Here is a 72,089-nt window from a genome sequence, read left to right as displayed (position 1 = left end):
TTTGATTCATTCATGTTGACTATTGGTTTTTCTCAAAGTAAGTATGACAATTCTGTTTATCTACAATGTCTTGATGATGGTTATTTTATATATTTGTTACTTTATGTTGATGATATGTTAATTTCGCTAAGAATCCATTTGAAATTGATCGTCTTAAGTCCATGCTTAACACTAAGTTAGAGATGAAGGATGCAAAGAAAATTTTGGGGATGGAAATTTTGAGAGATAGACATTGTGGGAAATTGTTTTTTATCGCAACAAAGGTACATCAAAGAAGATCCTTGAGCAATTTGAGATTCAAGATACAAAACTAGTAAATACTCATTTAGTTGCGCACTTTAACTCTCAGTTTCAGATTCTCCATAGATGAAGAAAATGAAAGGTAGATGTCGAAAGTACCTTATTCAAGCACATTTGGAAGTTTGATGTATGCAATGGTATGCACTCGTCTCGATATTTCACATGTTGTTAGTGTTGTTAGCCGATACATGGTCAATCCTGGTAAGTTACACTAGCATGTAGTTAAATGGAGTTTCAAATATTTATAGGATACTTCTAACATGTGCTTAGAGTTTGAAGAACTCAAAAGGGTTTAGTCAGATATGTTGATTCTAATTATGTAGGAGACTTAGATCAAAGGTCTCTCACAAGTTACCTATTTACTTTTGGGAATTGTGTCATTAGTTGGAAAGTGGCACTTCAAGCTACAGTGGCTTTGTCGACTACTGAATTAGAATACACGGCAATTTTAGAAACAGTAAAGAAGTAATTTGGTTAAGGGGTTTATTTAATGAATTGTTAAGTGAAAAATGGGAAGTTTTCGTATATTGTGATAGTTAAAATGCTATACATCTCACCGAAGATCAAATGCATCACGAGAGAACGAAACACAGAGATATTCCTTATCATTTTTTTAAGAGGTGATCATTCAAGGGACCGACATGTTGACAAAGAGTCTTCTAGTTTCAAAGTTCGAGCATTGCTTAGACTTGGTAATTATCTAACAAAGAATCAATTAAGCTCATATCAATGCTCGGGAAGGAAGTTGAACCAAATATGATTCAATATGGAGATTTGTGGGAGAATGCCTCTTATTTTGACCAAAGTTTATTTTGGCTTTTCTTCTCTTAGATAAACTCTGTTTTTAGTTTCCCACTTAAACTTTAATTAACCTAGAGTTATTGTAGTCATATATGCTACAAATTTAAACCTATAAATAGGCCTTAGTTACTCTGGGTTTTACATAACAAAAATATTTAGATTGAGAGAATTTTGTTCTTTGTTTCGAAGGGTTTTTCTTGTGGGGCTTCAGATTTTCTTTTAATTTTCCCTATCTTTTGTACTCTTGTAAGACCCCTTACTTGGCCCGGTCGTCGAACCCGGGTAATGAGATGCCACGAAAATATCCAAAAATCAACAAATACTTTACTAAACAAGATTTCAATTATTTATCATCAAATCACATATAATCAAACATAATAAAAATTTTAAAATCTACATGGACTTAACTATGAAATTCGAGCTTGAAATAGGGTTAAACTAGAAAATTTCAAAGCTTAAAAATTAATATTAAAAATCTCTAATTGGTATCTATACCTTCATGAAAATTGATACCAATTTATGATTATGTTTTCTTTCTAAAACAATTGTATCGATAATTATTTTATGGTATCGATACTTTATGAAAAAGTATCAATACTCAAATAAAAACTGATACCATTTTGGTATTTTGTTTTTTTAAAACTATTCATATGGTCAAGTATCGATACTGTATGCCAAAATATCGATACCTAAATTCAAAAATGGTAAAATCTCTCTTTACAAGGTCCATTTTATGCCCAAAACATACCTAAACACAATTGATATACCTAGACATAATTAAAGGCATACAAATAATCATCTAAACATCTTATCCATGTACAACTCAATTCAATATATGTCAAAATCTAAGCCAAAAATATATATTCTTAAGATCAACCAACTTAAATAATTAGCCATTAAGTCATTAAGGTGCCTCAACATGAACAACTAAGCATTCAATTTCATTTATAAAGCATACAACTCAACTATCTAATCAACATGCATATCACCAAATTACTCCACAATTACAAACTTAGAACTCAAATACCATCAAGACACAAAATGAACATTATATATATCTAGACCATCCTAGGAACATGTCAAGATCGAAAGAACACTTCACCAACAGTTGAGTTAGGAATGGTTGTTGGATGTTGAGTAGACTATAGAACCGATAAGTACCTAACCTACGCACGAAAAAAATCGAACGCTAAGTATAACTAAGTAGTATTTCTATAATCCAAACATAAAAGTAATATACAATACAATTATATGTTCAAATTTAAAAAAAATGCTATGCAATATTATCTCAATCATAGTTCAATTCATTTCAAACTTAATTAAACATCATTCGTTAAATACATATCTATTCACTACTATAGTTCCCAATTCACATTTCATTCTATATTTCACTTCATTCTATCACATTTTCTATTCAATAGCATTGTGATCTCGAGTTTACCGTTTATTTCCCCTATTAACGTAACTCGGACTCGGACACGTGGATCCAATCATCTCATTTTCATATCAAATCCACATCTCATGAAATTATTTCAAGGGAATAACTCACCTTATATATATATACTTACCAAATAATGTAATGTATTAAAGCGGTTGTTTTAAATAGTTTAGATTATAAAAATACAAATTGTAATCTCCGAGCTATTCGTCGATGGCCTTGTCTTTTCCCTTCTTTTTCGAGAAATTTGAGTCAACGTTAGCCGCAGAAATAAATAAACCATACATATCATTAATACACAAACAATTTCATATTTAATTGCTATTTTATACAATTTTTACACTTTATTCAATTTAGTCCCTAAAGTCGGGACTAATTTAATATCCACATTTAATCCTAAATTTTAATATCAAATTAACTCTAAATTTCCCTAATTCTCATTTCTACTCTAGATTTCAAAATTTTCACAATTTGGTCCATATTATACAAAATCATGAATTAACTTTACAAATTAGTCCTGTTTCACATCTAATCTTAAAATCTATTAAAATAACACCTCAAACATCAACCATTCATCTAATGTAACATCCTCAAAATTTAAAAATAATAAAAATTACAACATGGGTCAACTAATTTGTAGTATCAGGATTTCGAAAACATAAAAATTATAAGAAAAAATACTAAATTCACTAACCAATTAAAACTTGACCCTTGGACGTTGGTGAGGTTTTTCTTCTCCTACCTTCGAAAGCTTTGAGAAAAATGAAGAGAAATATCCTTTCTCTTACTTCCCACTTATGTTTATAATCTTTAATTTATTTTTTTATTCTTTTAATTTTATTTTATAACTTTATGTTTTGTTTTATTTATTAATTTTATTACATTTTCTTTTATAAAACCATTCATTACCGTCCACTTTCATTAAACCAATGGTTTAATAGCCTTATGAGTCCCCTAATTATGTTTTATTTTAAGATTTAATTATAATTCAACTTTTGACTCTTACGCGATTTAGTCCCATACTTAAATTAATCACTAAATCAACGAAATTACCTAGCCGAAATTCAATTTATTTCTAACATAACTCCGTAAGTATTTAATAAAAATATTTACTAGTTCATTTTATGGAAACAAGGTCCTGTTACCTCAATTTTCAAAACTACTAACTTTAGAATCGATACATTTGTACATTGTTTAACTTTTTAAATAATTAAAATTACTAGGCCAAACCTCAATCTAATGTTGCAATACCCTCGTAAATATTAATAAATAATATTCACAAATTCTATCATCAGAAAACAACATTTCGAAACCACTACTTGTAACTCCACTATCTTTTGGGTCGTTACAACTCTTCTTTATTATATTGAAATCTCCTTTTTTCTGTGATTTTTATCCTCTTTTGAGGAATTTTTCCACATAATATTTACATTTTTAATTCTTTCTATTCTTATTTTCTTCACTTTATTCTTTATTTAATCGGGTGCGGAAAAAATAAAAGTGTAAAATACTATATGCACTAATTAAGTTAATAATGGACAAAACTTCTTCTAATATTTCATCAACTCAAATTTAAATGTATTATAAGATAAATTAACGCTTTTATTATGGTAGTGTTTAGAAAGTCACTTAGTAATTAAATTTGGGTGTCAAATAATTATATAAGTATGATATGCTAGGGTAACCAATGTAATTAGTGGGTCCCACCAAAATGAGTGCAATTTGAGCACCCAATTACATTTTTCAATTATTAGGAGAGGGAGGCAATTAAAAAATTACACAAGTAATTACACTCAATGTTCTATTTTTTTTAATATATACAAGCTATAAAAATTACATTATAAATATGAACATGTATTAGTGTTTGAGATGATAATGGCAAGAAATTTATTATATTATAGATCCTAAAATATTATATTATAAAAATAATTTATATAATTTATAAAATTATAAAAAAATTTATATTATTTAAACAAAAAAAATTTCTAAAGTTATAGCTAAAAAGTTTTAAATTAATTTACATTATAATTAAAATCTTATGACTAATAAGTATGAACATTAGTTATTTATGTGCCCATGCTATATATTATAAAAATAATATAGTTTTTCATAAAAAAATTATAGTTTTTTATCATAATTTATTTATAAAAGATAACTTTCTAAAATTATGGAAAAAAATTATATTATTTATAATAAATGCTATGAAATTTATTCGACATAAAACTTTTTTTTTATGAAAGTTATATACTATAATTCTATATTATTTTTATTTAATCTATGTATTATAAAATGGATATAACCTAGTATAAGTCTTTCTCCAATTAAGTTTATATATTTTTTTATAATTAAAGCTACAAACATTTTCGACTATGAACCCAAACATTATAGGGTCAATGCTAATTATACAAATACAAAAAGGTTTTCTTGCATCATATCGTGGGGCACGAAACCATTTGAGAGAATGGTACCAACAAAAGAATCATAAACAACTCATGAACCCTTTAATTTGAGACATTCAAGATTTCAGAATGTGATTGAGAAGATATTTGCTATTTAAAAAAAAATTCATATCAGCAACATCATCTTAGTATATCATAAAAAATAACAAGATTGAATTGTACTAATATGTTACATGTTTCATAACTTTAATCATAGGTGGAATTGAGATGATCCATACTTTAAACAGTACATGGAAGAAAGAGAGATTGGTAATCTTAATAATGCATATTCAAATTCAGATGATGAACTCGGTCAAGGAGTAACAAATAATGATAAAGAGCATATGTTAAATATTAAAAAAATAATCCAAAAATATGCACCGAAACAATTAGATAAAATTGCACATGGTATGTATTTTTCTTATTATTTTTATTAATAATATAATACATATTGTAGCAGGCCTATTCTTCTCGAGCCCAAATCAAGAAGTCTAAATCAAATAAATACGAAGAACCAATTACCAAATATTGGCCCAATTACAAAAACATAACCCAAATTAAAAAGAACCCAAACTAAAGATAAAAACAAGCCCGAAATTCAGACCCATTTACAATGGCCCAATACCCGAATGAAATAAACCAGGCCTAGTGGCCCAAAACCTAAACCTAGGTTTAGCCGAACAGAAACCCTAGCCCCAACCCTTAAGTGCACGGCAACCCAGCCTCCGTACGGCCTCCACGCACCACTGCACACCATGTCGCCTCCTTCGTACGACACAGCTAGCCTTGTACCTGCAAATCAGATGAAAATAGAGGACAACAGCAGGAAATAGGCAATAGCCACGAAAAAATAAACAAAAATTTGTATTTTTCTTTCATGGCTATAAAAGCCACAATGATCATTGTAATTTTTTTACGCATACAAAGCAATCAAAAATAGAGACATTGAGAAGAATCAAAATATAAAAAACTTAAAAGGTGATTCAGGTTTTTTTTTTGTATTTTGAATTCTTTTTTCGAAAGCAAATACGTAAAAAAAAAGGAATATTTACCCATTGTTTGGTTTCGGGATTGTCGGCGTTCGCTTTTCTGGTCCAAAGACTGTCGGATCCCAGGGGATCCGGTTGAAGTCACGGCGGAGGAGGCCAAGAGTCAATATTTTTTTTTCTTTTTAAGAGTTTTGGCGTTTGTTTTTGAAATCTTTCGGTTTTAAAACTGATTCTACGTAAAAAAGGGGCTCAGTTTAGGCTTCGGGTTTCTCTCTGATCACCACTGACGGCGGTTACCGTCGCTATCAACGGTGGACGGCCGATGGACCCTAATCGAATCCTAGGGCTGTGCCCATAGAGAGAAACTGAGAATAGCTTTCTGTTTTTTTTTTAATGGCATAAAATAATCTCTTTTTTTTTTCAAAATTTTGATTTTATAACCTTTCTATACGGTGCCGTTTGGAACCCCGATTTCAGTGGCCAAAACGACAGCATTTCAGCCTTCAGCCCGCGTTTTGACCCGATCCTGTTAAGTGATCCGCGTGTTTTTGGATTTTTCGGGTTATTTACGCAATGAGCCCTTCCTCATTTTTTCTTATTTTCAATCAAACCCTATTCATTCTTTTTGTCTTTTTAATTCTACCCCAAAACTTTTGCATTTGACCCATCTTGGTCCATATTGAAACTGCACGTTTTGGAGGGACACGGAATATTGCCCATTTGATCCCTCCTTGTCATTCATGCGTTACAATTCGACCCCATACCTTATTGTCTTTTCTGATTTTCCCCCAAAAATTTTGTTTAGCTTTCAATCTCATCCTTCTTTTTACTTCATTTTTTTTAAAAACACTTTTGATTTTTTTCCTTTTTTTTTGTTTTATATTTTTAGCATTTAAAGTTCTATTTTTAATGTCACTTTAATCATTATTTAATCCTTTTATATCCTTGCACTCATTTTTTTCAATTTAGATTCCAAATTTCATTTTAAAGTCGACTAAATCCCTATTTATTAGGTTTGGACTTTTTGGATTATTATATATTTTTATTATACTTTATTATACTTATTTGTTTACTTATTTATTATTTTATTTTATCTCATTTTGTTCTTTTATTATTGGTTCGTTTTTTATTTATAGGGTATTTTATGCTTTTATTGCTTTAGTTATCATTATCATTATAGTTAGTGTTGTTATTAGTATTAATATTTATATATTATTGTCATCATTATCATCTAATTTTATTATTATTATTCTAACGTGTAAATTATGTCATATTATCATAATTTTCTTTCGCATATCATAATTCATTGTACGTGACAATTTCCTCATGCTTTAGTCGCATTTTATATTATAATCGAATAAATTAAGCGTATCTCTTTTGAATATTACACATTTTTACCTAAACTTGTAAAAAATTTAAAATATTAAAAATAGGTAATATTTCGCATTTAGGAAATTTGAGAGATCGTATCCTAACTTACGACGTCTCAATTTTCCCGTTAAACCTAAGTAGCCGAATATCCCTTCGAATTAAAAAACATGATTGTTGAATAAAAATAACAGCAATATTCCGAGTTTAGAAATTCGAGAAGGCCGTGCCCTAACTTACTGGGTCTTGGTATTTCTCATTGGATCTAAACTACCGAATATCCTTTTAAAATCAAAATACAATTTTTAAAATAAAACAATTAATAGGCAAGCTCATTTTCGAGTGTTCAAATGTCGCATCCTAACTTACGGGATGCAACATTTCGTTATCTCAAGACAAGAGGGCCTTTAACGCTCATTTCAACTTATCCAAGAATTTTTTAATCAACATTAGTAAAAAGAGAGGATCGTATATTAAATTCTTTTCGAGTTTTTAACTTTCGACGTTAAGACATTACTTGATCAATTAGGTACCAATTTTGGGTGTTACGAGGGTGCTAATCCTTCCTTGTACGTAACCGACTCCCAAACTCGTTTTCTCGATTTTCGTAGACCAAAATTGTTGTCTTAGTAAATCAAAACGTTTTATTAAAATAATCAATCACAAGGTGACCCGACCACACCTCATAAAAAAAGATTGGTGGCGATTCCTCTTTTTTCATTTTCATTTTCAAAATAAAAGTTGGCCGTCTTTTGAAACAAAAAAATGATTTCGACAGCTTGGCGACTCCACTGAGGAGTGAGAGAGTCAAGCCATAAATTGATTAATTTATGTCTTTTCGTTAAAAATTGAAAATTTGATTTAAAATACGATCATTTCATTGCATTTTATCTGTTATCTTCGTGATCCTGGTCATAATACCTGCTTTGTTGGTTCGAGTATTTAAATATTTTTGCATATTGCATTGCTTAACCGCTCGGTCCTACCCTTTAGGTGGGAGTGAGAAACTAGTCCTTCGTGAAGTTTCAACTCCATATAGGATAGTGGATCGCTTTCGGGATACATCCATACCTATGTCTTCATGAGATTTTCATCTCCGTATAACCATAGGGAAATGTATTCTCTTGAATCAAACTCGATCTATATGAGCCTATAATGGGTAAGGATTGAGGAATCTGTTGGTTCAGGTACCTTTGTCTTTAGGACCGAACCACATGTAGTGACCCATAGGAGCCCACCCTAGGTAGAGCTACACCAAACCATTAGCGGTCGTCTGAATAGGTGTTCTGCTTGTTATTTATTGCTTGCTTTAATTTCATATGAATTGTACTGACTTGTGTTGTCTTGCTTGTGATTGCATGACATTTCATCATAAAAAGGGTGTTGGTTCAAGTTCAATTACTAAATAGAGAGCTTGTCATGGAGAATGGATTTCTTGATAAAGTGGAGGATAATGCAGCTGTCCGTATATGGTCAGAGAAAACACAATTGGAAAAAGGAGATAGCTTGACAGCGGGGTATACGTCAGAGTTATGGGACTTCACTCGTATTAGCGTGACACAAAATGATCTTCGGGAATTGAAGGAAATGTGGGCCCAATGGGGTGATGAAGTCAAACAGCTATTTTATGACAATTACGGTGATCCACCCTACTTACTCGATATCAAGATCGATAAGCATCTGTTTCGAGCTTTGGCCCAATTCTGGAATCTGGCCTACAGTTGTTTCACCTTCAGTAACATAGATTTGGTGCCCACAGTGGAAGAATATACCGCCCTACTTCGATGTCCAAGGGTTCAAGTTGACAAGGCCTATTATAGAGCCGCTAATGTTCCAACCTTTGCGAAGAAATCGATGAATATCACCAGAATGAGTGAGTCGTGGGTTACGGCTCGGATTAAATAGAAAGGAGAAAGAAAATGTATTCCCTGGAAAAGTTTGCAAGACTTGATTTTGGCACACCTAGACGTGAAGAAGAGAGTGGATGTTTTTCCTTTAAGTATCTACGGGTCAATGGTTTTCCCTAAAGCGCTGGGGCATATAGACGAGGCAGTTTCTGATTTGTTTGACCGACTGGATAAGAGGGTCATGCCAATTCTCGCAATTTTAGCATAACATTTAGATCTTTGAATGCGTGCCAAAGAGCTGGTCAGGGTCGATTCATAGGATGTGCGCAACTGCTGCTAGCTTGGTTCCATAGCCATTTCTGAAAGGTAGACAAGGTGTCATATCGACTGTTCTCCGAGAATTACCCACTATTAAAGGAAACAGCGGCTACATCAAGACGGGACGACATACTGGAGGAAAAATGGATAGCAATACTCCAAAATCTCGAAGAAGAGAATGTCGAGTAGAGCCCCTTGGTTGACTCCCGATGATATCTTGTACAGATATGGGGATTTTGACTGGATCCCCCTACTTGGGATTTGGGGAGCCGTAGGATATGCTCTTTTTCTCGTTTTGAGTCAGTACAGATCAAGACAGTTCATACCAGCAACTTATGGGCAAGCTCAGTGTGAGTTTTCATATAAGGGGGATAATTATAAAAGGAAGGTACGAGAGATGCCCAATGCTTGGAATCAGACTCGCCGGATGAAGAGATTGGCAGTAGGTCTGATAACGACCCCTAAGTATAATGAGTGGCGAAGTAAGAGAATCAACGATAATATTCCCGAACCAAATTAAGAGGGCACGCGGTCGATGGAAGAATATTTACAAGTGGTCTCATCCGAGTTAGAAATCATAAAGCAGGACTTTGAGAGAAAGAATACAGAACTCGGAAAGAAGATAGAGCAAATGGAAGAGGAAAAGATGCATTTGAAACTTGATGTTCATGTTCAAAAATTGAGATTGGGAAATGGAGAAAAGGAAAAAATAAGGCCGAAGAAGATTTGGAAAGTCTGAAAATGGATTATAAGAATTTGTCCCTATCAATGAGAACTACCGGGTTGTGAAAAACATCTGAACAATAGTGACACGAGATCCAAGAAGAGAAGACCAAAGTCGGTCGATGGGAGAGAAAATATTGAGACGCTTATGGTCAAAAAGAAGCCTTATAAAAGAGTCTGTCAGAAGCCCAAAATGAGAAGATCGGGTTAAAAGCCAGAATAGCAGAACTGGAAAAATCGTTTCATCAACATCATAGCCGTAACTCTATAATAGAGCTGAAGGCGAGCTTGGATAAGATTGAAAAGCTGAAAAGGAAGGTTGAAGAACTTGAAATAGTGTTACAAAACTACGAACTTCGGGTTGAACTTCTTGAAGCAAATGAGAAGCGATGGAAAGAGCAACTCCACCATTCTCAAGATCAAGTTAGGAGCAGAGATTACATTATGGGTGAGGTTGTGGCCCAGATTCAAGAGGTGGCCGACCATTTACCTACTTTAGCAGTTCAAGCAGATGTATTAAGTGTGAAATATGAATTAGAATTAGACTAGGGTCGGGAATTGGCTTGGTTACTTAGAAAAGTTAAAACTTTGAGCATTAGGGCTAGTCATATCTGTAATCCATTTTTATGTAAAGAATTTTGTTTTCTAGTAAAGTTGTTCTAAATGGAATTGAATTAGAGTTGACGCCTTTTTCTGGATTCATGCATTTGCATTTCATCACCTCATATGCATTAATTTTCACAAAATGACCCTAATTAATTAAAAAATTTCAGTAATCTGGGAACTGACAAAAATCTACCAAGTACGAATCCTTACGGTACACAAAGAAAAACTAAAGCTATGGATAAAAGACTGGAAATGTTAGAACAAATGCAGAAGGAGATGTAAGAACAGATGCAAGCACAAATGCAAGAGCGATTGGCTAAAATTCAGCAGGATATAAGGGACCAAATGCTGGAATCACAAAGGACCATGATGAACAAGCTAACACAATTACTGACTGGTGGGCTAGAAAAAGGAAAAAGTCCTATGGTCAATACTGGGGATGACAATGAAGATCCTCTTTACCCCCCTGGTTTTACCCCAAAAAATGCTCAGACACAACCTGAGGTGTACACGTGAAGGCCATCTGTTACAATCAGGCCCCAACAATTTTAGGCCGGTGCTTCAATGCCAATTAACTATCAAGTAAGCTCAGGCTCTAATCTAGGGGATAACCCAACTAATCCTATAGTCCTTGATCTGGATGACATGGTGGAAGTTTAAAGAGCGATAATGGAACTTTGAAAACAATTGGAAGACCGATACAAGTGGTTAGAGGAGAAGTTCAAAGCAATGGAAAGTGCTGACTATCACTGTGGGATTGATGCTAAAGATTTGAGCTTGGTTTCAGACCTGGTGCTTCCCCTCAAGTTCAAAACTCCTAAGTTCGAGAAGTATAACGGGACTAGCTGCCCTGAGGCTCATATTACCATGTTTTGTAGACGAATGACTGGGTACGTCAACAATGATCAGCTATTGATTCACTGCTTCCAGGACAATCTGGTTAGGGCAGCATCCAAATGGTACAACCAATTGAGCCGTACCAAGACCAACTCATGGAAGGACCTAGCTCAAGCTTTCATGAAACAGTATAGTCACGTGACGGATATGACCCCAGATAGGATCACCTTGCAGAACATGGAAAAGAAATCAAATGAGAGCTTCTGATAATACACCCAAAAGTGGAGGGAGGTTGCTATACAAGTCCAGCCACTTCTCCTAGAAAAAGAGACCACCATGCTATTCATCAATACCTTAAAGCCTTTATTCATTACTCATATGTTGGGGAGCGCCACTAAAAGCTTCTCAGATATAGTGATGACCAGCGAAATGATCAAGAACACGGTAAGGATTAGAAAAATAGGTACAATGAAAAGTATCAATAGATCAGCCCCAAGGAAAAGGGAGAATGAGGTGAACAACATGAGCACGTACAATAAAGGTAATTCCAAGTCATTTACTATGAGCCAACCGAAGGTAGTCATAGCCAACCATCAAGGCACCCCAAGACCAGAATCTAATACGAGAACGAATACAGAAAGACTACAGTTCATGCCTATACTCATGACATATAGGATGCTGTATCAGAACCTATTCGATGCACACGTGGTATCTCCCTTCTACTTAAAACCAATGCAACCCTCATATCCCAAATGGTATGACGCAAACGCTCAGTGTGAATACTATGCTGGAATCACTGGGCATTCAATTGAAAATTACACCGCGTTCAAAAAACTAATTGAAAGATTTATTAAAATGGAGATTGTGAAGTTTGATGACCCATCCACACCCAATGTAGTAGGAAACCCGCTACCCAATCATGCCGACCAAGGGGTCAATAGGATAAACGAAAGTGGGAGCAAGAAGGTCAAATATGAGGTTGCTGAAGTTAAAACCCCTTTGAAATGGGTTTGGAAGGAGATGGTGAAAAGTGGATTAATCCTATTGGATTCAGAGAAGAGGCCTAAAGAAAATTGGAATACTGTGAGTTTCATAATGAAGTGGGGCATGAAATCCAAGAGTGCGGGAAGTTCAAGGCCCTAGTGCAAGACATGATGAATAGTAAAGAAGTGGAGTTTTATGAAGAGGTCAAAAGCCCAAAGAGGGAAATATATGCGCGTCAGAAGGAAAATCAATGGCACAGGTCCAAAAAGTCAATTACCCAGTAGTCATCATTTCAAGACCCAAAAATAATGAAGCGTGAACACAAATGCCACCAAAAGTCGTAAGCCAAAAACCTGCAGTCTTTCCCTATAAAGACAGCAAGAGGGTTCCATGGAATTACGACTGCAATGTGACAATCCCAAGAAAGGAGAACCCAGCCAACACTTCAAAAGAGAACTAAGATGTGGGTTCCTATACGCATAGCGGGAGCAGCTACGATTCAGCAAACGCGAGAGCGGAACCCACAAAAAGAAAAGCTTTAGTGGTCGAGTAGAAGAAAGAAAAAATGGTCAAACCTGAACCTCTTGTTAACGTGCCAGTCAATGAAGAGAAGGCTAAAAAATTTCTAAAATTTCTAAAGCACAGCGAGTACGATGTTGTAGAGCAGTTGCGTAAACAACCAGCCTGTATCTCAATGCTGGCCTTACTCCTAAGGTCGGAGGTCCATTGTAGCGCGCTGATGAAAGTCTTAAACGAAACTTATGTTGCTAATGATATCTCCGTCCACAAGCTAGACCGTCTGATTAGCAATATAAGTTTCAATAATTTCATCTTCTTCAATGATGATGAAATACCACCCGGTGGCAAGGGATCGATTAAGGCTCTACACATCACCACCCGCTGCAAGGGGTATACGCTACCAAGGGTGTTGATTGACAACGGATCAGCCTTGAACGTCCTACCATTATCCAAATTGAACAGACTGCCTATAGATAGCTCTCACATGAAAGCCTACCAAAATATAGTGAGGGCATTCGATGGCACAGAAAGAAGGGTAATGGGTAGAATTGAAATACCTCTTCTGATCGGCCTAAACACGTACAAGGTGGACTTCCTGGTAATGGATATTAAGCCTTCACACAACTACTTATTGGGAATGTAATGCCCCCATGCCCGAGACCATCGCCGGAGTCGAGCTTGAGGGGTTACCTAACATAATTTATCAAATTAAGAACTTCAAATCATTTGTTTCTACATTCACAGCTTTCTAGCTACCCGCGTCACAGTTACAAGAAAAATCATATCTTGAGTTACGAAACTCGAAATCAAAACCCGTAAATTTTCCCTGAATCTAGACTCATATATCTATTTATTAATTTTTTCTAGAATTTTTGGTTGGGCCAATTAGTACAGTTTATTAATTAAAGTCTCCCTTGTTTCAAGGTCCGACTACTCTGACATCTATGTATTACGAATCAGATATCTCTCTATACAAAATTTCAATGACTATGAGGTTTGTTTCTCTTAAAACTAGACTCAATAATGAATCTGTACATATAAATAAAAACTTCTAATTGTTTTTTGTAAAATTTATTATGAATTTTTAAAGTCAAAACAGGGGATCCAGAAATCACTCTAGCCCTGTTTCACAAAAGTTTAAATATCTCATAAAATATTAATATGCCTGTTTTGTTCAATCCACATGAAAATAGACTCATTAAGCTTCAATTTCATAACTTACTCATCATTTAGTTCCACTTATACTATTTTTAGTTATTTTTCAAATTCATGTCATTGCTGCAGCAATATTTTGTTTTAAGGCAAGTTTCATCTGTCCATGAATTTTTATGAACTAGATAACCTATTAAACTTCCATGATATCAAACATGATCTAAATTAGCCATCACCATGACTTATCAATATCAAACATTTTCTCAACCAAACATGGTCATATCATAAATTTTTTTTACACAAAATAGGTATATTGCTATACATGCCATACTTAAGTAGTTGTACAAGCCATTTACCAAGATAAAAGTCCTTTGGATAGTGTGTCGAACTTTCGACCTGTCCCGATTCCTGAGTCGGCTTGTTCAAAACTACAATGAATGAAAAGGAAGGAGTAAGCATAAATGCTTAGTAAGTTTATATGCAAATAACAAGTAACATAACAATACAATCATACCAAACAACCTTAACATGGTATCACCAAAACATTTATCACATTTCTAAATATCATTCATCATCTTACGATCTTATTGTTGTTGTATCTATTTCCAACCCGAGGGTTAAGAACATACCTCTCCAAAGTGTCCATTTCACAACACTTACCCAAAACGTCACTTATATCTTAAGTGCTCTTCCATTAGACTAGAAATTTCACCCGTTGAACACATCGGAATATAACTCGGATACATGGATAATTTGTACATAAGTGCCACATATGTAATCAAGAAATCATGTAACCCGCCCCTAAGTGAACTCGGACTCAACTCAACGAGCTCGGGCATTCGCATCCATAAATGAACTCAGACTCAACTCAACAAGTTTGGACATTTGCATCCATAAGTGAACTCGGACTCAACTCAACGAGTTCGGACATTTGCATCCATAAGTGAACTCGGACTCAACTCAACGAGTTCGGATGCTCAACCATCCCAGTGACATGTCACTTGTATCCTAATCTATTCCTAAGGTTCAAACGGACTTTTTCCCTCGATCTGACATTTGCCGTCTTCCACGGAATATCGGAACCGATACTCGGTAGCAATTCATATTTATCAAGTAGTAAACATAATTTGCATATTACTCAACATTAACCACAAAGCATAATATTTCACGATTAAAAATCAGCATATCATATAATTAACATCAATAACTTAAAAATAACAATTATGCTACATTATTTACACATGACCTTACCTTGGTACCAAAATATAAAGATTTTGCAATTTAGTCCACAATCTTTTCTTTCCTCTATCGTGACTTGAATCTCGTTTCTCTTGATCTATAATATCAAATTAATCTTATTTAATACATACATTCATCAAAACAGCATTTAATACGAACTTTTAAAAATTACACTTTTGCCCCTAGGCTCGGGAATTAAACTTTATTCCTTATTCTTATGTTTTATAACATGCTGATCATTTTTCCCTTCTATGGAAACATCAAATTCTCACTCTAACATATACTTGTGACTATTAGGTATTTTTGCCGATTAAGCCATTTTACTCGTTTTCACTCAAAACCGAGTAGCAAAAGTTGTCTAACATAATTTAAAACCCTATATTCTATCATAAAACATCAAAATACACAAATTTCACCTATGGGTATTTTTCCAAATATAAACCCTAGGTTGAATTATTGCTAGCATAAGCTTAATCGAGCTTCCAGGATTCCAAAAACGTAAAGAACATTAAAAACGAGGCTTGAAATCACTTACTATGGAGCTTGAAAGTTGAAGAAACCCTAGCTATGGAGGGAGGGAGAATTCGGCAGCAACGAAGGAGGATGATGACCAATTTTGTGTTATTTTTCCCATTTTATTTCATTTAATATCCAAATGACCAAAATGCCCCTCCTTACTAAACTTTCAAAAATTCCTTCCATGTCCTAATTTTGTCCATGAACTTAAAATTGGTCAAATTGCTATTTAAGACCTCCTAATTAATATTTCAATGCAATTTCATACTAAAAACTTCTAGAATGCAAATTTTGCAACTTATTCGATTTAGTCCCTACTTTCAATTTAAGCACTTTAGGCATAGAATTTTATCACGAAATTTTCACACAATCATGCAATCATATTATAATCATCAAAATAATTATAAAATAATTATTTCTATCTCAGATTTGTGGTCACGAAACCACTATTCCGATTAAGCCCTAATTTAGGATATTACAGGGAAGGCCTTGGATACATTCAGCAAGGGCAATGCCTTTATCGCTACACCAAAATTTGAAATTGGTAACAGAAGGTCGGTTAGTGATGATAAATGCTAAAGAGGACATCATTGTAGCAGTGACCAGTGACGCGCCATATCTAGAGGCAAACGACGAAGCGGTCGAGTGTTCATTTCGATCTTTAGAATTTGTGAATGCGACATTTATTACCGAAGGGAACAGGATCCCAATGCCCTAGATATTCAAGGCTACAAGAATGGGCCTGCAGCTAACTATTGAGAAAGGGGCTTTACCGAGAAAAGGACTCGGGAGACACCTCTAAGGAAGGATTGAGGCACCAATGATAAAGGACAAACGAGACGACTTCGGCTTAAGATTTAAGTCAGACATGAGACAAAGAAAGAAAAAACTAGAAAAGAAGCAAGAGAGAAGGAAAGCAAGATTGAATGGGGAGAAGATCAAATAGGAACCAATAATCTTCCCTCATATATCGAAAACTTTTGTATCTAGAGGAATCATTTACCCTGAGTGGGGGACGCTTAGAAAGGAAGCCATAGAAGGAATGTTGGAAAATTTGGACATCAACACCACATACGAAGAAGGAACTGAAAGAGTAAATTTGTTGAGCATTTACCCTTATGAGCCGGGAAGTGTTCTGAACAACTGGACTCCGGAAGAGATTTCTATAGTCTTTAGAACTAATATAGAGTAATGTTCAAAACACACTTATTGCTCTAGGCCTAGGAATAATAAGAGTCCTTTTTGTGAAATAGGTTTATGTTCAAAATCGTAATTTCAATAATATGCATCTTTGCTATCATTTTTGAGCAAATATTCTTTATTCTTTCCATCCATAATTGCACTATACAAATAATTATTTTCTTTTGTCCTTTGGACATTCTTTCAAATATTCTTTTATTCTTCATTCATGATCATACCATGCAGATGATTATTCTTAGATTCTTTTGTTCTTTGGATATTCCTTCATCTCCATAATAGGTCCCTGGATATCAATGATATGAGTGACAATGCTAATAACTTAAAGTCTCATTTTGAGCGAGATATGTGTATGGATGATTCTCAGGGTTTTGAAGATGACCTAGATTGTGACCTATCTCTTGATTTGCTGAGGATGGTAAAACAAGATGAGAAACAAATCCTACCTCAGAAGGAGTTAGTAGAAATCATGAGTTTAGGAGAAGAGAAAGAAGTGAAGATTGGAATCGGTCTCGCCACAGAGACAAAGTGAGACATTATTGAATTACTCCAAGAATTCAAGGATGTCTTTGCATGGTCATACCAAGACATGCCAAGGTTGAATACTGATATACTGGTGCATCAACTTCCTATAAAAGAAGAATATAAGCCACTTCAACAAAAGCTTCGAAGGATGAAGCCCGACGTCTTGTTGAAAATAAAAGAAGAGGTCAAAAAGTAATTCGACGCTGGATTTTTAAATGTGGTAAAATACTCAGAATAGGTAGCCAACATCGTCCCCGTCCCTAAAAAGGATGGAAAAGTACAAATGTGTGTAGACTACAGAGATTTGAATAAGGCCAGCCCGAAAGATAATTTTCCACTGCCTAACATTGATACCTTGGTGGATAACACGGAGAGTTACTCACTGTTCTCCTTTATGGATGGTTTCTCAGGATACAATTAGATAAAGATGCATCTTGAAAACATGGAGAAGACCCCATTTGTAACTATGTGGGGAACATTTTGCTACAAGGTGATGTCAGTTGGGCTAAAAAATGCAGGAGCAACATACCAAAGGGTCATGGTAACCCTCTTCCATGGCATGATGCAATGTCCCGAACAGAAAAGGAGCATGTACAAGTCCTAAGGAAATTGTTCTTAAGATTGAGAAAGTTTCAACTAAAACTCAATCCAGCAAAATGTACATTTGGAGCTAGGTCCAGAAAGCTACTAGAATTTGGGGTTAGTGAGAAAGGGATCGAGACCGACTCAGACAAAGTCAAAGCCATACAAGAGTTGCCTCTGCCGTGTACTAAAAAAGAAGTCCGAGGATTCTTAGGAAGATTAAATTACATCGCTTGGTTCATTTCACAACTAACCGAGAAATGTGACCTCATTTTTCGTCTTCTTAAGAAACACAACCCAAGTGTATAGGATGAAGAATGCCAAAGGACTTTTGAAAAGGTCAAACAGTATTTATCTAATGGCCCGGTGCTGATGCCACCCAACCCAGATAAACCATTGATATTGTATTTGGCGATATTTGCGAATTCTATGGGATGCGTACTCGGTCAGCATGATGAGTCAGGAAGGAAAGAAAGAGCTATTTACTATCTTAGTAAAAATTTTACTGAATGTGAGACAAGGTACTCACCAATCGAGAAGTTGTGTTGTGCCTTATTTTGGACAACCCAAAGGCTAAGATAATATATGTTGTATCACACTACTTGGTTTATCTCAAAACTAGATCCTTTGAAGTATATAATGGAGTCAACAACTTTGAATGGAAGAATGGCTCGATGACAAATTTTGCTTTCCGAATTTGACATAGTCTATGGGAACAAGAAGACCATAAAAGGGAGTGCGATAAAAGATTTTCTGGCCAGTAGAGCTTTGGAAGATTACGAACCCTTAAACTTTGATTTCCTAAACGAAGACTTGATGTACGTTGCAGCCACTAACTCTCAAGAAAACCACCCTTGGAAGTTAAATTTCGATGGAGCCTCAAATGCAGTAGGTAATAGAATCGAGGCAGTCTTGGTGTCCCCAAATAGAGATTATTATTCCTTCACCAGCAAATTGGATTTCGATTGCACAAATAACATGACAGAATACAAAGCATGCATCATGGGTATCCGTGCGGCCATGAAACGAAAGATCAGAGTGCTAGAGGTATATGGGGATTCTGCACTAGTAATCTATCAGCCCAAAGGCAAATGGGAGACAAGAGACCCCAAATTGATCAATTATCAAAAAATAGTTCTGGAGTTAATGGAGGAGTTTGATGACATCACTTTCTACTACCTCCTGCGAGATGAAAACCTGATGGTTGACGCCTTGGCTACCTTAGCTTTTATGATCAAAGTAAACAAATAAGAGGACATGAAGCCTATGGTATGTATGAGGCTCCGGCTTATTGCTGCAACATTGACGAAGAAGAGGAAAAGAATGATCACCCTTGGTATCACGATATATTGCAATATGTGAGGAATCGTGAGTACCCAGACCAAGCAACCGAGAATGATAAAAGAACGCTAAGAAGACTGGCCATTGACTATGTCTTGGATGGAAAGATCCTATACAAAAGAAGAAAGGATCAAGTGCTATTAAGATGTATGGACGTTGTAGAGGCTAAGAAAATCTTGGAAGAAGTCCATGAGGGCGTTTGTGGGACACATGCTAATAGCTTTACAATGGCCAGGCAAATTATGAGATTTGGTTATTACTGGTCCATCATGGAAGGGGATTTTATTATTTATGCCAAAAGATGTCATAAGTGCCAAATCTATGGATACAAGATTCATGTGCCTTCTTCACCTCTTCACGTTATGACTTTCCCATGATCTTTCTCAATGTGGGGCATGAATGTGATCGGGCCGATATCGCCAAAAGCTTCCAATGGGCATCAATTCATCTTCGTGGTCATCAATTACTTTACAAATGGGTAGAAGCCGCTTCATACGCCGGTGTCACCAAGTCGGCAGTAAGAAAATTCTTGAAGAAAGAGATCATATGTCTATATGAAATGCCAGAAAGGATTATATCAGACAATGCTCTGAATTTGAACAATAGTACAATAGCGAAGGTCTGTAGTCTATTCAAGATCAAACACCACAACTCTTCGTCATATCGCCCAAAAATGAATGGTGCGGTGAAAGCAGCCAATAAGAACATCTTGTAGGAAAAATGACTGAAACCTATAGAGATTGGCATGAGAAGCTACCATTTTTCCTCTATTCTGATTGAACGTTTGTCAAGACCTCTACCGGGGCAACGCCTTTCTCACTCGTTTATGGAATGGAGGCGGTTTTATCCATTGAAGTTGAGATTCCTTCCCTCAGAGTTTTAACAAAGGTGAAGTTGGATGAAGCAGAATAGATCCAATCTCGATACGATCAATTTTAATTTGATTAAAGAAAAAAGGCTAAGGGCTATCCATCATGGCCAGATGTACCAAAAACGAATGATGCGAGCTTATGATAAAAAAGTTCTCCCAAGAGAATTCCATGAGGGAGATCTGGTATTGAAAAAGATCCTTCCCATACAAAAGGATTTCAGAGGGAAATGGATGCCAAACTGGGAAGGACCTTATGTGGTAAATAAATCCTTTTTTTCTGGAGGAGAATTGATTTTAGCCGAGATGGATGGCAAAAACTTGTCCAATCTTATGAATTCAAATTTTGTCAAGAAGTATTTCACCTAAAAAGGGAGAGGTCAAGGCGAAAACTCGTAAAGGGCGCTTTGAGACCTTCTAAAAAAATGGAGAGGCCAAGGAGAAAACCCCTAAAGGGCGTTTTGAGACCAAAGGGGTTTTGAGTTGAAAACCCAAAAATGGGCGGCTCAAATTTTAAAAGTGGGGCATGTGGTAGTCTTATCCTCTCAGAATTAACAAGAATGAGGAGCGTTACATCTTGGGACATCAACAAATACTTTAGATCTCCTAAACACATATCTAGCTCGAAATGGTCTTTGACAAGTTTGAACAGAGAAGATCGTACTGCGATATCTGGGGCACCTTTTTTTATTTTATTCATTTTGTATTTTAGCAAATTTTTTATCTTGATTACTTTACTTCGAGCTTCGCTCTTAATAAAATTCCAAGCATTTTTCATTGAAACAATGATTATTGAACTTACAATATTCACATGAAAGAAGTTTTGCATTTTACTCTGAAAAGTTTCTAAATGGTACAAGAACCTGAAACAAGACCACTAGTTAGAACTAACCCAAATTCAAAAAAGTTGAAAACATTGGAGGAAGGATAGTCCAAATTATGGCTATCTCTTCAAATCTTCTGTCAAAGATACCAGCCAGGTAAGAAGGCATGGTAGCGTATCAGTTATAGAACCCTGATGAACGACGAGCAATGACAACCTAATCATTAAAAAGGGATCATTCTCGAAAATGACAGTCTACATTCATGCAAATATCATTCACACACATCTAGTTAAGAGCATTTGATGCATTCTGATCATGACATCCTAATCATTTGGCATAAATATGCCTATCAAACAGATTTTAAATTCCCTGTTCCCCAGGAAGCGGCGCAATAAACCAATAAAGTCACAAATCCTATACCTCTGAAGTTGCAATAGGCCAGATTGAGTAATCATGGCGAATCTTATCTCCTTGAAGTTGCAATGGAGTAGATCGAAAATGGCGAATCTTATATTCCTGAAGTTGTACTGGAGCAGATCGAAGCCACCAGTCTTATCTCCCTAAAGTTGTAGTGGGGCAGACTAAAGACAGCAAATCTTATTTCTCTGAAGTTGCAGTGGAACATATTAAAGTTACAAATTATGGTGAACTTTCTCTCCTTGAAGTTGCAGTGGAGCAGATTGAAACCACCAGCCTTATTTCCCTGAAGTTGCAGTAGAGCAGACTAAAGTTAGCGAATCTCATTTCCCTGAAGCCGCAGCAGAACAGATTGCAGCTACAAGTCATAATCCTTATCTTTGTGAAGTTGTAGTAAAGCAGGATAAAAATACACAAACTTTATCTCCTTGAAGTTCCAGCGGAGCAGGTTGAAATTACCAATTTTTACCTCCTTGAAGTTCTAGCTGAGTAGATCGAAGCTACAAATCTCTTTTTTCAAAATAACATTGGAGCATATCGAAGCCACAAACCTTATCTCCCTAAAGTTGTAGTGGAGCAGGTTAAAATCATCAATTCTTATCTCCTTTAAGTTCCAGTGAAGTAGATCAAAGCTACAAATCTCTTCTCCTTGAAACTACATTGGAGTAAATCGAAGCTGCAAGTCTCATCTTCCTGAAGTTGCGGTAGGACTACTTGAAGAAGAGGAGCACCACAGAAGTCAAGATTCGAAGGCTGGGCAAGATTAACCATTTTAAAAGTCTTTGCTCTATTCTCGTTACACGACAACGAGCAAAGAGGGACAGCTGTAGCACGCCTATTCTGTCTAGGCCCAAATTAAGAAGTCTGAATCAAATAATTACGAAGGACCAATTAGCAAATATTGGCCCAATTACAAAAACATAACCCCAATTAAAAAGAACCCAAACTAAAGATAAAAACAAGCTCGAAATTCAGGCCCATTTACAATGGCACAATACCCGAATGAAATAAACCAGTCCCAATGGCCTAAAACCTAAACCTAGGTTCAGCCAAACAGAAACCCTAGCCCCAACCCTTAAGTGTGCTGTAATCTAGCCTCTGTACGGCCTCCACCTGCATGCCACGTCGCCTTCTTCGTACGCCACAGTTAGCCTTGTACCTGCAAATCAGATGAAAACAGAGGACAACAGTAGCAAATAGGCAATAGCCACGAAAAAACAAATAAAAATTTATATTGTTCTTTCACGGCTATAAAAGCCACAATAATCATTTTAATTTTTTTACGCATACATAGAAATAAAAAATAGAGACATTGAGAAGAATCAAAATATAAAAAACTTAAAAGGTGATTCATGTTTTTTTGGGGGTATTTTGAATTCTTTTTCCGAAAGCAAATACATAAAAAAGGGATCTTTACCCATTGTTTGGTTTCGGGATCGTCGACGTTGGCTTTTCTGGTCCAAAGACTGTCGAATCCCTAGGGATCTGGTTGAAGTCACGGCGGAGGAGGCCAAGAGTCAATAGTTTTTTTTTCTTTTTAAGAGTTTTAGGGTTTGTTTTTGAAATCTTTCTGTTTTAAACCTGATTCTATGTAAAAAAAAAAGGGTTCAGTTTAGGCTTCGGGTTTCTCTATGGTTACCATTGACTTTGGTTACAGTCGCCAATAACGGCGGACGGCCAATGGACCCTAATCGAATCCTAGGGCTGTGCCTATAGAGAGAAACAAGAATAGCTTTCTGTTTTTTTTTAAATGGCATAAAATGATCTATTTTTTTTCAAAATTTTGATTTTATAAGCTCTCTATACGGTTCCGTTTGGAACCCCGATTTCAGTGGCCAAAATTACACCATTTCGGCCTTCAACCCGCGTTTTGACCCCATCTAGTTAAGGGATCTGCGTGTTTATGGATTTTTCGGGTTATTTACGCAACGAGCCCTCTGTATTTTCTCTTATTTTCAATCAAACCCTATTCATTCTTTTTTCCTTTTTAATTCTACCCCATAACTTTTGCATTTGATTCATCTCTGTCCAAATTGAAACTGCGCATTTTGCGGGGATAGGGAATATTGCCCATTTGATCCCTCATTGTCATTCGCGCGTTACAATTCGGCCCTATACCTTATTTTTGTTTATGATTTTCCCCCAAAAAATTTGTTTAGCTTTCAATTTCATCCTTATTTTTACTTCATTTTATTTTCTTTTTAAAACACTTTTGATTTTTTTTCTTTTTTTCATTTTATATTTTTAGTATTTAAAGTTCTATTTTTAATGTCACTTTAATCGTGATTTAATCCTTTTATATCCTTGCACTTGTTTTTTTTCAATTTAGATTCCAAATTTCATTTTAAAGTCGACTAAATCCCTATTTATTAAGTTTGGACTTTTTGGATTGTTATATATTTTATTATACTTTATTTTACTTATTTGTTTACTTATTTATTATTTTATTTTATCCCATTGTGTTCTTTTATTATTGGTTCGTTTTTTATTTATAGGGTATTTTATGCTTTTATTGCTTTAGTTATCATTATCATTATAGTTAGTGTTGTTATTAGTATTAATATTTATATATTATTGTCATTATCATCTAATTTTATTATTATTATTCTAACGTGCATATTATGTCATATTATCATAATTTTCTTTCACACTATCATAATTCATTGTACGTGACAATTTTCTCATGTTTTAGTTGCATTTTATATTATAATCGAATAAATTAAGTGTACCTCTTTTGAATATTACACATTTTTACCTAAATTTGTAAAAAATTTAAAATATTGAAAATCAGCAATATTTTGCATTTAGGAAATTCGAGATATCGTACCCTAACTTATGGGGTCTCGATTTTCTCGTTAAACCTAAGTAGCTGAATATCCCTTTGAATTAAAAAACATGATTGTTGAATAAAAATAAAATCAATATTCCGCGTTAAGAAATTCGAGAAGGTCGTGCCCTAACTTACGGGGTCTCAGTTTTTCTCGTTGGATCTAAACAACTGAATATCCTTTTAAAATCAAAATACAATATAAAAAAACGATTAATAGACAAGCTTATTTTCGAGTGTTCAAATGTCGCATCCTAACTTACGGGATGCAACATTTAGTTATCTCGAGACGAGAGGGCCTTTAATGCTCGTTTCAATTTATCCAAGCATTTTTTAATCAACATTAATAAAAAGCGAGGATCGTATCTTAAATTCTTTTCGAGTTTTTAACTTTCGATGTTAAGACATTAATTAATCAATTATGTACCAATTTTGAGCATTACGAGAGTGCTAATCCTTCCCCGTACGTAACCGACTCCCGAACCCGTTTTCTCGATTTTCGTAGACTAAAATTGTTGTCTTAGTAAATCAAAACGCTTTATTAAAACGATTAATCACAAGGTGACCTGATCACACCTCATAAAAAAGAGTGGTGGCGAGTCCCGTTTTTTCGTTTTCATTTTCAAATAAAAGTCGGCCGTTTTTCGAAACAAAAAAATGATTTCGACACATATGATGATTTAATTTTAATTTTTATTACTTATTTAGAAATTTTTTTTATCATAGTCATCATTTTTATAGTAATTAATATTTTTAAAAAATATAAATTAAATAACCATTTAATTAATATTTTTCCTATCAACCATGATACTAGGAAATACAATGTAACTACACTCTATCAGTTAAATACGTCTAGAGAATTACAATTTTTTGTAATCACAGAAGTGTAATTACACTTTCATTTAATTACTTTATGTTATCCAAACAAACTCTATATATTTTTATAGATTATATATGTAACACCCCGTACCCGAGACCGTTGCCGGAATCGAACACGAGGTGTTAACGGACTTAATTCATTACTTAAACAGCTCATACAATTCATTTTAAAATTTTCCAGACAAGCTGGCTAACTGCATCACAGTCGCTTTAAAAATCATATCTCGAGTTCCAAAACTCGAAATCCAATTCCGTAAATTTTTCCTGAAACTAGACTCATACATATATCTACTAATTTTTTTCTATAATTTTTGGTTGGGCCAATTAGTACAGTTTATTAGTTAAAGTCTCCCCCATTTCAGGGTTCGACTACTCTGACCTCTGTGTATTACGAATCAGATATCTCCCTGTATAAAGCTTCAATGACTATGCTGTTTGTCTCTAATAAAACTAGACTCAACAATGAATCTGTACATATAAATCATGACTTTTAATTATCTTTTTAAAATTTATGGCGAATTTCCAAAGTCATAACAGGGGATCCAGAAATTGCTCTGGCCCTATTTCACAAAAATTTAAACATCTCATAAAATATAGCTCATATACCTGTTTTGTTCCTTCCATATGAAAATAGACTCATCAAGCTTTGATTCCATAACTTATTCATTATTTAATTCCATTTCTATTATTTTTAGTGATTTTTCAAATTCATGTCACTACTGCTGTCTGAATCTATTTTGTGATAAATTTTACCTATTTCATGGTTTTCATGCATTAGCTAGCAATTTGACATACATAGCACCAAATATGATCATGATTAGCCATTCCAATGGCTAATCATTACCAAGCATTTCCATACCTCTCAATAACCATATCATAAGACCATATATACAAAATGATTATAATGCTATACTCAAAATATATATGCCATTTTCGCATGGCTATACGAATATATATACATTACCAAAAGATACTTAATTAACAACAAAGGTCGGTCCTATACATGCCATTATCAAAGTTCAACTAAAAGAGTACCAAAAAAGGGGCTTAGATAGTGTGGATGACTTCAACTTTGACACTTCCGAGTCCGATAGCTGACGAACAAAATCTATAATACAGAGAATTTAAGCAACAGAGTAAGCGTTTCGATGCTTAGTAAGCTTATAAGTAAGGAAATCATTTGAAACAAAAACATAAAAGAAATAGCATTCATAAGGATAAATAATTGTCTATGCACAAGATCACATATTCATTTTAATTTACACTTCTATCAATATGTTTACACATTCGAAGTCAAACTTAACTAAATTTCATTTGAATCAATTTCATGTAACTCGAGTGAGCTATAGACTTCATATAACCCTAAGGAATGGCCGGGAGAGCATTATTCGATTACATAATCACAACTTATACTGTACCACATTTTTCCTCAGTATATACGATCCATACTTGGTCATATTAGGGATTATGAGCACATTAATCGGAATTATTACGACAGAATCGCGCCTTTCCAAACATAATTACTTTCGGAATTTGGCTCGGATGTAACAACCAGCACGAATGCCTTCGGGACTTAACCCGGTTATAATAACTAGCACAATTGCCTTCGGATCTTAGTCCGGATATAGTAACTAGCACAAATGCCTTCGGATCTTAGTCCGGATATCATCCGAATAATCATGCACATATATCAATATATCATAACACATCTGTATTTCATTTTCATTACTAGAACTCAAGCACAAGACACTTATCAACCATTCCCATTTTCGGCTCAATAGCCACATACAAAGAGCATGATTTCAATTTGCTTTATAACATGATCTCTATACACATTCGGCTACCAGTCATAAGTATAAACTAATTACCTCGATACATAATTCAAGTAGAATCATTATATCACCGTTTATTTGTTATGCTTATATGTCGTGATTTAATCAAATCATAAACTAAGTTCCATTACTCAAAGACTTACCTCGGATGTTGTCGAACGATTTCAACGGCTATTCGATCACTTTTTCCTTTCCCCTATCCAACTTTGATCCTCTAAGCTCTTGAGCTAAATCAAACAATTTACTTCCCAAATCAAACATAGTCATACGGCATCCATATACATTTTAGAACCAATTCACTTGAATTAATTGCCCACTTAAGTCTCTCATCATTTCATTTTCAAATTTGTATATTTGGTAAGTCACATTAAACAATTATACATATAGCTTTAATACATTTTATACTAGCCGAAATGTACCATCAAGATATACTTTACTCAAATAATTTACCTTGGCCGAACATGTACAATGTTTTGTAGCTTAATAATTATAATATACACCATGTATTTATAATATTTGTGCGGCCAATTATCCATGGTCATACACACACAATCAAAAATAAATACCAAAATTTTCATATCCTTTATGCCCTAAGCCGAATACACTTGTCATGTTCACCTACATTTTTCAACAATTTCTTCTTAATCAAACGCATATTTGGCTAGAACCATGGAAATTTTTAGCAATTTTTTTTTAATTTAACACCTAATCGATTATAACACATTTAAGCATTCTTTTCATTTTATTAACTCAAACCACATACATTACTCAAGTACAATATTTTCATATTCGGCATTAGCATCAAAAATAATAGCCAATTGATCTTCCCACTTTGAATCTATGCATCTATTTGATCATAGTTTGTTCAAGCACTCATACAACAAGATTCATCCAATTTAACAAGAAACAAAAACCTTATTTCTCCATAGCTACTATGGCCGAAAGTTCTAGGCATCTCAATACCGAAATTTCTAACATGGGTTACCTAAAGAACTTGTGATTAGTTCAAATTTATCTAACATTTCAAAAATTTACATGAATTTCATACCTCAATGAAGACCTAAATGACCGAATGGCTCCTTTCTCCCCAACTCTTCTTCTCTTTCGGTTTTTGGAAAGAAACAAGGTGAATACTTTGTTGTTTTCACCCACCTACTATTTTATTTCTTTATTTTATTACATTCATTCATGATAATATGGCATTTAACTAAATAAAGCTTATAAAAATTATCATATTTTATAATATAATAGTAACATGGCCGGCCACTAACTAGAAATGGGTAAATTAACATGCAAAACCATTCCTTTAAACACATGCATTATTAAACCATTAAAAATTAACCAATCACATTTCAAAAGTATCACATATAAGTCCTATTGAATAAATTCACATGCAAATGACCAAATCAAAGCTTGAAACTTTCACACTTGTATTTACTCACTTCATAAACATGAAATATAACTTATAATTATTTTTATAGCTCGGTTTTGTGGTCCCGAAACCACTTTCCGACTAGGGTCAAATTAGGGCTGTCACAATATATCCACTTTACATCTTTCTCAATCTCAAGATTGTATATACCATCAACTTCTCATCGTTTCAAATCCAATATAGAAGTGTGAAGTCCTTTTTATTTATAATTAACAATACATGTAAAATCACATGTTTGGAAATTCTTTTGAATAAGTTAGAATATCCTTCAATGTGCATTTGATTACTAAATTGAAATTAAATAAATAAGTTTTTTTAATAACAAAGCTTTTATTCATAAAGCTTTTATTCATTTGAACTATATAGTTAAGAATTATAGATAAATCTTCTAAAAAAATAATAGATAAAATTATATCAATATTTTTTGTAGAATAGAATTTTTATTGGTTTAAACTACACAATTGAGTATATTAATTATAAATAATATATTATTTTAAATCAATTATCATTTAATTAGTGTTTCAATTATATATAAATTAAAATTAAAATTTATCATTATAAATAACCTTCAACAAATAGAGATTATTAGCATTGGTAAGTTTCAAGTATCTCAAAATAAAATGGAGTATTAAAATAATAACTTTTCGAATAGAAAATTTCAAATCATTGTCCAATGAGAATTAACACCGGAAAGTGATAAAAGATCATTTTAATCATTGATGAGGTAAAGTTATAATATTCATTCATTCATCATCATACATTTATTTACTTTATAATACATATTATATTAAATTTGTTTTAAACTCACCCTTGTTCACTTTTCCCTTATAATTATTTAATATGAAATTTTCACTTTATAATTGTATGTTATTAATTTTAATTTTACTGTATACCATTATGCTAATTAGTATCGTAATTATAATTTCATACAAATATTCAATTTGTTATTATTATTTAAGTAATTGGTAACTCTAAAGTAATTAATTGCATTAAAAGTTCAATGTTGATTGAAGATGATTAGATCTATCCATGAGCGAAGTTGGACAAAAAATTGGCAAGTCTAGATGATGAAAGATTGTTGAAGAAGACCAAGATAGAAGATGGTGATGAAAATGATAGATTTAAGTAGAAATTTAATATTAAAAATTTAAATATACTTGTAATATTAATAATTAGGTTTAAATTAGATTTTATTTTACCCTTTAAGAAGTTGGATTTTTAATTTATCTTTATCTATTCCTTTATTTTTTTAATAATACAATTAAATTATTTCATCTCAATATTTGTTTCACTTATGAAAATAAACTATTAAAAAATTAGAAATTATATTATGATTCATAAAGTTTAATTTGATTATATTTGATACAATTTAAATTTACTTTTTAATTAGTAACATTGTTATTTAATTTTAAATTAAAAATAACTATAAAATGCTAAAATAATTTTTTAAATAAAATTAAAAATGAAACATTAATTTTAAAAAGCTAATTCGATGACTTTAATATATTAATATCATAATTAATTATATTTATTAGTAGTATGAAAATACAAATTAAATCAAACTCAATTCTCAAAATACTTTTTTTTATAAGATATATAAATTTCGAAGATAGAGTCCGTTTACATTTATTCAAACACATAATAAGTTTTGAAGCAATATCTATTTCTAATTACACTTTCATTCTATTTTAAACTATTCAATAATCAATAATTAATATCTTATTATCTTTAATAATTTTTTATTTTATTTACATCAATTTTGTAAAGATGAAAATTATAGATCTATAGATACACACTTATTTAATTTTGTACGAAAATAACAAAAATATAAATGTGTATATTTACGTACAACACACGTGATATCAAAAACTAGTAATTACTAAAAAGGTAAATACCCTTTAATGTTTTTTAAATCAACAAATATATCTTTTCTAAATATGTAATTTATTATTTTGTTTAAATTTAGATTAATAAATATTTAAATATAAAGTTTACATCATATTAGTCCATAGTAAAATTAAAAATAAAATTTGAATATATAATTTTATTGATTTATTTCAATTTTAAATTAATTAATTTTTTTATTTAATCATGTGATATTTATTAAGTTATTTAAATTTAAATGAACTAAACATATAAAAATAAAATATTATTTTAATTAAATAAATTATTGTAACTGGCCGTTGAGTCTTAACTCGACTAGCATGGGCATTTTTATCAATACAGGAGGACATGAGTTTGCGTACGCAGAAGCACATTATCCTTTTATTTATGGCTTGGGGGAGGTTATAAGTAATTATAGGCATTGTGTTAAAAGGAGCAGATATGATCAGAATTTATAATGAGATTTTCAAAAAAAAAAAATCTTGTAACTTACAATTAAATTATGAAATTCTAAAGATTATTTTTTAATACAATTTGTTACAAGAAAATTTTTTATATATAACAATTTATGGATAAAATTATAGTAAATTAATAAATACATACTATATTAAATATATAATTTTAAAATTTTACATAAGCCAGTAAAATAAATAAATTTTTTTTACACTTTTAAGAATATAATAGCTTAATTCATAATTAAGCTTCCATAGCATGATTTAAAATCTAAAAAATAAAATTATTAATAAAAAAATGTTACGCATGACGGTAGTTTTATAATTGTAACTGTGAAACTTGCGTAAACTACTAATAGAAAATAAAATGAAATTCATATATATAAATGTTAAATAAAATGAAATTCATATTTATAAATGATTTAATAATTCTAAATAAAGAGATTAAAATTAACTAAAAAGATTGTTTGACATATTAATAATATTGCGTAATTTCATAGCTATCAATAAGTTAGTAGTCAAGATGACAGGAAGTAAAAAGGCATTTGAATCTTTGTTGAGAGGAAAATGTTTGCTATTCTAGCACGTTTGTGTCCACTTTGCGAGCATGTTTAGGTTTTTTCTTTTGGTTTTCTTATTTTTTTTCCCTTTCCCCTTCTGGCAGAGGCTATTGATCTAGTTGGTGGTGCGGATCTGAGTTTATTTGATCGACAATTATGGAGGATGAGTTGACAAATCTATCATTGGATGATGTTAAAGATGAGGTTTTACTAGTTAAGAGTGATCCTAGATCTCAAGTGGTGGAAATAATTTTAGTTTGGTAAGGTATTTTCTAACAGCTAGTATAGTCCATTTCATGACTATGAAGAGTACCATGGCAAATCCATGGCATCTAGTTAGAGGAGTTCAAATCTCGGATTTAGGCGGTAAAAGATTTATTTTTAAATTCTTCTATAAGATGGATTTGGATCGGGTTCTAAATGGGGCACTGTGGACATTTAACAATCATCTCCTAGTATTTCATCTATTGGGGATAGGAAAGATCTGAGAAAGGTTTCATTGCTTTTTGTTAATTTTTGGGTCCAAGTTCATGAGTTACCAACAGGTTTTTTCTCAGAGACTATTCTATGACAATTGGGGGACTTTTGGAGGGAAATTTTTGGAATATGATTCTAAAAGTCTAAGTCGAAGTCTATGTTATTTTCTCCGGATCACGGTTCAATTGGATGTTAGGAGACCTTTGAAGCGGAAGAAGAAAATCATGCTTGCATTAGAACATTGTACCTAAGTCATTTTTAAATATGAGAGATTAAAAATGTTTTGCTTTTACTGTAACGCCCCGTACCCGAGACCGTCGCCGGAGTCGAACACGAGGTGTTAACAGACTTAATTCATTACTTAAACAGCTCAAACAATTTATTTTTAAAATTTTCAGTCAAGCTAGCAATCTGCATCACGGTCGCTTAAAAATTCATATCTTGAGTTCCAAAACTCTAAATCCAATTATGTAAATTTTTCCTGAAACTAGACTCATATATATATTTACTAATTCTTTTTTAGAATTTTTGGTTGAGCAAATTAGTACAGTTTATTAGTTAAAGTCTCCCCTGTTTCAGGGTTCGACTGCTCTGACCTCTGTGTATTACGAATCAGATATCTCCCTGTACAGAGTTTCAATGACTATGCCGTTTGTTTCTAATAAAACTACGCTCAATAAGGAATCTGTACATATAAATCATGACTTCTAATTATATTTGAACAATTTATGGTGAATTTCCAAAGTCAGAACAGGGGATCTAGAAATGGCTCTGGTACTGTTTCACAAAAATTTAAACATCTCATAAAATATAACTCATATACCTGTTTTGTTCCATCCATATGAAAATAGACTCATAATTCTTCAATTCCATATTTATTCATCATTTAATTGTATCTCTACTATTTTTAATGATTTTTCAAACTCACATCACTGCTGCTGTCTGAATCTATTTTATGGTAAATTTTACCTATTTCATGGTTTCCATGAATTAGCTAGCAATTTAGCATACATAACACCAAATATGATCATGATTAGCCATTCCAATGGCTAATCATTACCAAGCATTTTCATACCACTCAATAACCATATCATAAGACCATATATACAAAATGATTATAATGCTATACATGCCATACTCAAAATATGCAAGCCATTATGCCAAGATGGTATACGGATAGTGTGAGCATGCCTCCGATCGTTCCCGATTTCCGAGCTGGCTTGTCAACACTACAAGGAATGAAAAGGAGGAAGTAAGCATAAATGCTTAGTAAGCTCACATGCAAATAGCAAGTAACACAACTATATAAGCAAACATAAAACATCATTTGCATAATCATCACCGAGACATTCATATCACATTTTCATTTATCATCTTACCATATTGTTGTTATATCGAGTTTTCAACCCGAGGGTTAAGTACATACCTGTTCAAAGTATTCATTTCACAAAACTTACCAATACGTCCCTTTCATCTCGAGTATTCCTCCATTTCAGTAGAATTTTACCCGTTGAACACATCGGAATATAATTCGGATACATGGAAAGTTTGCACATAAGTGCCACATATGTAGCCAAGCTACCATGTAACCCGCCCATAAGTGAACTCGGACTCAACTCAACGAGCTCGGATGCCTAGTTACATCTCTCGAACTCGAACTCGGACTCAACTCAACGAGTTCGGACATTCGTATCCATAAGTGAACTCGGACTCAACTCAACGAGTTCGGATGCCCAAATATCCTAGTGACATGTCACTTGTATCCTAATCTATTCCTAAGGTTCAAACGGGATTTTCCTCGAACACATCTCCATGCCATCTTCCGTAAAATACCGAAACCAATACTCGGTAGCACTTTATATTTAACAAATAATTCACATAATTTGCATTTTATTCGAAAATAACCACAAAGCATATATTTCATGATAAAAATCAGCATATCATATAATTAACATCAATAACTTAAAAATAACAATTATACTACATTATTTACACATGAACTTACCTCGTATGCGAAAATGGCTACTTCTACCATTTCGTCCACAACTTGGTATTTTCCCCATTTTAGCCCGAATTTTAGTTTTCCTTGCTCAATCATTTAAAATATAGTCTAATTAGGACTCACATTATTCAAATTGACCCAAACTCATATTTTGGAAAAATTACAGTTTTGCCCCTAAACTTTCACATATTTACACTTTTGCTTCAAAGCTCGTAAATTAAACTTCAGCCTATTTTCTTATGTTTTATGACATGCTGATCATTTTTCCCTTCTATGGCAACATCAAATTCTCACTCTAACATGTACTTATGACTATTAGGTATTTTTACCGATTAAGCCCTTTTGCTCGTTTTCGCTTAAAACCGAGTAGTACAAGTTTTCTAACATAATTTAAAACCTCATATTCTATCATAAAACACCAAAATACACAAATTTCACCTATGGTTATTTTTCCAAATATGAACCCTAGGTTGAATTATTGCTAGCATAAGCTTAATCGAGCTACCGGGACTCCAAAAACGTAAAAATCATTAAAAACGAGGCTAGAACGGACTTACAATCGAGCTTGGAAGCTTGAAAAACCCTAGCCATGGTTTCTCCTTGCTATATTCGTCCATGGGGTTGAAGATGAGCAAAATTGGCTTTTAATTTTGTATTTTAATTCATTTTACCCCTAAATGACCAAAATGCCCTTACTACTAAACTTTCCAAAAATTCCATCCATGTCCAATTTTTGCCCATAGACTTAGAAATTGGTAAAATTGCTATTTAAGACCTCCTAATTAATATTTCAAAACAATTTCATACTAGAAACTTCTAAAATGCAAGTTTTGCAAATTATTCGATTTAGTCCCTAATTTCAATTTAAGCACTTTATGCATAAAATTTCTTCACGAAATTTTCACACAATCATGCAATCATATCATAGACCTCAAAATAATCATAAAATCATTATTTCTATCTCAGATTTTTTGGTCACGAAACCACTATTCCGACTAGGCCCAAAATCAGGATATTACAACTCTCCCCCCTTTTAGGGATTTTCGTCCCCGAAAATCTTACCAGAAAAGTGGTCTTCACTTTTAATCTCATATTCGTTGCCGAAGAACTTTCACTTAGGCTGTACCTCCAATACATCTCTTTAATTTCTCATATGATCTGAAAGCCCATGATATCATGACATAAAACCCGGATCTTAACTTGATTAATGGAGACCGGAATTCCAAGAAATCCAACAATCAAAGAGACCTGAAATTCCATGAATCTGATAAGTAGGAATTCATTCAATATAGATATGATTTATAGATCTCGCCAAACATTTAACAATAGGATACATCACATTTTCCTCTTTCCGCTATGGAAATAATTCTGATATGGCCTCAAGAATAATCCTTCTCATTTCCATCCCAATATCAACACTGACAAGGATAATTTTGATAGATCCCAATGCTCCGCTTTAACCCCTTTAACAACTCTGATTTTATGTAACATCGAATGCTCTAAACTATCACATTACCTCACTGTCTTGAAACACATCACAATTCATACAATAGTACATTACTGAAAGTCAGGAAGTCTTTACTCAATGTAGACTAGTCTAGTTCAGACGCTTCGGTTACCAATATTCTCATCTATCCAAACTTTGTCAACATGTAATAAACTTTTCAGCTTTCACAAGATGAAAACCTTATCATTCGTAGTGACTTTAACTAATATCCAACTCTTTCTAATAAATATACACTTCTCGTTCAGACTATTTACTCTTTTATCAGTACAAAAATGAAATTATATTATCAGACTTGAGAAAAATAATCCTGACATAATTATCACATGAAATTTTTCAAATAAATAATTCACCATACCGACTGAAACTCACGCTTTTATAACCTATGCCTTTACTGATGTCAAATCCTTACACAGAAATTAGAAAAAATCTCAATACTAAAATCACCACATTACCAAGATCAAATTAGAAGTATAGTCATATTTGACATGATTATCACGAGCTAAGGAACGTACTTCGAACATGAGTCATAATTGACAAATTATGAAACAAAGATACTAAGAAAACCGAATAAAGAAATCCAAGATAGAGAAACCCAGAATAAAGAAATCCAGAATAAAGAGATCCAGGATAAAGAAACCCAAGATACGATATTATGCCAGAAAATCGAAAACCAAACTCATAGAGAAAATACAGAATACCCTGATGAAATAAAGCAATATAAATTATAAACCAGTCAGACTACCAATGCTTTCATCCAACACCAGAATTAGAAGACATTCCCATATAACAAGAATTTCTTCAGAAGATCAATAGCCATAGAAATATTTCTGAGAACGGGTAAACACATAGAACATCTCAAAAGAGACTGCTAAATCTGTCCAGTCATAACTGTCACACTCAGATAGTTCACATTTCAAATATCATTTCCCCAACTAGTTCTGCCATCACAAATTTCATATTAAACCATTCACTAAAGAAGGCCAGTTCTGAATAAATTTTGATTTACACTTTTCTCGACCTTGCACCTGAGTAATTCGATTTACCAAAGAGAATTCCTTCTCTAACTGGGACAGTGCATAATTCCAATAATCTTTATATCAATCCGATACTTTACTGACTCTGACTTTACTTATCAGCTCATTTTCAATCTCTGATCATACTTATAATTATTCTATCACTGAACTCTTTGGGTTCTCAACCGGAAACTTATTCAATACAAATCTCATGAAATTCCATTATAAGTACCATTTCGGTAAGGGGGAGGGGTTGTAGGACCTCTGACTCGACTTTCTTATACATACACATATGTCACAACTTCCATCATCATAGCAACATCATCAAAATCATGTCATTCATTCAGGCAATGCAACATTCATGTTGGCTTACACAAATTTTTCTATTGTCCCATTTAGACAATATACTTATGCATACATTCTATGTTTTCTAGATAGCTTTACTTATCCATTCATTTAATTAAATTAATTTATGCTCATGACATCATATAAGGCCAAACAAACATAGACATTTGCATCACAATCACAACATTCATTTCGTGCATCATAATGTACATATCATTACAATCATATAATTCAATCCAACAATTTAATTAACATAGATAAGTTTATTTCATTATAATCCTTTATCTCATAAAAATTATATATCATTAGCATTCATCAACATTAGACGTCCAAATCAAGACAAGGACATTTTCATTCGTATCATAATATTATGACTTTTATTCATACCTCTACTACTTTCTATTTATTTCGTTCATCTTATCAAGTAAGCCACATACATTACATCATATGAGCATTAAGCAAATATGAATATTTATCACATATGTATCATAAACTTTTATTCATACTTTTCTGAACCAAGACTTATCATAATCATAATTTTACTCAAATACCTTCACATAACATTGAACATGGTCAGCGCAGCTTGGTTGGAGAGTACCCTATCTAAATAAGACGGTACTCATACGCGTCAGAAGACATCACACTATCACAGATCAGTGGCATGTATAGCTAAACTTTTACACATGCTAGGTTAGTCCGAGAACCGACTAAACCTGCTCTGATTCCACCAAATGTAACGCCCCGTACCCGAGACCGTCGCCGGAGTCGAACACGAGGTGTTAACAGACTTAATTCATTACTTAAACAGCTCAAACAATTTATTTTTAAAATTTTCAGTCAAGCTAGAAATATGTATCACAGTCTCTTAAAAATTCATATCTTGAGTTCCACAACTCTAAATCCAATTCCGTAAATTTTCTCTAAAACTAGACTCATATATATATTTACTAATTCTTTTTTAGAATTTTTGGTCAAGCAAATTAGTACAGTTTATTAGTTAAAGTCTCCCCTGTTTCAGGGTTCGATTGCTCTGACCTCTGTGTATTACGAATCAGATATCTCCCTGTACAGAGTTTCAATGACTATGCCATTTGTTTCTAATAAACCTAGGCTCAATAAGGAATCTGTACATATAAATCATGACTTCTAATTATCTTTGAACAATTTATGGTGAATTTCCAAAGTCAGAACAAGGGATCCAGAAATCGCTCTGGCCCTGTTTCACAAAAATTTAAACATCTCATAAAATATAACTCATATACCTGTTTTGTTCCATCCATATGAAAATAGACTCATAATTCTTCAATTCCATATTTATTCATTATCTAATTGTATCTCTACTATTTTTAATGATTTTTCAAACTCACGTCACTGCTGCTGTCTAAATCTATTTTATGGTAAATTTTACCTATTTCATGGTTTCCATGAATTAGCTAGCAATTTAGCATACATAACACCAAATATGATCATGATTAGCCATTCTAATGGCTAATCATTACCAAGCATTTCCATACCACTCAATAACCATATCATAAGACCATATATACAAAATGGTTATAATGCTATACATGCCATACTCAAAATATGCAAGCCATTATGCCAAGATGGTATACGGATAGTGTGAGCGTGCCTTCGACCGTTTCCGATTTCCGAGCTAGCTTGTCAACACTACAAGGAATGAAAAGGAGGGAGTAAGCATAAATGCTTAGTAAGCTCACATGCAAATAGCAAGTAACACAACTATATAAGCAAACATAAAACATCATTTGCATAATCATCACCGAGACATCCATATCACATTTTCATTTATCATCTTACCATATTGTTGTTATATCGAGTTTTCAACCCGAGGGTTAAGTACATACCTGTTCAAAGTATTCATTTCACAAAACTTACCAATACGTCCCTTTCATCTCGAGTATTCCTCCATTTCAGTAGAATTTTACCCGTTGAACACATCAGAATATAATTCGGATACATGGAAAGTTTGCACATAAGTGCCACATATGTAGCCAAGCTACCATGTAACCCGCCCATAAGTGAACTCGGACTCAACTCAACGAGCTCGGATGCCTAGTTACATCTCTCGAACTCGAACTCGGACTCAACTCAACGAGTTCGGACATTCGTATCCATAAGTGAACTCGGACTCAACTCAACGAGTTCGGATGCCCAAATATCCTAGTGACATGTCACTTGTATCCTAATCTATTCCTAAGGTTCAAACGGGATTTTCCTCGAACACATCTCCATGCCATCTTCCGTAAAATACCGAAACCAATACTCGGTAGCACTTTATATTTAACAAATAATTCACATAATTTGCATTTTATTCGAAAATAACCACAAAGCATATATTTCATGATAAAAATCAGCATATCATATAATTAACATCAATAACTTAAAAATAACAATTATACTACATTATTTACACATGAACTTACCTCGTATGCGAAATGGCTACTTCTACCATTTCGTCCACAACTTGGTATTTTCCCCATTTTAGCCCGAATTTTAGTTTTCCTTGCTCTATCATTTAAAATATAGTCTAATTAGGACTCACATTATTCAAATTGACCCAAACTCATATTTTGGAAAAATTACAGTTTTGCCCCTAAACTTTCACATATTTACACTTTTGCTTCAAAGCTCGTAAATTAAACTTCAGCCTATTTTCTTATGTTTTATGACATGCTGATCATTTTTTCCTTCTATGGCAACATCAAATTCTCACTCTAACATGTACTTATGACTATTAGGTATTTTTACCGATTAAGCCCTTTTGCTCGTTTTCGCTTAAAACCGAGTAGTACAAGTTTTCTAACATAATTTAAAACCTCATATTCTATCATAAAACACCAAAATACACAAATTTCACCTATGGGTATTTTTCCAAATATGAACCCTAGGTTGAATTATTGCTAGCATAAGCTTAATCGAGCTACCGGGACTCCAAAAACATAAAAATCATTAAAAACGAGGCTAGAACGGACTTACAATCGATCTTGGAAGCTTTAAAAACCCTAGCCATGGTTTCTCCTTGCTATATTCGGCCATGGGGTTGAAGATGAGCAAAATTGGCTTTTAATTTTGTATTTTAATTCATTTTACCCCTAAATGACCAAAATGCCCTTACTACTAAACTTTCCAAAAATTCCATCCATGTCCATTTTTTGTCCATAGACTTAGAAATTGGTAAAATTTCTATTTAAGACCTCCTAATTAATATTTCAAAACAATTTCATACTAGAAACTTCTAGAATGCAAGTTTTGCAAATTATTCGATTTAGTCCCTAATTTCAATTTAAGCACTTTATGCATAAAATTTCTTCACGAAAATTTCACACAATCATGCAATCATATCATAGACCTCAGAATAATCATAAAATCATTATTTCTATCTCGAATTTTGTGGTCACGAAACTACTATTCCAACTAGGCCCAAAATCAGGATATTACATTTACTATGGTCATTTTGGGCATAATGATTCTTTCTATCAAATTAAGATGGCAAAAGAAGTGGAGTCGATTGAGTTGGGATGGGATTTATCCTTGCGTGCGCAATTTAGAAGAGTTGTTTCTATGCATAATGTGTGGGTCGTAGAAGATAACGACGAGGGAGGGTTCAAAGGTAGTAGTTGATAGCTGAATCTAGGGAGTGGCACTAAGGAAGTGGTTTGGCAGGATTTGAGGTGCGATTGGATCCTATGCTAAGTCTTAATTTGGAAGGAGGTAACTATATTCCAAGACAGGTGGGAGGTTTTGTGGATATGGGTCATGATGTGGAGGAGTCCCTGAATGCAAGTGGCAATGGGAAGAAGAGGCCTCGGAAGGAGGTTAGATCTAATAATTTTACTAGGGTGGAAGATGCAATAGTGGTTAGGGAGGAAAGACTAGTGGAAGAAGCCTATTTTATATCGGCGGCTACCAAGAGGCAAGCCAATCGAGCACAATGAAAATCTTATGTTGAAATGTCTGTGGTTTAGGGAATCCACAGGCAGTTAGAAGAGTTCAGCATTTGCTGAAGATGTATAATCCCCAGTTAGTCTTTTTTATGAAGACTAAATTGAATACTAAAAGAATGGAGAATGTTTGAAGGCGATGTGGTTTTTTGAATGGATTTGACGTTACTGCTGATGGATCGAGAGGTGGTTACTGTTTAGCTTGGAAAGGTAATAGTATTATCACTCTGAGAAGTTATTCAGTTCACCATATTGATGCTGACGTTCAAGAATCTGATAGTACCTTACAATGGCGTTTTACTGGGTTTTATGGGGCTTTTTATGCTTGAGGAAGGGAGGATACTTGGAGATTTTTAAAATCGTTTAGGAATTCACAGGACCCCCTGTAGATGGTTTGTGGGGATTTTAATGAAATCATGTATTCTTTTGAGAAGATGGGGGGAAACCTCGGGATGAGCAGAGGATGGAAATATTTTGAAGGGTGTTAGAAGACCGTCACTTAATTGATGTGGGATATTTGGGGACATGGTACACATAGGAGAGTGGGAATCTTCTAAAAAAAATATAAAGGAGAGGTTGAATAGGAGTATGGTAAATAAAAGAATGATGAATTTGTTCCCAAATTTGATGGTGCGACATTTACCTTATTTGTACTCAGATTACTACCCTATCCTTTTTCAAATAGATCGATAAGGTTTTCATCAGATACCCAAACAATTTTGATTTAAGGCTTGGTAGGTAATGGATGAGTCCTTTGAGGGAGAGGTTAGGAAATTATGGGATAGTAGTGAAGGTGACCTATTTTTCAAGTTAGAGCAGCTTAAGGAGGGTTTGAACAAATAGGCTAAAACGACTAGGGGGAAAGGGAGGATCTTCGTAGAGAGTTGACTAATAAGTTGGGAGATTTGTTGGAAAATGAGAGGGATGACGTCACCCTTGAGGAGCTGGTCGATACGAAAATTAAATTAATCATGGAGATTGACAAAGATAAGATATTCTGGGAACAGCGAGCACCAGTGAACTAGTTGCACTTGGGTGATAAGAACATAACTTTCTTTCATAAGTATGCCTCGTAGAGGAGAAAGACCAATAGAATAAGGGCCTTACAGTATGAGGATGTGAGGTTGATGATGGAGGAGTTTGAGATGGAGAGAATTGTGAGAAACTACTTTCAAAAACTATTCACTACTACTGGTAGCGTCATCTCTAACCATATTTTGAGCGGGTGAGGAAGTGTATTTCAGATGAAGACAATTTGTTGTTGACAGAAAAGTATACTAAGGATGAAATTTTGGTGGCCTTGAAGGGAACGGTAACTACAAAAGCTTCTAGTACTGATGGTTTTTCGGCATTGTTTTTTCAACGGTGTTGGCATATTGTGGGTAGAGAGATTTTTGATTTTTGCTTGAAGGTCCTAAATGAAGGTAAGGAGCTTTACTCCTTAAACATCACTAATATTGTGTTAATCCCAAAAATTTCTCATCATATGAATCTAAAGAATGTTAGGCTTATAAGCTTGTGTATTGTGATTTATAAGCTGATTACTAAGGTGATTGCTAATCGATTTCAATGTATGCTAGAAATTTGCATCGATAGTGCCCAAAATGCTTTTGTGCTAGGGAGGTTGATTTTTGATAATATACTGGTAGCATATGAGATTTTTCACTCTTTTAGACATGAACAATTGGGTAAAAAGGGGTCTATGGCACTAAAGTTAGACATGAACAAAGCGCACGATCAGGTTGAATTGGGATTCCTTCATGTAATGATAGAGTGTATGGGTTTTTCTATGTCATGGATTGATTTGATTATACAATGTGTCACATCGGACTCATATTCGGTGATAGTTAATGGCAAGGTTGGGGGAATTTTCAAGCCAAGCAAGGGGCTTCTTTGAGTCCATTTCTTTTCTTGATATGTAGTGAAGGTTTGTTGGTTCTAATGAATATGGAATTGAACGATGGTAGGCTAAAAGGTGTCAAAGTGAGTAGAGCAGGGCTACAGATTACTCATTTATTATTTGTTGATGATTGCATGTTGTTTAGGGAGGCTAATGACAGGGGGTTTGCATTTTAAAATATGTTTTAAAGGAATATGAGCTCTGGGCAGTACATATATTATGAAAAGTCAACAGTGTTTTTTAGTTCTAATGTAGCTAAAGAGGATAGGCTATCATTTTCAGGAACTTTGGGTGTAAGATAATGACCCAGATTGTTACTTGGGGCTCCCAAATATGGTGGGAAGGCATAAGAAAATGGCGTTCGGGTATTAAAAGATAGGATAAAGCAGAAAATTGATAGTTGGAGCATGAGATTTTTATCTTAAGGAGGCAAGGAAGTCTTCATAAAAGTTGTCCTCTAAGCTATTCCTACGTATTCCATGATGTGTTTTATGTTACCTAAATTGCTGTGTGTAGAGTTGGAAAGTTTAATGCCTAGATTTTGGTGGCAAAAAGGTCATCAGGTAAAAGGGGTATACATTGGTGCGAATGGAGTAGGCTATGTAAGTTGAAAGAGGTGGGAGGTTTGGGTTTTTGAAGCCTAGTTAAATTTAACTTAGCATTATTAGCGAAGCAAGGTTGGCGTTTTTTAAATTATTCGAATTCATTATTATCGAGAGTTCTAAAAGCTCTATACTATCCGCGGTGTGATTTTTTAGAAGCTAAGTTAGGGAATCTACCTTTGTATACCTAGCAGAGTATTTGGGCTGCTAGGGGGCTCCTTGAGAAAAGTTTTTGCTAGAGGGTTGGTAAGGGTGATAAAATTAGTATTAAGGAGGATGCTTGGATTCCATGTGTTGCAAATTACAAGATCAGTGGAACGATTAGTGGAAATGGTATTTCTAAAGTATCCGACTTAATTGAGAGCTCGAATAGAACTTGGAGAGTTAGGTTGATTCAGAATACCCTTTCTATAGAGGACATAGATAGAATTTTGCTTCTTTAGCCATAATGGAGCACAACAATCTACTGGTGTGGAAAGGAGAATCTTTGGGCAAATTTATAGTTAGAAGTGCATACAAATTATTGTTTAACATCCCTACTATTTCTAGTGCTAATGAGATACAGGATTAAATGAAACCTTTTTACAAAAAATTATGGAGCCTTAATCTCACAACAAAGCAAAAAAATACAACTTGGAAAGTCTCTTGAGACTTTCTGCCTACCCTAACCAATCTACAGTATAGACAACTCAGATCAAGTACAGTATGCCCAATGTGTGGTTTGGGAGTGGAAACCTCTGTGCATGTATTTTAAGAATGTCATGTTTCAATAGAATTGTGGACATATTTAAACCTAGCATGGGTGATATCTAAACCCAATCTGGGAAACTAGGAGTGGCTCACCTGGGTGTTTGAAGATGGTTCAAACAAACAATGTCAATTATTCTGCTATGCACTTTGGGTTATCTAGAGTGAAAGAAACAAAAAAAATCATGAGAATAGAACAATTCTGGAAAGGAAATTGCAGACAAAATAATGAGTTTTGTGCTGGAGAATGAAGTCCTTAGTAACAGAAGCCTTACCAAACACTTTTCCTCTTCGAAATGGAGACCCCAAGAGAATCATGTCGTTCGCATTAATTTTTATGCGGCTTTTAGCCAACAACTTTTCAAATATACTTCAGGGTTGGTGGCTAAGAATAAAAGGGGGAGGTGATTGTCTCCAAATCGGTTCTAACAAATCGAATAGCCTCTTCATTTGCTGCGAAAGCTTTTGCATGCTCCCAAGTAGTGAGGTCGGGGATGGGGATAGGTGTGGATGCAGTCGAAATCCAAGGGGATGCATTGACAGTTATCAAAAAGTGTTAGTCCAATATTGAAGATAAGTCAAAAATAGAAGCTTATATTAAATGATATTCACCAAAATAAGAATCATTTCCACAAGATCTATTTTGGACACATATCAAGACGCGCAAACCAAACGGCACATATAATCGCCACAGAAAGTCTTAAGAGAGGTGAGCAGGTTTACCTGGAACAGGCAGTGTTGCCTTATGTCGTGCCTTTGCTGGGGTCAGGATGGGAACCAGACTAAAGAGACAGAGTGATTTTTTCACAAACGGAGAATATGTTCAATGGCTTTTTTTTTCCCTTTTTTGTTTTGCTATTAACAACATCAGAAGTTTTTGGAGGATTGCAACTGACAACAAAAAATACATTTTGGGAAGCGGGGGTAGCAGTCTATTAATTCGACTGGATAGGGGGATGTTTTAGTTTCCTTTCTTTTTCTTTTACTTTCTGCTGTTTCATTTTTGCCTAATGGGCCTCACTGTTGGGTTTACCTTTTTAAGATTGCTTTTGTTTTCGATGAGCTCTCTTATTTGGGCTTAATTTGTTTTTGACAAAATCCAGTCTTATTATTAAAAAAATAATAGTAAATTATAATTGATAACAAAAAGATAAAAGCCCACCTATCATCACTTAACTCTTAATGAAATTTAATAATCAATTAAATACCAAAGTTAAAGATATAGAAAATTTTGACAACTCAATCCTTAGTTATAATGATTGAATGATACGATAATATAATAACATTTATTTGATGTTACAGGTATTGTCACAATATTTAACATGTCACATTACAATATTTATGTAACATTATGATTTTTTAAATGATTTTAAAAAAAATTATACTTTTAGCCATTTAAATTTATGAAAATTTTATTTAGGTTATTTAATTTTGAAATGTTTACAGTTTAATTACTAACATTTGAAAAATGATTAATATTTTTTTTTGCATTACAAAATTTTCATGTGTTGGTCATAAGTTTTTAATTTACTATTGTAATCTGTAAATAAGTACTTAAATTTATTTGGATAAAATAGATATAAATTTTTAATTTAATATAATTTAAAATTCTTATTGATAATAATATTATGCTTTAGTCTAAATCAATGACATGAATTTTAAAAAAACAAATCAAATTGTGAGGCTAAGTTAGAAATTCATATTAAGATTTTCTTTAAAAAAAATAAATATCAACATTTTTTAAGGGGTTAATGATTGAGACTAAGATAACATTAATAATGGTAAAAAGACTAAAATATATCAAATGAAAATAGAGAGAAAAAAACTATAAATTAAATATAATACAAGTTCTAAAACAAAAAAAATTGTCTTTCTTTCATGTTTCTTTTTCCATACTAATGTTCTAATCAATTCTCTTTGTTTTCTTTCTCTATTAAAAAACCCATAGAAATAGATATAACATATCATAAGCCACAACACAAAAGTCATAATGTGACAATGACTGCAGCCAACTAGTAATCTAGTGCATCGAAGAAACTAACCTTTGGGTTAAGGTAATAACATGTTATTAATTCACTCTCAAATATTCACGATTAATATCTTGTAAAAGATTAATCTATTGCATCATCAAAATTACATATCTTCAGTTACATATATAATATGCTACTGAATCATTTTCAAATTATCATAACTACCCTCGGGTCAAAGTAATTGCATGCTATTGATCCACTCTCGAGAGTTTGATTATGATTATGCTTTTGTATATCACCAATTTCATAATATGATCATAGAAATAATAAATCAACCAAAGACTAAGTTATATACTTACTATCATTCACATATAAAACTTATTTAATCAATCAACCCCAATGTTATTATGAATGAATCATTTTGTTGACTATCAACTCAATTAACATAAAATTTTAATGGTTAATTAAACTTTTAATTTTTATAAAATTACAAAAATTTGTCTTAATCTAACTCTTGATACCACATGTTAAAAAAAAACTTAAATACACATAAATAACAGTGTAAATGTATATTTCTTCCTCCTCCTAACAAAACTTTAGTTTTTAATCATAATGTCAACATTAGAAAGAAATAACTTCAATAATGTACTGACTAATGTTGAATGCACTTAATAAATGACTGGAATTAATGTACTTAATTATTAGTTTTTATGTGATTATGACGAATATACATAAGAGACTTGCATAAAAAAATTAAAATTTAAATATATCACACTCATTAACATAAAAGACTTTATTTAGTAGAGTGATGGTTTTGCTTAGCAAAGTGAAAAGGAAATTGGAATGAAAAAAAATTGAAGTAAAAAAATTAGAGAAATGAAAAATATAATTTTTTTTATAGATGTATTGGATAGGGGAGATAGAAATACTAAAAAAAAATTATTTTTCTTTTCATCCATTACTTGGTAAAAATAAAAAATAAAATAAAATAAAATAAATTTAAAAAATAATTAATTTTGTACTAACATATCTTTTATTTTTTCTCATCTTATCACTCCAATGTGGAATGATTAATTTTTATGGTTGAAATGAAAAATGATCTTTACAAAATACATTCAAAATTTATTTTCTTTTCCATTTCTTTTTTCTCCCATTTCCGCCCAACACATAACGCGAGAAAATAAGGAAAAGGCTCTTGTGAAGTGTGACGATTTCTACATTATAATAGATGCACTTGATCAAAATTTCTCTGCCATAAGCAGAAATATCTAATGATAAGTTGAAAATAATGCAGTAGAATGAAATGTCTGAATGAGCAATATAATCTCAAGCCTAACATGTATTTAAATGTATGGGAGGATAAAGCTACAAAAAGAGAAAGTATATTCTTTAATACAAGCATCTGAAGCTGTAAATATGTGGAAGAAGGCTCACTCATAAAATTTCCTCCTCTAATGGAACCTCGTACCCGAAAACCCTAGAGTAATCATCCAATTCATCAAATGTAAACTTTGGCATTCTCCAGCTTTTTTGAACATCAGAGTCGTGGCCAGTCATTAGAAGCTTCAGGACCTGAAAATGGAAACATTTAATAACACATAAAAATGCATTGTTTCAATGTAAAAGGACTTGGATCCTACAAAAGAAGTAATTTTAGTACCTCACTCATTGAAGGACGCCATACTGCTGATTGCCTCACGCAATAGCAAGCTGTTAGCACTGTTCTATGCATTTCATCTTCGTCATATTTCCCTTTGAGTTTCGGGTCAGCTAGTTCAGTGATGTTCCCAGATTCCATAAGAGGCTTTGCCTATAAAACAAAAAATCATTTCGGGGAAATATGGGTTACAGAAATGTAATGCCTTCACCCAAGTTGAGTGAAGTTTGCATGGTGTATACCCATAAAAGGAGGCTTTGCTTTGATGAATCCACAGGCCGGCGACCGGTAATGATCTCGAGGAGAAGAACCCCAAATGCGAAAACATCTATTTTCTCATCCACAATTCCATGCATGAAATACTCTGGTGCTAGGTACCCAAATGTCCCCTCTATTGGGATCACAGCATGGTGAGTCCATTTATTAGGAAGCCATTTTGCCAGACCAAAATCACTGATCTAAAAAGAGATAAATCATAGTTACATGCAGGACAAATATAACTCAGTTCTTTAAATTAACACTTATAGAAGTTGGTGGTTGATTCACCTGCGGTTCATAATCCAACCCAAGAAGAACATTAGAGGCTTTTATGTCGCGGTGTATTATACGGTGTTTACAGCATTTATGCAGGTAATGAAGACCTCTAGCAACTCCAAGGGCAATCTTGTATCTCATAGGCCAATCTAGTGACGCACTTGTTTTACCTGAGGATTCTCCCAATTGAATTAGCTATCATTTTTCTTCTTCTTCTTCTATTTATTTATTTATTTATTTTAAGTTTAATTGTTCAAAACTTGGAACAAGAAGTTGCTGTTGTTACCATGCAAAGCAGATGCCAGAGTTCCCTTCTCAGAGAAGTTGAAAATCAAATACAGTCCATTTTCAATGCAGCAGCCAACTAAGGTTGCAGTATTGGGGTGGCAAACATGTCCAATTATGCCCAATTCTGTAAGGAATTCTTTCTCCTTGGTTTCATCCTTGTTGTCATTGGCCAACCTCTTCACTGCTATGGCTGTTCCATCAGGAAGATCACCTCGGTACACTTCTGAATACCCGCCTCGACCAACTATATTATCTGATACCGCAAAACAACATTCAGAGCAGTAATTAAGAATCTTGAGCTTAAACATCTCAAGCTTACCTGAATGGAAGTTATTTGTAGCATTTGAGATCTCCTCATAGCTAAAGCACTTTATCAAATGATTCTCCTTTCCTTTGCTGGATAAACTAGCCTTTCTTTTCCCAAGTAGACAACTAAACAATGATGAGATTAATTTGTAAGGTGACATATGTTTCTTTATGCAGGTTTGGCCTTTAAACTTTGACACCTTAGGAGAGGATGACCCTGCCACTTTTGTGCCCCTAGCGCTACAGCTGTCATCTTCAAGTGCTTCTAAAACAGTCATTGGTGAAAGCTTTTGCACCTTTCTTTGAGGGGGAATAGAATCTGAGCTTTGCTGCCTAGATTTCCTTATCGCAACCACTGAACAGCCTTCAGGGGCATGCTTCAAACAGTATCTTTTTATCTTGTTTGATGTCCTGGGACAAAATAAATAAACAAAACAAAACAAAAAGGAAAATCAAACATCCCTGAACAAAAGATTGCTGGATTTCTCACTTCTTTGAACGGTTTTTGGAGCCACGAAGAAGAAGAAAGTCAGCTGAGATGGATTTTGCTTCCTCAATTAGACCTTTTCTAACACTGGAGCTAAATCCTACTCTTGCCTCCAAGTTTACCTGAACAAATATTGTTCTTTAAATATGTTTCATGCAGGTTAACCAAATCTGCAGAAATCTAAAATTTGGTCACCTGCTTAGACTGACAGGTCTTAGAAAATTCTCCAAGCACAGATATAACATGAGCTTTTGCCTGGCGAAACTTTTCTTGGTCTTTAGTTATCAGTCTGCGCTTCTTGGTCTCCTTACCAACTGCATTTCAAAATATGCAACGTATTTTTAATGTTGTAACGTGAACAAGTTGATTCAATTTCAATTCAAATATGGCAATGAATTTGATGCAAGGATTAGGAAATGTACTAACCTAGAACATGTAGGGCAACGACTTCGTCATTTGGATGGGTTAGAACTCTGATTGCCCATGACAATACCTCCTTGCTTTCATCTGGATCCAATGAGATGCCAACAAGTATTTTAGCAGGAGCTGAGGTCGCCATTTTTCGCTAGTTAATTGGCCGATAGGTTTGAATGTAACTGAATATATGCAGGGAAATTATACATACACTTACATATAGATAAGGTGACTTATTTATTTATGATTTAAGATTCTTGTTGACAATAAAGGCTTGGATGAACTCTGCTTAAGAATTAGTGTAGAAGCAGTGGCATGATTACGGTCAGTTAGAGAGTGTGGCCACATTGGTTCTCATTGTATTATTCTTGTTAAAGAAGCATAAAAAGTTTTTTAGAATGGCAAGACAATTGTGATCAATCCCTTTTATTTTATACGCATTATGGCATTATAAGAACAATAAATATGTACAGGAGTGAATCAAAATTTTTATAATTTACACTATATAATGTGTTTGATTGAATTGATATCACAAGTGAATTTGATATTAATGTCATTAAGAAAATTGCTTTAAAAACCTTTTTTAATAAAGGATTGACACCAACTTAATCAAGCAAACTACTTAAAAATTATTTTTTTTCAAATGAAAGATTGAATATTGATATAATTCTTTTACTATTTTTATAAGATAGTTTAAATAAAACAACTAAAAATACCATATTCAAGGATTGAACCAAGTATAAAACGTATTTTGTTATGGGAAATTATTTCATTCACTGCTAGTGGACTTAAAAAACTCCACTACTAACTCGACTAGCAATGATTAAATGCTGCCATGTGTCTTGAGGGATATAAAAAAAATTAAAATTAAATTAAAGCAGACACGTGTCATGGACTGAGCCCTGCTTGTGGAGTTTACTAACGGTGGGTAGAATATTAACCCTCCACTTATAAATACTTTACCATTTTATCTTGTGAAATTATTTGGTACATTGCTAATGAAATTTTTTGTGCTATAGGGATATAGTAAAATATAAAAAATAAATATTAAAAAAAATAGATATACTAATTTTTTAAAACTGCTTGTAGAATAAAAAAATAATGTGAATATATCATCCTTTTATTTATAATTATTGATTAATTTTTGTATAATCATGATTCTAATATTACGTTTTCCCTTCGCCCACATGAATACAAAATCTACAACAAATTAATAGCATGTCAATATAAAAAATATTAAACAAAATACACGCAAGAAAACTACATACGGTGAATTATTTATTTGTTTTTGTTATAAGATTCTTGTCTGCGATAAGCTTGGAAGAATTCTGTTATGAGAGCAGCAGCATGATTAACCTAAGAGAGTGAGACCACATTGTTTCTCATTGTATTATTCTTGTTAAATAAGCATGAAAACTTTTTAGAGTGGCAAGACAAATGTGATCAATCTCTTTCTTTTAACACTTTTCTTCCTTTCTTTTTTCTAGTAAAAGGTATTGGATATGGTTGTTACTTAAATATTTATTAAGTTACTTTTCTATTTTCCTTCTTTCTTTTTATGTTGTAGAGCTTAGGAATAGAATTAAAGGCGCACCTGAAAATATTATATATACTACATGATTATATGATACATATACGATATAAAAAATAATTAAAATACAATAGTGATATGAATATAGAAATATGTTCAAGTCTACGTAATAATAATAAATCAATAATCGATTAAATATTATATAAAAGCGACAGTTAGGGGCTTTGGGTATAAGCAAAGGTGGTGGGTGTTGTGTTTTGATTTGTCTTCCCATGTAAGCCAAAGATGAAAAAACTAGTAAAAACGAAGTACCAAATCGTTGGGGTTTGGTAGAAGGGGATGTTGCCACTCAAAGAGATCTTCACTTTATCAAAAATGAAACGTTCAAAGGACACTAACTTCTTTTTTTTTTTCTAAACCTTCCCCCACTACATAAGAGATTTCCAATGATGGCCTTTGGTTTGCCATATTCATGATTCCTACAATAGCATGGGATATTGCTACATTTGTCATACGAGAATAGCAAAGCTCCGTAAAAAAGAAAGACCATACCACGAGTAATAATATATGGAGTTTATGTTCACATTATTATAGCATCTAGAAAAGAGAAGTCACTAAGTAATTTTCTCATTGGGGATTGAAAAAACAAACTCTTAAAACTTTTAAATTTTAGGTTTAGTTCTTCTCATATGGACTAGGATGTTTGCCTGTCCAGTTAAATTCAACTTCGATTAGATGAAATTTAATAAATTTATTCTCTCTTTTTTTCTTTTCTTTTCTTTTTAATAAATTGATTGCTTTTTATTTATCCAATAAACAAAGTTCTGATGCATGTGAGTTATGATCATTGAATCAATAATTATTTGTAATATTATATTTTTATAATTCTATTATCAAATACAATTTAAGATTCGACAAATCAATTACACCTTAAAGCTATAATTATCCTATACCACATGCTATACAAATCCTATTATTAACAAGTTCTCTGATTCTTATCCTTGCTCCAACTAGTTTCATTCTCACCATATGCTTGAGTGATGAGAGGGTTGCATCCACACAATTCCAAAATTATTTGAAGTTATTTTGACGGAAAAGACTTGATTTGACTTAAAAGCTCTAGACTAAATCCTATGGTTTGGGCAGCAAGAAATTGGTTTTGAAAATTCACAGCAAACGTTATGAGAAAAATAATTAAGATAAAAAAATAAAAATAAACAAAGGAAGGAAAGAAAAGAATTTTGAGATCAATTTTGTAACGTACCAAAATTTCCAGTTGGACTTGTGACATTATTTTGGTAACAAAACCATGAAATTGTGAGAAATTTGAAAATTTTATTAGATAAATAATTTTTTTATGGGCATAAAGTTGGTTATGGATATAAAATTTATGGAAAGAATTTTAGAAATAAAGAAAAAAGATAAAAAAGACTAAATTAAAAGTTTTTTAAATTTTAGAGGCAAAAGTGCAAATATAGCCAAAATGAGAAATGTGAGCTAGTAGTAATAAATTCGGATCAGAACAAGTTGAGTTAGCCTAAAGCAAATCACCTTTTGAGATTAAATTAAAGAGATTGAGAAGTATAAAAACTAAATTATAGATTTTCCATTTCTATTGAGAAAAACGGCAAACATGCACTACTATCATATATTCATATTAAAGGATATATGTGATTTTTTTAATTTGGTCTTAATAATGACCTATTAATGAGAAGAAACAATATAAAGAGTTGAAAAGAAGAAAAATGATAATTTTATCATAAAACAATATTTTTGTTATTTTTTCGAAAATTGTATGATGAAAAAATTAATTGGATGATAAGATTGATATATGGACTTTACTTGGACCATTTGGGTCGTATGGAGAAAAGTGGTATCTGCAAGCGAATAAGGTCAAATTGTAATATAGTTTGTTTATAACAAAAAACATAGTAAATGTTCTAAGGATTATACCTGTAGACACCCATTTTGTCCTAACCTAATTGGAGGCCCATTTAAAATTTTATTTTCTCTTGAGCTGTTCGAAGCCAACCCAATTTTGGTCAATTTAAGACCTTTATTTTTCTTTATTTTTCTTCTTCTTTCTTTTTTGGGCCTGTCAAGGGCTCGAATTATTATTATTATAATCACTTCTACTATTATTAAATATTATTATTATCATTTTTTACAAACAAACAAGATTAAAAAAATAATATATATTCATGAAATGAAATGAAAAAAAGGGGAGGCTTTTCATATTTTTGTTCTTAAAAAAAAGGTAAAAAAAAAACAACAACAATTTTTTTTCTTTTCTTCTATCTTTTTTTTTACCATAGACATGTCATGAGGGATCGGGTTTTGGGTTCCGATGAAGGGGACGTCACCGGACCGTAGATTCTCTGCCTCTAGAAGCACCTAAAAATCCCTTTTTTTTCCCTTCCTATTCTAAAATAAAGGTTTTTTTTTAAAAAAAGGCTTGATCTTAAGAAAAGTTTTGATTTTTTTAAAAAAAGAGAGTTTAGATTTTAAAAAATAAAAATATATTTTTTTAGTCATTTTAAAGGAAAATTTAAATTTTTAAAACAAATTTTTTTTTCCACTATTTCAAAATAAAAGCTTTGATATTTAAGAAAAGTATTTTTTTTTTTGGAAAAAGAGAAAGTTTAGTTGTTTTTTTAGTTATTTTAAAGGAAAATTTAAATTTTTAAAATAAAATTTTAATTTTTTTTTCAATTATTTCAAAATAAAAGCTTTGATCTTTAAGAAAAATAGTTTTTTTTAAAAAAGAGAGTTTAGATTTTTAAAATAAAAAAAATGTTTTTTAGTAATTTTAAAGGAAAAATTTAGATTTTTTAAAACAAAGTTTTGATCTTTTTCAACTATTTTGAAATAAAGTTTTGATTTGTAAGAAAAGTAGTGATTTTTTTAAAGAAAACTTTGATTTTGTAAAGAAAAAAAAATCCAGCCACCGACGCGGCGACTCCACCACCTGAGGCCGGAGAGTCGTTGGGCTCTTCGGTGGTGGAGCCATGGCCAACATAGATGGAGGAAGAGAAAGAGGAAGAGATTTTTTTATTTTATTCTAAAAATGAGGTTAAAATGAAAGAAAAATGGTTTTTTTTCATTTATAGGTGCCAAAAATGGGTAATTTATTTCCAATCCCTTTCTTTTTAAATTTACAAAAAATACCCTATTTTTTGTAGCATCGCCCTCACTCTCTGACCTATTTACACCCATAACTCTTTTGTTTATTTAAACCTTTGATTTAATCCGAAATTTATAAATTAAAAATAAATTAATTGCTACATCAGTCCTCTGCCTTCCACATTTTTTATCTTTTAGTCCCAAAATCAAGTTCTGTCATTTTGTTTCCATCTTTAATAAATTATTTACACTTATATCTTCCCTTTCATTTGCATTTATACCTTATATATTTAATGTCCATTATGCACTTTATTTTAATATTTTATATTTATTCACACTTGTATAAATTTTATTTATTCTTATTTTGTCTTCATTTATTTTCATGTCCATTTATATTTTATTTTATTTTTACACATTCCCCTTACATGCATTTTAATATTATTTTTTTATGTTACTTTGATTCTTTTATTGTATTATGAATAAGGTGTATTATTGTTATTATTATTATCATCATCATGTCAATGTCTTATTTATTTCATTAATTAAGTTTTCTTTTTTATAATTTTCATTTTTGAAAGAGTTTTAACTTTTCATTAACTTTAGCTAATTTAATTAATTTTCCTATTTTATTATTATTCGTTTTAAAAAATGGAACTTTAGGTCATTTTTCCATTCTATAATTGTTGACATGAAGTTAGTTAAGTAGGTGTTGCATTTTAATGAAACCATAAGTTTTTTACATTTTAATAAAACCATAAGATTTTTACATTTGGATTTATGTTAGTCTTTAAGATCTTATCTACCATTTACCCTAGAAAAATTATAAATAATATGTAAGATATTTTTTTAGGGTTTTAAACTAATTCTAAATATTATAAATAATATGTAATATATTTTTTTGGGGTTTTAAACTAATTCTAAATATTGTATATTATTATAATCTTAATTAATATGTAAATATTCTTTAGGACTTTTTTCAAGATTAAAACTAAAGATATTTGTAGGTGAATTGTAAATCATCAGTAGGGTTTTCTAAGTATTTTATTTTAGAAACTTTTTAAGAAAGCTAATAAATAGTACTTAATACATATTATTTTAGGATTTTGACGAATTTAAACCTTAGATCAAGAATTTTAAATTCAGATAAATCATAAATGTAAAACCCCTAACCCTTATCTGTTACCAGAACAATGTTATAGAGCTGTAGCTTCTTCCCTTGCTCGAATAGCATAAGTACGTGCCAATGCTTTAATCTCTGACTAAGTAGCTGTAACGGCCCGATTTTGGGGCTAGTTAGAATAGTGATTTCGAAACCACTAAACCGAGGTCAAGGAAATTATTTTAAATATCATTTTATGTATTGTAGCATGATTAGATAAGTACATGAAAAAAGACTAAATCGCATAAAGTGCAAAAGTCCTATTTTGTTAGAAAAGAGTGTCAATTAGCTAAAAAACCTAAATTGGGGGCCTTAAAGAGCAATTAGACCCTTAGAGGGCTGGCCATGGGGGGACAAATTGTAATACCCCGAACCCGAAACCGACACCGGAGTCGAACACGAGGTGTTAACTGACTTTAACCCCTTATAAAATTTATTTTCCAGACACTGCCCAATCTGTGTACTAGTCGTTTTAAAAATCATATCTTGAGTTTCGTAACTCAAAAATCAGTTTCGTAATTTTTCCCAGAAACTAGACTCATGTGCCCATCTATGTATTTTTTTCTAGAATTTTTGGTTGGGCCAATTAGTACAGTTTATTAGTCAAAGTCTCCCATGTTGCAGGGGTCGACTACACTGACCTTTGCCCATTACGACTTGGATATCTCCCTGCACGGGGCTTCAATACTGATGCCGTTTGTTTCTATGAAAACTAGACTCAGAGAGGAATCTATACATATATGGTAAGACCCCTAATTATCTCTGGTTAATTTATAATGAATTTCCAAAGTCGGAGCAGGGAATCCAGAAACCGTTCTGGCCCTGTCCCACAAAAATCTGATTATCTCTTAATATACTGCCCATATGATCTTTTCGTTACTTCCTCATGAAAACAGACTCATCGAGCTTCGATTACATAATTTATTCATCAATTAATTCCACTCCTACTATTTTTAGTGATTTTTCAATCTCATGACACTGCTGCTGCCAGCATCTGTTACGAAAGTAACTAGGTCCATTTCATGCCTACCCTTGATCCAACTCAATCGAACATTCGTGCCATTTTCGCATGGCTTAAAGTTTACATGCCAAAGTTCAAACACAACGTAATAGCTTATACATGCCAAAATGTTCTTCTAAGCCAACTAAGAAGAAAGTACCAAAACTTGCTATCCGGTGTGATGACTTCGATGACGGCCCGATCACGCAAAAAGAGATGTGTCCAAGAAACCTAGAATAGGTGACAAGGAAACACCGAGTGAGTTTATAACTCAGTAAGTCATAAGCTATGCACTACCATCCATCAATAACATTATCACAAGAGAAAACAAAATGGAACGAGGCTAATTACTCCATCCATTCCGAACCATACCATAGTTCCTCCAACCTATCGATTCAATTTCATATCAATTCATGCATTCACATTCCATATACTCATCAATAGGACATTGAAGCATTTTCATAAATCAATTTATTTTCGTTACAATCAAACGACTAAACGGCCTTTCACCCATCCTACGATAAATTTTATGTACGTGACTTCAAGTATAGTTGTCACATAGGTTCAAACTTACGGAGCTCAACACCAAGTATAAGCATAGCACCTATTAGCCATGTACTCAAGACACTTACCCGATCCGCTGTCCGCGATCGACTCAATAGTGTCGCACACATAGTGTCCATAATGATTCACGAATGCATATTGAGTCCGCACACTCAGTGCTATATAATCAACTCGCACACTTAGTGCTACGTAATCAAATCGCACACTTAGTGCTACATAGTCAAACTCGCACACTTAGTGCCGCATGGTCAATTCGCACACTTAGTGCATCATATTCATTTCGTACACTTAGTGCAACATAGTCAAATCGCACACTTAGTGCTGTACAATTTAATCCCGCGCACTTAGCGCCAATCTCATGGTCATAAATGGTTATACCCGCACGTTTAGTGCCGAGATCAACAACTTAGTACATCTTACCTCTTTTCTTTTCATTCAACAATTTCATCATCACATACGTACATGCATATATATATATGTATATTTATTCATTCCATTCAGCATCAATACATAAACATTATGACCATTTGAAATAATACCAACTACATGCTTAATGACTTACCTTGTGTTGGGTAAGACGGTTCCAACTCGACTACTCAGTGATCTTTTCTTTGCCTTTATCGGATCTAGTTCCCTTTTGCTCTTGAGCTTAAGTTCAACAAAATTTAAAATAGTCATTAATCGACTATTCAAGTATTACTTTCAGAATAATATATATATTTATTTGACCTTCACACACATAGATTATAGTAAGCTTTATAATAGTCAATAAATAACTCATTGGCAAATTTTCATTAATGTTTACAACAAAATCACATATTCACTACGAGCTGTTTTCCTGAGCAGTAGTCGCTAAATTGTTTATAACTGGAGCTACAAAACTCCAAATCACTAGCCGTTAATTTTCCCTGAATATAGACTCGTATATCTTCCATCCATAAAATTTTTAGAATTTTTTGCTTGGCCAATCAATACCAGATTTTTCTTAAAGTTTCCCCTGTTTCACTGTTTGACTATTCTGACCACTCTTCACTACGAATCAAATTTCTCATCTTACAGAATTCAAAATGTGTTGTATTTGATCTCATTTGAAACTAGACTCATTAAGGAGTCTAAGCATATAAATTTTATCTTATAATCATTTTTGTACAATTTATAATGATTTCCTAAAAACAGAACAGGGAATCTAGTAGTCATTTTGACTCAGCCCCACAATTCTTCAAATATCTCAAGATCGGTAACTCTTTTGTTTTTATAGTTTCTTTTGTAAGAAAATAGACTCTTCAAGCTTTAATGGCATAATTCACTCAGCTTCTAATTCAACTCCTACAAATTATGGCGATTTTCCAAAATCACCTTACTGCTGCTGTCCCCAAACAGATTATTACCAAATCAAATACTAACATTAGCATTTCACCTTAATAGCTAGCTTACCAAGCCTTAATTTAACATATTAATCTTTAACATATCTTTCACTTTTCATCAACAACTATCAAAAAGCTCAAGCACTCATCAATGGCAAAACACAAAATCATCATCAATCCACAAAATTGAACCATGGGTTTTTAGAACTCAAGTCAACTACTAAAACATGCATGCATCTCAAGAACAACATCAAACATACCTTAGTCTAGCAAACCACCATAGCCGATTTTCTCAAGCTCTTCCCCTTCCTTTCTTTCCTCTATTCGGCCAAAGGTGTTCAAGAATGAACACATTTTTTTTTGTTTTCTTTCCTCAACTCACGGCAACAAGGGGGGGTATGGATGAGACCATTTTTTTTTCATCACCCTTCCTTTTCATTGTTTAATTACCATGCTCTTTATTTTATTTTTCTTAGCATACATCACTAGCATAACATGTTGGTGACATGTTTCCACCCATAGCATGGCCAGCCACTATGCTTTAATTTGGCTAATTTGACATGCAAGGACAAACACTTTCCCACATATATTAATGGGCCACTTGAACACTTGCCTAGCATATTTCTAAATTGTCTCACATAAGTCCCTACTAATAAATTCCACATACACTGACCAAATTAAAGTATGGAACTATCACACAAGCATTTACGCACATCATAAACACAGAATATAATCTTTAATTATTTATAAGACTCGGTTTTGTGGTCCCGAAACCACTTCCCGACTAGGGTCAATTTTGGGCTGTCACAACTCTCCCCCACTTAAGAAATTTTCGTCCCCGAAAATCTTACCGGTAAATAGGTTTGGATATCGTTCTTTCATCGAGCTCTCGGTTTCCCAAGTAGCTTCCTCGATCCCGTGTTTGAGCCATAACACCTTTACTAGCGGAACTCTTTTGTTTCGTAACTCCTTCACTTCACGAGCTAGGATACGCATCGGTTCTTCTTCATAACTCATATCGGCTTGAATTTCAACCTCTGATGGGCTAATTATGTGCGATGGATCAGATCTATAGCGTCGAAGCATCGAAACATGAAAGACGTCATGGATCTTTTCAAGCTCAGGGGGCAAAATCAATCTATACGCAACTGGCCCCACTCGTTCGGAGATTTCGTACGGCCCAATGAATCTCGGGCTCAACTTGCCCTTACGGCCAAACCTAAGTACCTTTTTCCAAGGCGAAACTTTAAGAAACACTTTTCGTTTCAAATCCGCATACGATTTCTGACGATCTGTGGCTGCTTTCAGACTTTCACGGATTACCTTTACTTTCTGTTCGGCATCTTTAATCAAATCAACTCCGAAAATTTTACTTTCACCGAGCTCGGTCCAAAACAATGGTGTACGGCATTTACGACCGTACAAAGCCTCGTAAGGTGCCATCTTAATACTTGATTGAAAACTATTGTTGTAAGCGAATTCAATCAAAGGTACATACCGTTCCCATGAACCACTAAACTCAAGGATGCAGCATCTCAACATATCCTCGAGTATCTGAATTATCCGCTCGGATTGACCATCGGTTTGGGGATGAAAAGCGGTGCTAAAATGCAGCTTGGTACCCAAAGCTTCTTGCAATTTCTTCCAAAATCGCGAGGTGAATCTCGGATCTCTATCCGACACGATAGAAATAGGTACTCCATGTAATCTCACAATCTGAGAAACATACAATTCGGCTAGTTTATCCAATGAAAAATCCGTACGCACGGGGATAAAGTGAGCCGACTTAGTCAGCCTATCAACAACAACCCAAATCGCATCCTTCTTACTTGCGGACAATGGCAGTCCGGACACAAAGTCCATTGTGACTCGGTCCCATTTCCACTCGGGTATCATGATCGGCTGAAGTAACCCTGAAGGCACTTGATGTTCCGCTTTCACTTGTTGACATATTAAACATTTCGAAACGAAGTCAGAGATGTCTCGTTTCATACCATGCCACCAAAACCGACGTTTCAAGTCATTGTACATTTTCGTGCTCCCCGGGTGAATTGATATTCGGCTACAATGGGCTTCGTTCAGAATCATCGGAATGAGTTCCGAATTCCTTGGAACACACAAACGACTTCTAAACCTCAAACAACCATCATCATCAATCTGAAACTCCGATTCCTTGTTCGGAACACACTCAGCTCGTTTTGCAACCAATTCATCATCGACTTCCTGAGCTTCAAGAATTTGATGAGTCAATAATGGTTTGGCTTTTAATTCAGCTACTAACACATTGTCAGGTAGAACAGACAAGTGTACATTCATCGCTCGCAAAGCAAACAGTGATTTCCGGCTTAAGGCGTCCGCAACCACATTAGCCTTTCCCGGGTGGTAATCAATGACAAGCTCGTAATCTTTCAACAACTCAAGCCAACGTCTTTGTCGCAGATTCAAGTCTCGTTGAGTCATCAAATATTTGAGACTTTTGTGATCCGAAAACACATGGCACTTCTCACCAAACAAATAATGTCGCCATATTTTCAATGCAAACACAATGGCGGCTAGTTCGAGATCATGGGTCGGATAATTTCTCTCGTGTGGCTTCAATTGTCTTGACGCATAGGCCACAACTCGACCTTCTTGCATCAATACGCAACCCAACCCAAGTAGGGATGCGTCACTATAAATGACAAACTCTTTACCCGATTCGGGTTGCACCAAAATTGGAGCTTCAGTCAAATGAGTTTTCAGTTGATCGAAGCTTTTCTGACATTTCTCCGTCCATTCGAACTTAACATCCTTTTGAAGTAGCTTCGTCATTGGTGTGGCTATCATCGAGAAACCTTTGACAAATCGTCGGTAATAACCGGCGAGCCCTAGAAAGCTCCGGACTTCGGTAACATTTCTCGGAGGCTTCCAGTTAAGTATGGCTGAAATTTTGCTCGGGTCAACTCGAATACCCGATGCGGATACCACATGACCCAAGAAGCTAACCTCTCTTAACCAGAACTCACACTTACTGAACTTAGCATATAACTGCTTATCCCGCAAAATTTGCAACACTTGCCTCAGATGCTCAGCATGTTCGGTCTCATCTCTTGAATAGACCAAGATGTCATCAATAAACACAACTACGAACCGATCCAAATACGGCCTGAAGATCCGATTCATCAAATCCATAAACACCGCAGGGGCATTAGTGAGCCCGAACGGCATCACTAAGAACTCGTAGTGACCGTACCTCGTTCTGAAAGCAGTTTTGGGTACGTCCGAATCTCGAATCCGCAACTGATAATAACCCGATCTCAAATCTATCTTTGAAAACACCGATGCTCCCTTTAATTGATCGAACAGATCATCAATACGCGGTAACGGATACTTATTCTTTATCGTCACTTTATTCAGTTGACGATAGTCAATGCACAACCTCATGGTTCCGTCCTTCTTTTTCACGAACAATACTGGTGCACCCCAAGGTGAGAAACTCGGTCGAGCGAAACCTCTATCCGTCAATTCTTGCAACTGAGCTTTCAACTCTTTTAACTCGGTTAGTGCCATACGATACGGAGCGATCGAAATTGGCGTAGTTCCAGGTACAAGCTCAATACCAAACTCTACCTCCCGAACAGGTGGCAAACCCGGTAACTCTTCAGGAAAAACATCCGGGTATTCACAAACCACCGGCACCGATTCGGGTTTCTTTTCTAACTCCTTGTCATCAAGTACATACGCGAGGTATGCTTCGCACCCTTTCCTTACATATTTCTGGGCCAACATTGCTGATATTACAGCTGGCAACCCCCTTAAGTCCGCAGACTCAACTCGGATTATTTCGTTATTTGCGCACCTCAAATCGATAGTCTTGCTTTTGCAATTCACAACCGCATCATGCGCGGTTAACCAATCCAAACCAAGAATAACATCAAACTCGTCGAACGGCAAAAGCATCAAATCGGCCGGAAAACAGGATTCTCGGATTATTAGAGGGCATCTCTTACACACTTTATCAACAAGTACGCATTGACCCAAAGGGTTTGATACTCGAATTACGAGCTCAGTAGACTCAACAGGTAGAGTCTTACTGGTTGCTAAGGTTTCGCATACATATGAATGAGTAGAACCAGGGTCAATCAATGCAATCACATTAGTATCAAAGAGAGTGAAGGTACCAGTGATGACGTCGGGGGAGGATGCCTCCTCTCGTGCGCGAATGGCATATGCTCTAGTAGGAGTACGGTTCTCGGCTCGATCGGCCGTATCAGAGGCCCCCCTCTGACTACCACCCCTGCCTCCTAAAATTCTCGGTGGTCTACCTCTAGATGTCACTCCACTAGGTCTTGCACCTTGAATCTTATTCTTCTCATCCAGCTCCGTGCAATCTCTAATGAAGTGGTCCTTCGAACCGCATCCGTAACAGGCCCTGCTAGTAGACTTGCCCCAACATTCACCTAGGTGTCGTCTTCCATATTGGGGACATTCAGGTTTCTCGTGACGATTATTGCCCACACTAGCTACCGAAGTAGCTCGGGAGCCCATCGATGGTCTTGCCCTGATGGAAATTCCCGCAGTCGCCCTCGACTTATTAATGTCCTCCCTGAACTTCTTTACAGCTGAGAACGGAGCTTTACCCGTCGATCTTTTACGATAATCTCTAGCTTCGAATTCAGCCTTCCTCTTCTCCTTTCCAAGTTCTTCCGCCTTGCAGGCTCGTTCGACTAGTGTTACGAATTCTTTTATTTCCAAAATACCCATTAGTAGCTTTAAATCTTCATTCAATCCTTCCTCGAATCTTTTGCACATAGCAACCTCATCAGCTACACACTCCCGGGCATACCTACTGAGTCTTACGAATTCATGTTCGTATTCAGATACAGTCATACGGCCTTGCTTGAGTTCCAAGAACTCCTTACGCTTCTGATCAATGAACCGTTGGCTAATAAATTTCTTTCAGAATTCCGTTTGAAAGAAGTCCCAAGTTACTCGCTCGTTCGGGACTATGGAAATCAAGGTCCTCCACCAATAGTAGGCTGAGTCTCGCAACAAAGATACAGCACATTTTAGACATTCGTCAGGTGTGCATGACAATTCATCGAACACCCGAATGGTGTTATCAAGCCAGAACTCGGCCCTTTCGGCATCATCAGTTACTATGGCCTTGAACTCCTCGGCCCCACGCTTCCTAATCAAGTCTACAGGTGGCTTACTCAGCCTCACAGGATCAGCGACTGATGGCATTACAGGCTCTTGGGGTGGATTATTCAAATTTGGGAATTGTTGGACAGCCGGGTTGGTTCGGGCATATTGCGCGACCCACTCATTCATCATGGTAAAGAAGGCTTGTTTAGCCCCCTCACCTTGATTATTCGCAGATGACTGAGGTTCAACAGGCGGCGTCCCTTGTGCAGGAGCAGCCGCTACGCTCTCAACGTCATCCGCTAGGGTTCTTTCTACACCGGGATCCATTTACTAATCAAAACAAAAACATTTCAACCGTCAGAAGTCATCACCCTTTTAAACATTAACATTAAGGCATGTATAGCTAGACTCATACGTGCTATGGTAGTCCTAGAACCGACTAAACCATAGCTCTGATACCAATCAAATGTAACACCCCGAACCCGAAACCGACACCGGAGTCGAACACGAGGTGTTAACTGACTTTAACCCCTTATAAAATTTATTTTCCAGACACTGCCCAATCTGTGTACTAGTCGTTTTAAAAATCATATCTTGAGTTTCGTAACTCGAAAATAAGTTTTGTAATTTTTCCCAGAAACTAAACTCACGTGCCCATCTATGTATTTTTTTCTAGAATTTTTGGTCAGGCCAATTAGTACAGTTTATTAGTCAAAGTCTCCCATGTTGCAGGGGTCGACTACACTGACCTTTGCCCATTACGACTTGGATATCTCCCTGCACGGGGCTTCAATACTGATGCCGTTTGTTTCTATGAAAACTAGACTCAGAGAGGAATCTATACATATATGGTACGACCGCTAATTATCTCTGGTTAATTTATAATGAATTTCCAAAGTCGGAGCAGGGAATCCAGAAACCATTCTGGCCCTGTCCCACAAAAATCTGATTATCTCTTAATATACTGCCCATATGATCTTTTCGTTACTTCCTCATGAAAACAGACTCATCGAGCTTCGATTACATAATTTATTCATCAATTAATTCCACTCCTACTATTTTTAGTGATTTTTCAATCTCATGACACTGCTGCTGCCAGCATCTGTTACGAAAGTAACTAGGTCCATTTCATGCCTACCCTTGATCCAACTCAATCGAACATTCGTGCCATTTTCGCATGGCTTAAAGTTTACATGCCAAAGTTCAAACACAACGTAATAGCTTATACATGCCAAAATGTTCTTCTAAGCCAACTAAGAAGAAAGTACCAAAACTTGCTATCCGGTGTGATGACTTCGATGACGGCCCGATCACGCAAAAAGAGATGTGCCCAAGAAACCTAGAATAGGTGACAAGGAAACACCGAGTGAGTTTATAACTCAGTAAGTCATAAGCTATGCACTACCATCCATCAATAACATTATCACAAGAGAAAACAAAATGGAACGAGGCTAATTACTCCATCCATTCCGAACCATACCATAGTTCCTCCAACCTATCGATTCAATTTCATATCAATTCATGCATTCACATTCCATGTACTCATCAATAGGACATTGAAGCATTTTCATAAATCAATTTATTTTCGTTACAATCAAACGACTAAACGGCCTTTCACCCATCCTACGATAAATTTTATGTACGTGACTTCAAGTATAGTTGTCACATAGGTTCAAACTTACCGAGCTCAACACCAAGTATAAGCATAGCACCTATTAGCCATGTACTCAAGATACTTACCCGATCCGCTGTCCGCGATCGACTCAATAGTGTCGCACACATAGTGTCCATAATGATTCACGAATGCATATTGAGTCCGCACACTCAGTGCTATATAATCAACTCGCACACTTAGTGCTACGTAATCAAATCGCACACTTAGTGCTACATAGTCAAACTCGCACACTTAGTGCCGCATGGTCAATTCGCACACTTAGTGCATCATATTCATTTCGCACACTTAGTGCAACATAGTCAAATCGCACACTTAGTGCTGTACAATTTAATCCCGCGCACTTAGCGCCAATCTCATGGTCATAAATGGTTATACCCGCACGTTTAGTGCCGAGATCAACAACTCAGTACATCTTACCTCTTTTCTTTTCATTCAACAATTTCATCATCACATACGTACATGCATATATATATATATATGTATATTTATTCATTCCATTCAGCATCAATACATAAACATTATGACCATTTGAAATAATACCAACTACATGCTTAATGACTTACCTTGTGTTGGGTAAGACGGTTCCAACTCGACTACTCAGTGATCTTTTCTTTGCCTTTATCGGATCTAGTTCCCTTTTGCTCTTGAGCTTAAGTTCAACAAAATTTAAAATAGTCATTAATTGACTATTCAAGTATTATTTTCAGAATAATATATATATTGATTTGACCTTCACACACATAGATTATAGTAAGCTTTATAATAGTCAATAAATAACTCATTGGCAAATTTTCATTAATGTTTACAACAAAATCACATATTCACTACGAGCTGTTTTCCTGAGCAGTAGTCGCTAAATTGTTTATAACTGGAGCTACAAAACTCCAAATCACTATCCGTTAATTTTCCCTGAATATAGACTCGTATATCTTCCATCCATAAAATTTTCAGAATTTTTGGCTTGGCCAATCAATACTAGATTTTTCTTAAAGTTTCCCCTGTTTCACTGTTTGACTATTCTGACCACTCTTCACTACGAATCAAATTTCTCATTTTACAGAATTCAAAATGTGTTGTATTTGATCTCATTTGAAACTAGACTCATTAAGGAGTCTAAGCATATAAATTTTATCTTATAATCATTTTTGTACAATTTATAATGATTTTCTAAAAACAGAACATGGAATCTAGTAGTCATTTTGACTCAGCCCCACAATTCTTCAAATATCTCAAGATCGGTAACTCTTTTGTTTTTATAGTTTCTTTTGTAAGAAAATAGACTCTTCAAGCTTTAATGGCATAATTCACTCAGCTTCTAATTCAACTCCTACAAATTATGGCGATTTTCCAAAATCACCTTACTGCTGCTGTCCCCAAACAGATTATTACCAAATCAAATACTAACATTAGCATTTCACCTTAATAGCTAGCTTACCAAGCCTTAATTTAACATATTAATCTTTAACATATCTTTCACTTTTCATCAACAACTATCAAAAAGCTCAAGCACTCATCAATGGCAAAACACAAAATCATCATCAATCCACAAAATTGAACCATGGGTTTTTAGAACTCAAGTCAACTACTAAAACATGCATGCATCTCAAGAACAACATCAAACATACCTTAGTCTAGCAAACCACCATAGCCGATTTTCTCAAGCTCTTCCCCTTCCTTTCTTTCCTCTATTCGGCCAAAGGTGTTCAAGAATGAACACATTTTTTTTTTGTTTTCTTTCCTCAACTCACGGCAACAAGGGGGGGTATGGATGAGACCATTTTTTTTCATCACCCTTCCTTTTCATTGTTTAATTACCATGCTCTTTATTTTATTTTTCTTAGCATACATCACTAGCATAACATGTTGGTGACATGTTTCCACCCATAGCATGGCCAGCCACTATGCTTTAATTTGGCTAATTTGACATGCAAGGACAAACACTTTCCCACATATATTAATGGGCCACTTGAACACTTGCCTAGCATATTTCTAAATTGTCTCACATAAGTCCCTACTAATAAATTCCACATACGCTGACCAAATTAAAGTATGGAACTATCACACAAGCATTTACGCACATCATAAACACAGAATATAATCTTTAATTATTTATAAGACTCGGTTTTGTGGTCCCGAAACCACTTCCCGACTAGGGTCAATTTTGGGCTGTCACACAAATTGATGGGAAAGTCAAAATTAGGTGGTGTTTTGGTCACCAATTTTAACTAGTTTTAAATAAAATAAAACAAAAAAGGCTTCATCTTTTTATTTCTTCTTCAACCGATTTTCATCTTCAAAATGGGGGTTTTGAGAGCTCAAAATATCAGCCATTAACATCTCTTACAAGTAAGTCATTTATAAGGATATTCTTTATGATTTTTGTATTTTTGGACTCCTTGTAATATAAGCTTTCTATAAAGGGGATTATTTTGCAAAATGGTTGAGAGATTAGGGTTTTTCCATGAAAGCATATGTGTAGTTTTCTGAAATTTTATGGAAGAATATGAGTATTAGATGTGTAATAAACAACTTTTATGAAGGGATTTTTCATGAAAACCCTAATAGGAACTATTTTGCATATGTTGGAAATTTGTTGATAAATGTGAGAAATAATGGAAATTTTGGATTGCTTCTAGTACAAAAAGTAATCAACTAGGCTTATAATATGAAGAAATTTGATAAAAATTTGATTTTCGAGCATGGGGGTAAAATGGTCATTTTGTGAAAGTCTAGGGGCAAAATAGTCATTTCACCCAATTATGAACTTTCAGGCTTCTAAATTGATATGCTGATGATATAAATGAATTTTATTATTTAGATCAAGAGAAACGTGATTCGAGTCTTGATATGGGTAAGAACAAATTTTACAAGGATTAAGCTCGTCTTCATCATTTTGTATCGAGGCAAGTACATATGTAAATAATGTGTTATTGAAGTTTACTTTGGTATATTTTAATAATATACATATGTAATTAGCTTATTGTTGTTATGTATCTAAATTCTAATTGTTACCATGAATGCTTAAATGATATGTTATGTGAGTAAATTACAATGTAAGCAAATGCGATGCTATTCAATTAGATATGAAGCCCTGTTGAACCTTAGACATAGCATATGGTACAAAGGGGCATGTTATGAAAATTATGTGGTCTGAACTCATGAGTTGAGTCTAAGTTCATGAGATAAATGCTATAGGTAACGTGGGTATGGGTACTGAGTTTGTGTACAGACTCGTGAGTGGCTCAATGAGCATACGTTACATGATAACTATGGGGTATGGTTCCTAAACTATGGGGTATGGTTCCTAACTTGATAAAAAGGCCCGTGAGTAGCTCAAATGTGAGGTAGCCCTAATTTTTTATATGACATTTAGACACAAATTCCTCGCATATCCATATGTATTTTGAGAGTTCAACGGGTAACCCGAAGATTTAGTTGGTGAATATTTTGATGAGGTATGTATACTGAACTCATGGTTAGGACCTAAGTAAAGAACTAGGTGTATTAAGCATACACGAATGAAAGAAAGAGTAAGATAGAGACGTTAAGTGATTTATATCTTTTAAGCATGACAAGCTACCGTTGGACGAATATGATTTTCTTATAATTACACTTTATTTGCATATATGTACTTACTAAGCTCCCACGCTTACCCTCCTTTCTTTTCTTTCCTTATAGTGCCGCCAAGCTAGCATCGGGGATCCAGTGACATCAAAAGCTTCGATCACACTATCACTCAAGACCTTGGTAATGCTAGTTTCATTGTTTTGTTTTCTGGCATGTATAAGGACTCGAGTATTTGGTTAGTGTTTTGTTAGTTAGCCATAATATGTTGGCTCATATGATGAATATGATACTCATTTTGTAGAAGGCCATGGATGATGGTCAATACTCATTTTGATTTATAAATAGAAGATGATATTTTCATGGATGAGTAAATTGTATAAATGAAATGTTGTCCATTGTGGTTATTTTGACTATGTGATGTGCCTTTATGTTAGTATAGAGTGATTTTTGTGCAGGTTACATAAGTAAGGGTTACAAAAAGGCTTGGTAAATAACCTTATTTTGTCCACACGAGTAGGCACACGGACGTGTGTTTAGGCCCTGTGTGACACATGTTTCACCATAAGCGCGTGTGATATGGCCATGTGTTCCCTGCACATAAGAATTGTAAGTCAGTATGCATGGTAGTAAATACACGGGCAGAGACACGGCCGTGTGTCTCAGCCGTGTGAAGGGCACGGCCTAGCACACGGGTGTGTGCCTTGGCCGTGTGGCCCTTAAGGATTGCTAACATTAGAAACAGAATGTCGAAGTTTTTGCACACGGGCTAGGACACGGACGTGTCATGGCCATGTGAAGGACACGGGCCAGAGACACGGGCGTGTTCCAGGCCTTGTGAAAACCCTTGTAGGTGTGCATTTAGAAGTAATTCTGCACGGGTATCGTACATGGGCGTGTCCTTGTATTGCTTAGGCCGTGTGAGCCACACAGGCCAATAGCACGAGCATGTTGAAATGTCACACGGGGGTGTTGCCCTTCCCACACGGGCATGTGCTCCTGTGTTAAGATTTATTTTCAGAGTTCTTTAAAGGACTCGAACTGTTTCTGAATGGGTTCCAATGGATGTTTTGGGCTTAATATGCTCTTATTAAGGAGTTTATAAATAAAATTGAAAAAGTTTTAATTTGACCATGTTTTGGTGTTATGAAAATGTCTATATGCATAAGTTTAAGTTAGGTAATGCCTCATATTTCGACCCGGCGTGGGGCACAAATGTGGGGTGTTAGATTTAGTGGTATCAGAGTTACGGTTTAGTCAATTCTCAGACTAACGTAGCGTGTGTACGAGTCTAGCTATACATGCCATGTAATAGTCCAGTTTTGACTTTAGTCGGAATAGTGGTTTCGGGACCATAAATTCGAGTCTGAAAAATATTTTAATATTATTTTTTGTATCTGTGATATGTGAATTTACATCTGTGAAATTTCTGTGATTTAATTTGTCTATTTCTGTGCTTAATTATGAAAAAAGATTAAATCGCGTAAAGTGTAAAAGTTGAGTGCTAGATGCTAAATCACCTATTTGGCTTGGCTTTTAAAATAAAGGTCCTTGTATGTCAAATTGCCCATTTATCTTAGTGGTGGACAAACATGGACATATAGTTGGTAAGTTTAATGTTTATTATTCAAGGGCAAAATGGGAAAAAGTAAAATAATTAGTTATATAATAAAATAAAACATGTTAATGGATGTAATGTTCATCCACACTTGCTGAAATTCAAAGAGAAAGAAAAGAAATAAAAGCATTTAGAGTTCGGCTAGATTAAAGCTCAATTAAGGTATGAATTTTCATCCATTTTTGATAATTTCTACGTTTCTGTGATCGTTGCTTAGTGTTCTTCAAAGCCCATGTCTGAATTTCTGTTTCTGTTAAAGATTTCATGAAATGCCATTGTTGATATTATGATTTTTCTGATGTTTTTGAATGAATTATGAAGGCCTGGTAGATGGTACATAAGTTTTGTCTTTGAGTTTTTGATGAAATTAAGCTATTTGGGATAATTTGTGAAAATAATGTTTTGGGGACTAAATTGTGAATTGAACATGTTGTATGGGCTTATATAGAAGCCATGAAAATTAGGCTAGCCCTTGTTGCAAAGAAATTTTGCATATTTGTGATTTTATGAAAAATGGACTAAATTGTCAAAGTGTGAAAATGTAAGGGCTAAAATGCAAAGTGCCCTAAATATGTGTATATGGATTAAATTGAATGAAATGAATTATTGAATGGTTTAATTTGTATTGTATTAGATCAAGAACAAAGAAAATCAGACTTAGATCGAGGAAAGTCTAAAATAGTCGAATAGTCGACTCGTTTCGTATGAAATTCGTCTGAGGTAAGTCAAATTACAATTACGTGTTAATTGAAATAAATTCTGCTCATATAAACTGTAATCTGTATTGGATGGCCTTGAGTGCCTGACAAATATATTTGGATTAAAGTATGATAATATGTTAATAACTAAAAAGCTCTGTATGTTTCTAAGAGAAGTTGACATCTGTCTGAAACATCGTGTAAGACCGTGTCTGGGACATAGGCCTCGATTAAGAATTACGTATAAGACCATGTCTGGGACATCAGCATCATATTTGATTTCGTGTAAGACCCTGTCTGGGACAGAGGCATCGATATTGAATTACATGTAAGACCACGTCCGGGACGTCGGCATTGTACTTGTTTATGAGCATCTGTATCGTTTCTGACTCGTTTGATGATAGCGTATGAAATCTGAAATTGAGTATATGAAATGTATAACTTATGTAGGTATGTTTGTATCGTACTAAATTTCTGAATATGAAAAACTCTTTTCTGTAAAATATGTATGAAAATGAAGCATGTTATATATGCAAACAAAGGAGCATGGTGAAGTTTATGAATTATTCTATGAAATGGTTATGAATCTTTATGGTTGAATTGTACTTATATGCTTTAGTAGTTAGACCAATTGTAATTGGCTCACTAAGCTCCTTGTAGCTTACTCTGTGTGATTTATGTCTGTTTTACAGTTATCGTAGCTACTGAAGGCTCAGGGATAGTCGAGGATCGTCACCACACTATCGAACTCATTCTGGTA

At 34.0% G+C, this 72,089-nt stretch overlaps 1 protein-coding gene and 2 long non-coding RNA genes across 3 annotated transcripts; all 3 read right to left on the bottom strand.

The window, feature by feature from the left end:
• Positions 1–5,366: 5,366 nt before the first annotated feature.
• Positions 5,367–6,373, bottom strand: LOC107897006 (uncharacterized). Its single transcript, XR_001683997.2, has 2 exons — positions 6,030–6,373; positions 5,367–5,769 (listed from the first exon to the last, which is right to left on the bottom strand). It is a non-coding gene; the product is annotated as an uncharacterized lncRNA (long non-coding RNA).
• Positions 6,374–37,395: 31,022 nt separating this feature from the next.
• Positions 37,396–45,259, bottom strand: LOC107962891 (uncharacterized). The gene is made up of 3 exons (XR_005899580.1): positions 44,526–45,259; positions 44,347–44,409; positions 37,396–38,707 (listed from the first exon to the last, which is right to left on the bottom strand). It is a non-coding gene; the product is annotated as an uncharacterized lncRNA (long non-coding RNA).
• Positions 45,260–47,416: 2,157 nt separating this feature from the next.
• Positions 47,417–50,123, bottom strand: LOC107896038 (probable receptor-like serine/threonine-protein kinase At5g57670). Its single transcript, XM_016821193.2, has 9 exons — positions 49,919–50,123; positions 49,688–49,806; positions 49,496–49,614; positions 49,019–49,416; positions 48,698–48,952; positions 48,424–48,581; positions 48,120–48,335; positions 47,881–48,030; positions 47,417–47,792 (listed from the first exon to the last, which is right to left on the bottom strand). Exons 1-9 carry the CDS (start codon positions 50,049–50,051, stop codon positions 47,655–47,657), a joined length of 1,686 nt encoding a protein of 561 aa, XP_016676682.1. The 5' UTR covers positions 50,052–50,123; the 3' UTR covers positions 47,417–47,654.
• Positions 50,124–72,089: the final 21,966 nt, after the last annotated feature.

Source organism: Gossypium hirsutum, chromosome A08 (assembly GCF_007990345.1).
Source record: "Gossypium hirsutum isolate 1008001.06 chromosome A08, Gossypium_hirsutum_v2.1, whole genome shotgun sequence".
NCBI lineage: Eukaryota > Viridiplantae > Streptophyta > Magnoliopsida > Malvales > Malvaceae > Gossypium > Gossypium hirsutum.
Note: the sequence above shows the minus strand (reverse complement) of the source record. Positions and strands in the feature narration are given on the sequence as shown.

Coding starts and splice junctions, on each gene's coding strand:
- LOC107896038 (XM_016821193.2), bottom strand. CDS start 50,051: ATGGCGACCTCAGCTCCTGCTAAAATACTTGTTGGCATCTCATTGGAT. Junction 48,031..48,119: donor AGCAAAGCCTCCTTTTATGG/GTATACACCATG, acceptor TTTGTTTTATAG/GCAAAGCCTCTTATGGAATC. Junction 47,793..47,880: donor GGCGTCCTTCAATGAGTGAG/GTACTAAAATTA, acceptor TTCCATTTTCAG/GTCCTGAAGCTTCTAATGAC.